General features: G+C 35.0%; 5 protein-coding genes across 7 annotated transcripts; 3 read left to right on the top strand and 2 right to left on the bottom strand.

Annotated features, from left to right (window-relative positions):
- Positions 1-2119: 2119 nt before the first annotated feature.
- Positions 2120-4051, top strand: LOC108984462 (clavaminate synthase-like protein At3g21360). The gene is made up of 3 exons (XM_018956433.2): positions 2120-2586; positions 2700-2953; positions 3459-4051. Exons 1-3 carry the CDS (start codon positions 2224-2226, stop codon positions 3817-3819), a joined length of 978 nt encoding a protein of 325 aa, XP_018811978.2. The 5' UTR covers positions 2120-2223; the 3' UTR covers positions 3820-4051.
- Positions 4052-7747: 3696 nt separating this feature from the next.
- LOC108985057 (lysM domain receptor-like kinase 3) lies at positions 7748-15718 on the bottom strand. Its single transcript, XM_018957207.2, has 11 exons — positions 14731-15718; positions 14036-14113; positions 13089-13388; positions 12388-12533; positions 12200-12289; positions 11986-12091; positions 10268-10419; positions 10078-10175; positions 9849-9996; positions 8797-8904; positions 7748-8204 (listed from the first exon to the last, which is right to left on the bottom strand). The coding sequence occupies exons 1-11, from the start codon at positions 15344-15346 to the stop codon at positions 8040-8042; spliced, it is 2007 nt and encodes a 668-aa protein (XP_018812752.2). The 5' UTR covers positions 15347-15718; the 3' UTR covers positions 7748-8039.
- A 16206-nt stretch (positions 15719-31924) lies between these two features.
- On the top strand, positions 31925-36069 carry LOC108985056 (auxin-responsive protein IAA6-like). Its single transcript, XM_018957205.2, has 6 exons — positions 31925-32571; positions 32781-33440; positions 34045-34319; positions 34835-34982; positions 35398-35462; positions 35576-36069. Exons 2-6 carry the CDS (start codon positions 32878-32880, stop codon positions 35626-35628), a joined length of 1104 nt encoding a protein of 367 aa, XP_018812750.1. The 5' UTR covers positions 31925-32571; positions 32781-32877; the 3' UTR covers positions 35629-36069.
- Positions 36070-37669: 1600 nt separating this feature from the next.
- Positions 37670-44906, bottom strand: LOC108985055 (nuclear poly(A) polymerase 4-like). 2 transcript variants are annotated; one of them, XM_018957202.2, is made up of 12 exons: positions 44267-44906; positions 44099-44176; positions 42334-42441; positions 42045-42107; positions 41798-41959; positions 40858-40971; positions 40659-40721; positions 40247-40576; positions 39989-40153; positions 38801-39862; positions 38357-38433; positions 37670-38264 (listed from the first exon to the last, which is right to left on the bottom strand). In XM_018957202.2, the coding sequence occupies exons 1-12, from the start codon at positions 44390-44392 to the stop codon at positions 38234-38236; spliced, it is 2379 nt and encodes a 792-aa protein (XP_018812747.2). In that variant the 5' UTR covers positions 44393-44906; the 3' UTR covers positions 37670-38233. The 2 variants fall into 2 exon arrangements, with proteins under 2 accessions (XP_018812747.2, XP_018812746.2); XM_018957201.2 differs by having other exon boundaries at positions 37670-38103.
- Positions 44907-51018: 6112 nt separating this feature from the next.
- LOC108985053 (protein IQ-DOMAIN 14-like) lies at positions 51019-54684 on the top strand. Of its 2 annotated transcripts, none has more exons than XM_018957199.2 (4): positions 51019-51627; positions 52252-52703; positions 53654-53860; positions 53935-54684. In XM_018957199.2, exons 2-4 carry the CDS (start codon positions 52287-52289, stop codon positions 54499-54501), a joined length of 1191 nt encoding a protein of 396 aa, XP_018812744.1. In that variant the 5' UTR covers positions 51019-51627; positions 52252-52286; the 3' UTR covers positions 54502-54684. The 2 variants fall into 2 exon arrangements, with proteins under 2 accessions (XP_018812744.1, XP_018812745.1); XM_018957200.2 differs by having other exon boundaries at positions 51019-51631.
- Positions 54685-57477: the final 2793 nt, after the last annotated feature.

The following is a 57477-nucleotide window of genomic DNA, read 5'->3' as shown; positions in this document are numbered from 1 at the left end:
GTTAAAAATTCATCTCGATTTATTTCATATATTTAAATATATATCTTAACATATTTATATTCAAATACATCTCAATAAAATTTATAAAATATTATTATTTATAAATTAATTCAAATTATCTGAGATCATCTTAACATCGCTGCCTGAATCTACCGCCACCCATCTTATCATGGGCGCATGGCCTCCACTAATTGACACAACCGTCCGTGAGGGATTCCTGATTACGTGAAAAAGAGGGATTAGGTGTCCTTATCATATGTTTCAAAACAATGAATTGCAGCGCAACACGGGCACCCGACATATAACTGTGCAGAAGGAAAACCTTGGACTTTTGTTTTGGGTCTTCAGCTCCGGCCCATTATTTGGTGCTGTTGGGTTTGATGCTTCTGGCCCAGGAAGCATCCAAGTTGTTGTTTGGACTTTGGATACAAATCCATTCCGTATTCGACCGTGTATTTAAATAATAATATCCATTTTGAGATTATTTGTAATATTTTCCCGTTAGTTTTATTCTTGAAAGAATTACATTACTATTTACAATTTGATGACCAATAAATTATAATATCATTAAAAAATGAATTTATAGTTTTGTTTTAAAAAAAGGTGAAAAATTATCTTCTAATTTAGAAATCATATAAATAATTTTATTTTTAAAAATTTATTGTTGAAAAAAATAAAAATAATATTCCTTTTTATATCAGTTCTTAGCCTTAAAAATGTGTCTTACTATTTTGAAACTTTAAGCTTATCAATATTAATGTTTAAAAATATTTTTATTTTTATTTTAAAAAATATATATAAATACTAACATAGGCAGTTGGGGATGCGTATTCAGTATTTGCACATCACACCTCGCTAATAAAAATCATATCGTGGTTGGTTTATCTTGCTTTAAAAAAATCACATTTTCAAGTCAATATGTAGAGTACATATATTAAAGAGTTTACGTGACATAATTTGATTTGAAATATAAATTTTAAAATTTAAATATTAAAAATTAAATAGTACCATTTAAGTGACGTAAATTGTGTGTTTCACACATCGAATTGAGAATATAATAACCCATTTGCTTTGCTATTTATATATTTATATCTATTCAATAGTATAACTTGATGCGCGTGGATTGATTCAATATTTAATAAGTATTACTAATATTAAACATAAATTAAAATTAAGCAGATTATGACATATACCTAATCTCGTGATTTTTTTTAAGGAGAAATTCTATTATGTTTTTGGTATTTTTGAACGTAATTTTATTTTAAATATATATTTTTTAATAAATCACATGATGGCAAGAGTGATACTACTTCAATAGAACAAGATAAACGATATAACTGAGACGACATATAACAATACTCTTCTTTTAGTTTCAAACAAAAATAGATGCTATGCAAATGCACGTTAGAACATTATCATTGGATTGTTTATCTTGTTGGACAAATTTTACATAATATATAATTTTTATTTTTTTCTATTTCATTTAAAATTTAATCTCACATTAATTTTTCGATCTATAATAATAAAATAAATTTTTTTTTTTTTAATTTCTAACTTGTCTGTTTTTGACCTTTTATGTTTGGTGTGCATAAAAAGTAAATAATATTTTTAAAAAAATGCCTAAGTACCGTATCACGTCACTGTTCTTAAAAGCCAAAAATCAAACGGAATGGCTACTCAAATGCAGGCTGATTTTGATCAACTTTTAGGCAAATTTAGAATGTACAGTGTTTTGCCGACGCCACTAGAAATGCAAAGGTCTTTCAAATTTATAGAATCAATGTTACACCCCTCGTTTTTTACAACCCCCTTTTTTTATACAATCCATGTTGAGAAATGCTTTACGTCAAATTTAAAATCTAAAAAATGTCTAGAATGAGATTTTTATTTTTATATTTTTTTATCGAATGATTAAAAAAATATTTTTTAATAATATTATGAATTTTTTATTTTTTTAATAATATTGTAAATTTTTTATTTTCTTAAATATTTATAATGATTAAAAAAATATATAAAAAAAAAATTTAATCTTTTCGAAACAAATTTTGAATTCCGAAGTACTCATCAATGTTTTATTTCGAACGGAAGCAGCTGGTATCAATACAAAGGTCTACTCATAGATGCTACAGCCACAACAGACAAACATTCACAGTATCACGTCCGTGCAGTCCAAAGTCCACGCCTGATCAGTTGTTTACTCTCAGATCAAACCAAGTGAAAACAATGTCGGAGTCGGAGACCTTCGTGGAAATGCAAATCCCGCATCAAAAGTTTTACAACGGAATCCAATTCCCGTACGTTCTGTCTCCCACCGAAACTCCATTATCTCTATCTCTTCTCACCCAAGCCATCAAATCCCAGAAACCCTTTCTCGAATCTTTGCTCCGCAAGTCCGGCGCCTTACTCTTCAGGGGCTTCCCGGTAAGTACAGCCTCGGACTTCAACGATGTCGTTGAGGCCTTTGGTTTCGATGAGCTTCCGTACGTTGGAGGAGGCGCCCCTCGGACCAAAGTAGTCGGTCGGGTTACCACGGCCAATGAGTCCCCGCCCGACCAGAGTATTGCTTTTCACCACGAAATGGTTCAGGTATGTTCTGTAATTTCATCCCAACTTTTTCTGCCAAATAGTTAACGAGTTTTAAATGTGTGAGCCTTATTTGAGAATTCGGAACCTGAGTTCAACTGGGATTTTCTGAATAGCTTCCGGAGTTTCCCTCCAAATTGTTCTTCTTCTGTGAAGTAGAGCCTGGAAGTGGGGGAGAAACTCCTATAGTTCTTAGCCACATTGTCTATGAAAAAATGAAAGAGAGACACCCAGAGTTCGTTGGACGACTGGAAGAGCACGGATTGGTATATACGCGGGTATTGGAGAAAGACGACGACCCTTCATCTCCAATCGGACGTGGATGGAAGTCTACGCTCTTGACTGAAGACAAGAGTGTGGCCGAGCAAAGGTTTGTGATTGACCCATTAATGTTTTGATAATTTGAACTGTTTTTTTTTTCTGGAAATTCTATCTGCATTACGAGCTGCAGGGTGCCAAATTTCTTTCAATAGTCTGGGATAAAATCATTTGATATTGATTCGGGATTCCTATAAAACTAGAACAAACCAGACAAAGTCCCATGTTGTTGGACTTTTTATGGTGGTTAATCTGATCGGGAATGCATGCAATGAGATATAAGAGGAATAAGTAGAAGTAAAATATACACTTGTACGAAAGCTGTAGATTTCATCCTTATCTAGTCCTGTTCGATCTATGTATTTTATGATCGTATCTGTAAACTGTTGCAAAACTTATTATGTTCAAACTCATCCGAGCAACTAAAATGTTGCACACCTTCCATTGTTGTGACTTGGTAGATAATACCAAGCTCATTGCCATGCGCCATTGTTGAGGACATTGAGGTCCTATATATCATCTTAGATGTAATATGGCTCTCCCGACATTTTTGGCAGGGCTTCTAAGTTGGGTATGAAGTTGGAATGGCTAAAGGATGATGCAGTTAAGACAATAAGGGGTCCGATGCCAGCTATTAAGTACGACAAGGCGAGACAGCGCAATGTTTGGTTTAACCAAATGGTTTTTGCTTATACAGTCTATAATGCAGGGAATGATTCTGGGAAAGCTGTTACCTTTGGGGATGGCAAACCTATACCAGCCTACATCATCAACGACTGTGTCAACATCCTTGAAGAGGAATCTCTAGCCTTTCCTTGGCAGAGAGGTGATATTCTTTTGCTGGACAATTTGGCTGTTCTCCACTCCCGAAGATCATCCAAAACACCTCGCCGTATACTAGCTTCACTCTGCAAGTAGTATGGGCTTTTGGTTGTATGCATGTTCCTTTTAGGCCATGTTATGGAAGTGTATAAATAAAATTGGCAAATTCGCATGCAACTATGCGTGCAACTTAAGCCATGTTGTGGAGAGAGATGTATAAACAATACCTTACAAATTTGGGTGAAAGTTTTAACTCACCTGTCTGGTCGGACCCAAGCCATACTGCATGTCCCCACTTCAAATGCAAGGAGAAACCGAAGGCACAAAGGGATTGAAGTTTGAAATTTTTTAAGCAAAGCATGAATTCAAATCCATTTTTTTTGTTTTTGACAGTAAAAACACATCCACTCTCATTAACTTAATACCAAATCAGACAATACAAACCCTCTAATACACTCTGGTACAGACCCCAAATTTACACACTTCAACAGGCAAAGTAAAGCATCCTTAGCAAGTACATGAGCAATTTGATCAAAATCCCTCTTTACATAGCAAATATGCCAATCATCTAACCCATTCAGGACTTGCTTCATTTCCACCACAATGTGCCCAAACTTGTTGGAAGTTCTCCTAACTTAGCGTTAGGTACAAAATTGACTGAGTTCAACCCATTGAAAACTTATCACTAATACTAAAGAAAAGATAAAGTCATGAGATAAGGCAAGGAAGAGATAAATCAAAAGTAGTTAGCTCATACTCCTAAAAGAAAAAAGGCTTAGACAAGTTGGACTCAATCACTCAAGGAAAATAAACCTCTATATAAGGAGGGGACTCTCCATAGGCTAGGAACGACTTCTCTATGCCTAGACCAAATTCCTCTATTATATTGAGCGATATGTGAGGGTATGTGAGATTGTAAAATCACCAATCATAGTGGATTTTGCCCTCAAACAATTATTGAACGTAAGCTTTTATGTCGAACTATGTAAATCTCTGTGTCTCTTTCTATTTATTTTTATTTGATTATTTATCATTATTTTATAGATAAACACGAAGAGTACCGTATCAAAGCCCAAATCATCATCGTGATTCTGAGATAATTCTTTCATCCATTCTGGCTTCTTGTGCAATTTTAGACATTAACACTTAGCATCTCCTTCTAGCATCACTTGAACAAATCCCATCTCACAACAGAACACACATGCACTCAATGCAGCTCTAGCCTCTACTGAGGTGGAGTCAGCACCACAGACAGCAGGTTCGCGCAACACTGCCGAGACCTTCTCATTCAAATCCAATTTAATCTTTTCTTTAACACTCCCATTTTCTCTATCCTTAGAAATTCTATGCAAAACTCCTAATTAAATCTTCCCTTACCCATTTTCGCAGGTAAGGAGAGAGGAGCTTCAACTTCTCCTCTCGTCCCCTTCTTCTCCCTCCCCCATATTTATAGATTGTTGACAGATTTTTTTTTTCTTCTCCGCAACTTGGGTCCGGTCCGATTTGCTACCTTTCAACGACAAAGCTCAGACATGCATTACCTTATTCTCTCCCTAGCTGTGTCAATCTGTGTTAGAAGACAAAAGTATCATCGCAAAATTCTTAGAGGTTTGCTGCGCATCAGCCGGAAGCTGCAGCACACCTCACGAGTTTTTTTTTTTTTTTTTCACTCATTGTGTTGAGTGTGCGGCGGCTTCCGGCTGATACGAATATTTTTTCAAATTCTTAACGTGTGATCCTCATGTGCGGCCTGGCCCACTTGTGAGTGTCCCGTGCCATCGCGCCTCTAATTATGACACGCGGTGGCTGCAAGTTTGGCATTTTTACATGTTTTAGATCTAACCAGGCCACCTCACCCTAACACCTTTGGCGGATGAAGCCATGATTTATGTAGAGGGGCCGAATGATATATAAAAATTTGTATATAACAAAAATTAAAAGATTATTAGTATATAATAAGTTTCATGTTTGAATGTAAAATAGAAATATTTTACATGACAATTGATTTCAATGTTATTTCAACAAATAAATGTCACTAATTATTACATGCATTCTCAATATGGACTAACAAATCATTTATAAGAAAGTTGTCATTTTTTTTTTGGTTTCGAAATGGCCTTATCTATCTCAATAATATTAAAAGCTGAAAAAGTTCGTTAAATCTATTTTTATTTCGAAGTTTAACAATGTTTATGATTTAAAATTTTTTACTTGACCATATTGTTCAACTTAAGTTCTCAAAATAAACAGTAAAGAAAATGACCTATAAAAAATCATATTATGATATTCAAAAATAATTTAAATGTATGTACAATATAATAAATCAAATTAAAAATTTTGAATTTTGTTTTTATCATAAAAAAAATTTGAATTTACATGATGAATCAATGGGCATATATATGAATTGTGGAGAACAAAACATATTTGGGATTAAAAGAATTCACATCTAATATTTTTTTATTACAAAAATCTATTCATTCTTTTTTTGATAGGTTAAGACTGCAAATTTCTTTGGAGAAAATTATTTTAAGCTTTTTTATTAAAATATTTTGAAATTTTTAAAAAGTTGGAAACAAATAAATAGAAGAACCACGTTTTCCACTATTTCTCTTTAAATTTTCACATAGAGAAACTATTGTAATGGGCTTACACTTTTACTATATTGCTAATGAAGTCTGGAGTCATCATTAGTCTCATGTCCCATGCTATATTAGCCTTTCTTTTTGACATAACTTTTAATTGCTAAATTAACTAGGAATGTCAGAATTTTGGAGAGTCCCTGAACCTTGGTGTGTGGGTTTCACGCGCCCACAAAGCCATGGAAGAATTTTTCATGTCACTGCCTAATATGAGTTGCTTGTGGCTATCTATCCCACAATGTTTGTACTTTCCATGCTGAAAGATTTTGAGAAAGAGGAGGATATGAGACTCTCGTTCAGTCAGTTCAAAATAGCAAAATACAATGCTATCATTTCTTTTAAGAGTTCTTCTATATGCAACCGGTATGAGTAACCGTTGGAGAATCGATTATGTTTAATCAGTTGATTTATTATTGAAAAATAAGATAGGACAAAACACAATACAGAGAAGCAAAGGACAACGCTACCAACTCTTGCAACTACAGCCCAATGAAAAACTCTAGGTGAGTGTGAGGCCATGAAACCAATCACTATCAATTCAATCCATTCTAATTCCTGCTGTCCCTCACTTTTCTCAAATCTGGTTCCATTCTCTGATCGTGCTCTTCAAACTTCTCTTATCATTCTTCCTGTTTCTTCCTCCTCCACTCTCTCCAACTATCCCTAAAAATCCTGATGCTGCTACTGAAATCCAAACACCACTTCCATTTGCTCAACCAAATCTGGAAACATCTCTCTGTGCCGCCGCTTTCACCGCTTTGTAATGCATGGTCCTTTTAATTTTTGGCCACTTTCACAGCTTCATTCCTATGCTCCAATCCAAACACATACATCGATTTGTTCCTCCTCCATGGACTTGGGGGCTTGTTCCTCGACCACGACACCATTCCTCCTTCATTTGTGTCACTGATTTCGCCTAAGAGTTGCTTGGACTTTGCTTCAAGTTTGATCTCAGACTTGGGGAAGACATGTTCTGTGAGTTGGGGAAGACCAAGGGGCCTTTGTGATTTGGGATAAGACGAATTTGGCTTGATATTGATTTTGGGTTTGGGGAAATGAATTTTTTTTCAAGTGGTATGCAGTTACGCCGCAGTTCCCTCCCACGGTTGTGTCCAGCATTTTTGTTCTTTTAATGAAATGCGTGCTTGCTTATTAAAAAAAAAAAAAAACCAAGTTAATTATAACACCAGCTGGCTCGAACTTTTTCTTTTTATTAAAGGAGAGCATTGCAACATTTAAAGCATATATCTATCTATCTGTAGGGCTGAACTTTTTTAAGTTGCGTTGCTTTCCCGACCATACACTTCAGCCAAAATTTGCCTTTGAAAGAGTTTCTATGGTGAAACAACTAAGTAGAAGAAGGGCAACATGATAAAGGATTGAGGTGAAGATAAAAACGGTAAGTTGATCAAATCGTTGGTATTACAAAACAACATCCTCCCTCAGCTACATCAGCCTACATCATGATATTTTCATCAAAATTTCCCCACGCTAACTTCAAAAAGAATACAACATTTGAAAAGAAAAAAAAAAAATGAAGGCAAAATAGATAATAAAGCATACCGCTATCTTACCACTTCACTGGAGTACCAGAGCTATACTATACACGCATGGCTATAAAAATAAATAGGGAAGACTTCAAAGTGGTATTGGGTTGAAAAGAAACTACTTCTGCCGCTATCTCCCTTGGACAAGGCCACTGAACACTTGGCTGTTCCCTGCAAGAGTTGCTTCCCACTCCACAGAGGACAGGAGAATCTGTGACAGGGAAATCACAACTTGCTTCATGTCAGGACGTAGGATGGGATCCTCATCCACACATTGCTTCGCCAGCATGGCCATCTAAACAAAGAGAATGACAAACAGAAAATGAGGTGCAAGTCACTATAGCACAACTTCAGGTGCAATTAAAAAATTAACGGAGTGGAAGTGCATTCCTAAAGAATCATATGAATTCCCTAGCCAGAAAGTTGTTAATATAAATAAAGCATTAACACCCAGGTTTCCATAGCATGATAACTAGATGTAGATATGGTTCCAAGCAAGAGAAGATATATCGGATCACTATATAGCAGGGTAGAAGCAGGGTCTCTTTCTTGGGTGTGAATCAATTGCAAAACCAAACCAGATATTCACAATCCAAGCAATTGGTGGATCTTAGTGCAGACCAATTTATTGGTATAGATTGTGCTAACCCTTGAACAGATCAATTTGCCAACCTAATTTATATGTTAAGTTTTGTCAGAAAACCATTATAATTCTCTTCTGATCATCCCCCTCCAAATTCCTTTTGTATTGGACGGGGTTTGGTAAAAACTGACTCTTTCTCCCTAGGAAGGCTGCAATCATTAGATTCTCATTGCCAAATTATTAATTAAGAAAAAAAACAGCTGCAATGAAAATACACAAACAGAGACCAAAAGGTGATTATTACCTTGAATACACAATCATGTGGATACAACGCCATCATATCTGGATCAATGTAATCCTTCATGCTTGACAGACTCATGGAATCAGGTGAGTTCCTTAGAGCTGCTAACATCTGAAATTTCACACAAGCTTCAGAAAAGCAGCACCTAACAGGCATGCTCGCACAAGGAAACAGTTCCAACATACAAATAAAACCTTTAGTACTACAACTTCACAAACAATACATTCAAAGCATCCTTGTATGAGAAAATTGAAGGAAAAAACGAATCATTCACAAATCTAAGGTTTTGCAGAGTGACTTAAATCAAAGTTAAGTACAACATATGTAAGCCCAAAGATTGGAATTTAAGTGACTTCAACAGATTACTTTTCTCAGGTCCAAAAATACCAGAGCCGCAGAGCATTATGGTGGGGAAATGCTTATTTGACGGGAAGCCTAGTTTTACAAAAAACTGGAACCTCAACCAACTGTAGTGAGCATAGCATTTATCCTAGAGAACCAAGCATTGAAGTATTCAAGAGGAAAAACTCAAGCTACTCTACAAAAGACTCTTTTATCTTCTGGCATTCCAGATTCAGTACAATGAGCAGGTCAAGTCATGTGGGTTTAAGAACACTAAGGGGATGCTTGGGGAATGAGATGAGATGAGAAATCTGTAAATAGTAGTGAAATGATTTGTGAATAGTAGTAAAATAGTTTGAGTTATGATGTTTTAAGGGGTTTTGGAAAAGGAGAGAAAAAGGTGAATAAAAATATTATTAGAATATAATTTTTTAATATAATTTTTGTTTAGAGATTTGAAAAAGTTGAATTGTTTTTTGCGTTTTGTTTGTAAGTTTGGGAAAGTGGTAATGATTAAATGAAAAAGTTGAAAATTTAAAATTAAACAGTGTATATTTGAGTGGTGTTTGGATGTTGAGATGAGATGATATGAGATGGGATAAGATGAGATGGGATCGGATAAAACCATCTCAACATCAAAACAACCCCTAATTCACAGGAGAAAAAATTTCATGAACCAATCATACATATTATATCTCGTTGGGAGAACTTACAACGGATGCTAGTGAGCGTCTTTCAGGATTTTTCATCATCACACCTTCTGTTCGTATAATTGCCTCCTTCCCTGATAGAATTTCAAAAAGAACAACACCAAATGCATAGACATCGCTTTTGGTGGTGGCAAGACCATTACTCAAGTATCTGCACGGAAACAGGAAAGCAATTAAGCTAGATAACCTTCTTGTTAAGGACCACGGTAGCCAACTATGAGTAGCTGCTTACTCTGGAGCCAGATAACCAAATGTACCAACAACTTTGGTTGCTGTAGCTTCTCCCTCACCTTTTTTTCCAACAAGTTTTGCCAATCCAAAATCTGAAATCTAAATGCAGATGGGGAAAACATATTTAGTGGGATGGACTACATGCACATAAGGACTATGCAAGTGTAACAATGGATTGTGATTGTTCGAACCTTTGCCCTGAAGGTACCATCAAGTAAGATGTTGCTTGTTTTGATATCTCGATGTACATAATGAGTTTTAGTGTGCTCATGGATGTATTCGAGACCTCTAGCAGCATCAAGGACAATCTGAACCCTCATGATCCAAGAAAGTGGCGTATGATCTACAAGCAAATGAATCCCTTTCAGATTTTAATAGTATATATAAGCATGCATGTGTCATGCATGCAAGGATGTCATTTTGCAAATTTGGAGGTCTAAAAGCCAAGAACTATGCACCATGCCTTGACATTTTAAAAATGCCAGGTTTAATGAGAGGGTGTTCCTTGTATCCCTAGTCAATCATGCTTAGGTGTTGCTCTTGCATATGTCTCATGTACCTGGGCTATGCCCTAGTTCTCATCAATAAATCCTTATTTACCGATAAAAAAATAAAATAAAATAAAATAAAATGAGAGGGTGTGAGGATCAGGACATTGATTGACAGAAATTGTGCACATATTTCAATGCATCCACAGATACCATGTTATTGAGAGTCAGGCAAGCACAAGCCTCAACAACTCCTAGTGGACATGGATTCAGCCCCACTCAAATGTCTGGCTTAGCCTAGTGTTAGTAACCTTCAAATCTTTAAAAAAAAAAAAAAAAAACTGCTAGACTGTGGGCCCCCAAATATGAATCCCACATATACACCAGCACTAAACTCCCCTCACACATGGGCATGTCAAATAAAATTAAACCAATTGCAGGCCTAATACAAGGAGACAAAAGAAACTAACGGAATGGGGATTTGCAGGACTTGAACCAAGCACCTCATACACTAGGCTCTCATATAGGATGTTTAACAGAAATTGGACAAACTTCAATAGGAAGTGGGATGGTCATGGCAACCAATCATCCAGTTTAGGGTAAGTTAGTTCAAATTTATCCCAAGTTTGGAAAGACAATGCAATCAACACCATACATTAGGGTGAGAAAATATAATATACCTTGAATTTCATTTCATAATGTAAAATACATTTTAAATTACTTAAAAGTATAACATACCAGTCATCACTCCACTACCAGGCTAAAAATTTGTAATTAAGTCACAATAAATAATTTTGAAAAATGGCCACAAAATCAGCCAGTATATTGGCCGACCTGATCTCATTAGGCATTTAAGGCAAGGCTGAACCTTGTTCTAAAACCAGGGGTGAAGGACTAGCTGGATGCCCCCAAGCCAAAAAATTGCCCCCACTAATTACAACGTCAATTTTGTGGGACTTTAAAAAAAATAAATAAATAAATAAGTATGTCAATGTTGTGGACATTTTCTAATGTTTCAAATCCATTTAAAGCGACGTTAAGCAGCATCACTTTTATTTCACTATAATTCTCACACTAACTTGTTATCATAATTCGTCAACATATGTGGCAAAAAGATTTGAAGACAAGTATCTGTATCAGAAACTACCTTCCTTGGAGCTAAAAACACATATTTGCTTGAGCTTTCTGTATCTCCGTTAGAGGGCTGGAACTATGTTAGTGTTTTTATTTAAAGTTGTATACATCCTAGTCACAGCAAACAAAATCCTTCTGATTAATTAAGACACAAATATTCTCATAGGGAGTGATTTTATCGAGTCTTAACGAGATAAGACCTCTTAAACTAGTTAAGTCAGTACAACTAATTTGTTACAACTTACAATAAAATATATGCTCGGCAAAGAATTAATGTGTATTCTTACCCTTGTTATGAGGATCATGCAAATGGCTTCTAAGGGAACCCTTCTGGGCGTATTCGTATATAAGGAAGAGCTCATCTTCAGTAGCAGCATAGCCAATCAACTCTACCTTGACAAAATTAATCCAAAGCAGGCGTCAAAGCTTTGAATTGCTGAAAGCTACAAATTCCAAAGCTAAAAGATACTTGGTCATCATTATTGCTACAAAGAGATTTACCAGATTTGTATGATGAACCTTGCACAGGACTTTCATCTCTGCCATGAATTCCTTAGTTTTTGTAGCAGTCATTCTTTTAATAGCAACTTCCTGGAAATATTCAAATCTATAACTGAGTTCACAGTGGAAGCTTACTTTAGACAGACAGGAAATCTGAGTTATTATGACAAAAGTAGAGAGCTGTTAACCTGGTCACGAAGGAGGGCATAATACACAGAACCGTATGTTCCATGCCCAAGAAGACCTGACTCAGAGAATCCATCAGTTGCAGAAAAAATCTCATCATATGTAAAAACCACAGGCTTCTCCATGTCAAACACATCGGTCCCTAGAGCTGCAAGAAATAATATAACACCACCAGTCAGGTATCCCAAGCATAAAGACAATAAGAAAAATATCATAATATTAGATGTCTAGAAAAAACATGGAGCATGGCAGGAGCTTAAGATTAACCAATCAATTCTTATCCCAATTTTGCACAGCAGGGTTATGAAAATCTAAAGTTAAAACTATTTTTTATAAGTAGATCTAAAGTTAAGCTTCATCATTGTACACGGAATAATTTACAATTATGATCATCCATGCCACAAGAAGAAAAAAACTAGACATTTTTTCCCCTTTAGCAATGGAAGCAAACATACAGAAAATACAAGATTAGCATTTCTGCAAGACTCGGGCTACGCCATATAGGTAGTTTTGCAATTAGTTTCCATAATTCATTCCTATGAACCCAATTGGGCACGTATATACTTTTCTTGTTAAACCAATCAATTTAATATATTACGCTATAAAGTACACATTACAAACATTTGGGTAGCGCAACTTCTAACTGAAACCTCAGGAACTGGGTACAATTTTGAGTCTAGAAAAAGTATTTAGGACAAAATACCTTTTGGAGTGGTAGTCTGGCGGTTGCTAGATTCCCCATTAGTTTGCTTCACATCCCGAGACTTGCAGCAGACGTACCTTCCTGAAGCACAACAAAAACTGGGCTTTCGAAGAATATGAAACTTGTGAGAAACTTCGTCATCATGATCTTTTGTGTGACTCCTTTCAGCTTCCGTGAAGCATTTTGATAACCTCAAGGAAACACAAACAACTATGCTTAATACAATCAGTGCCAGACCAATCCCCACACCCCCAACAATCCATCCATAGGGCATATGATCCTTGTGATTCTGTTGATTACCTGCGAACGAATAGTATCGAAGCTATTATACCTATAAGAAATAACTGCAACAGCACGACACGTATGTTGAAGCACAATTGGAAGACCTTGGGAAAAGAAAGAACAAGCTGGAAATTATTTTTTAAAAAAGCAAATTAAAATAGGAAATTAAGAAATCACACAAAACCAAGATACTTCTAACCCCGATCTCAAAAGGGAACGCCTTAGTTCAGTATCATCAACATGATGCTCTGTGCCATAAATTGAAAATATCAAAATAACTTAAGTATAACTCAATACTTAGCATTATTCATAGCCAATATGTGTCTCCCCTCAACAGGGATTTATATGCAATTTTGTAAGAACTCCACCTTGTAGCTAATCAGTATGCAGCGAAAGCAACTTTGTTTAATTTATACATATGCAATGCATACTTGAATGTAAAGATAAGCATTGCTCATTTACAATCAGACCAAAACAGTTTTTACATCTATAGAATTGTAAGCCATAACTCAATTATTTTTTATTGGAACCAGAAAACACAATTATTATTGAAGTAGCTAGTTGTCATGTTTTAACAATGGTATGCGGGACAGAACAGAACAAACACTTTGCACCGTTCTAGCAAAATTCTTTCAATTTTTTGATGAAGATACTGTAATCGATACCTGAGAAACTGTCAACAGTTGGAGAGGGAACAGGAGTGGGAGGAATATCATTTTCCAGGGGATAAGGCTCACCAGGAACTGAAAAATGTAAATGTGAACATTAATTAACATTAATCGTATGATTAAGATAATGATGGAACATCAACTCTAGTTTGCAACTCCAATATTTATAAGAAAGTGTATAAAATTGATGCATCATTAAAAACTAACATAAAGAAATCACAAGTGTGCAGCCAATTACAAATGTTCTCTCCCCATTATGATTAAGCCAAAATAGTTCTAAAACTATTGATAAGTTACGCACAGGCAACAGATTTACTTATTATTCGGTATTTCTTCAGTTCTTCTAGCAAATAATGTAGTTTACTCTTTGTCCCCAACTTAGACAATTTGAGATCCTTCCTTTCGCGCATTACAAAGTCTCTAATACCAATGACGTCAATAGGAATCGTGACCACAGACTTGCATCCCACAAAAATTGAAGCCAAACCCAAAATTCAAACCTTAACTTTGTTAATCAAGAATTTCGTTACCTCCTATTGCTCATCAAACAATATATAACCACTGCATTTTGCCCCCAAAGAACCTGAAGATTTGATTGGCTAATATAACCCGAACCCATGGAAAGTTTCAAATGCAAACCATATGAAGCAATAACAATGATAAAAACAGTAGAGAAAAAGAAACAGACTAACCCGAATTCAAAGGAATGTGATAGAGAGCACCCACAGTGACGTTATCAGGATCTTCGATCCCATTCACTTGCTCGATGCTATCCATGCTCACCCCAAACCGGCTCGCCAAAGACTGTACACTATCCCCATCTTTCATCACATAGCTCAACAAGTAATTCCACAACCCACTGGAGCAGCCACAGAAGAGCCTCAACGAAACGACAGCTCCGACCTTGGCCCTCCTCGAAGTATTGGGCAACAAGAAAGCCAGGCCATCGTATGCGTCGAAAGCTAAGTCATTGACGAACCCCTCGTTGGATCTCACCGTGAACGTGGTGTTGGTCGCGTACTGCATAGTGGTGCGTAAGCACGAGCAGTTCTTCCGGATGAAGAGGTAGTTAAGGCCGTCACTGCTCTCTTCGACAGTAATGTCATTGGGGAGGACATCGAACATGGATTGGATCACGGCCAGGGTCTGGTTAGGCCGCAGCTTGAAGGCCAAAAAGGACGTGCACAGGCGCGTGGTGTCCGTACAGTTCATTGGGGACGGGTACGAAAATAGATGGTGACTTTGGACAAGAACTAGAACAAGAACAAGAACGAAAGAAAACAAAAGAGACGCCCGTAAGAAACTCATGGTCCAGCAGCTAATATTTAAGCTGGAAAACAACGATTAGAAATACGAAATCGATTAAAGAAGTTGGGCTAGATAGAGGAGGAAAATAACAAGACAGAGTCAGAAGGTAAGAGAGAGAATCCTAATTTTTGATAGGAAAACAAGTAGTTGAATATGGAGGAGTTTGATGCATCAGAGGGGGCGTAAAAGAGGAGGACAGGGAAAGAGAAGTGTAAGAGGAGTGAAAACAGAGCATGTCTTTGGTTTGGTTACGGTGAGTGTGACAAGGGTAAACTGTTTTTCTCTGAGCATAAACTGCTTGTTACCAAACCTAAACTAAAAAAACATGACACAGATAGAACGACTTTGCACTGTAGCAGAGAAAGAAGCAGAGAGCGTGGGGAAGAGAGTTCGCACTTTGCAGACGCACCAAGTGCAGATATTTGGAGTGCCTTTTTTTTTCTCTTTTACGAAATCACCCTTACGTTAATTTATTAACTCGTGCAATTCGTATAACTTTTCTTTTCGAAACATTATTTGGAGACGAAAACGGTTACAAATACAAATAAATTAAATAAAATAATTTTATATAATTTTATGAAACTTGTTAAAATTATTTTATAATAAAAATAATTTTATAATCTGACGTATTACATCAAATCATATTAATTTATAATTTTATTTTTGTGTAATCATTTTATGACTAAAATATTTTCAACACATATTTTCTTTAAAATAAAAATAAAATTTAGGATCGATATTTTTGCTATAATAATAAAATACCAATAACTATTTCTTACATAAATTTATAAAATAGTTGTAATTTTATCATTTTTCCTTTTACCTATACGGTTAATAGCAATGTTTTGAATACCATACCGAAAATCATACCGGTCAAGACACTGGAACGAAATATTTCGATACCGATACTAATTCGGGATAGTCGATATATAAATAAATTATATATAGATATACATATATAAATTATAAATAGTTTAGTCTGAATTTGAGGTAAAAAATAAGCTTGTAGTTTAAAAAAAAAAAATTGAAGGCAGAAATATCGGTCGGTATCGGTCGAAATATAGGTCGGTACAGACCAAAATTGTGGTCGAAATATAGATCAGTACAGACCAAAATTGAGGTCGGTATTTGGGCCGGTACAAAATATATATAGTACCTGTACCGGCCCAACGACCGGTACAAAAAATTTCGATTGTATTAATAATACGAAATTGAAAACAGTGATTAATAATTTTGAATATTTATTTTTCTTTTCTCGAAATATATGTTTGGAGAAAGAGTATTTTTATCCATAATCCATTATTATAATTTCTTTACAAATATATCATTTGATTTACATCATTTTACTTGCAATACTAATATTCTAACATTATTTTATTTTAAAAATTTATAAAAATAAATGTTTTTAAAATAATTTACAGCTTAAATTAGTGATAATATAGAAAAATATTTGATTGACGTAGTTATATTTATTTAACACCCAATAAAATAAATAAACGTAGAGGAGTCGTAAGTAAACTGCTGGAAAGGGTAAGGCTAAATAGGGAAAATAAGTTCACGGGGGGATTGGTAACGAGGCCAGCTATGAGGGGAGGTCAAAAAAATAAAAATAAAAAGGTTTGGGCAGAAGTTGCGAAGGGCTGGCAAAAGGATGAAACACAGTTGGGTTGGTCCCACAAAGTCCCGCCAATATTTCCAAAACTCGCCGATGAATTGCCGAGCAACCCACGGACTCGTAATGCCAGAAGGTTAAATAAATAAAAACTACGTTGACTCATAATTTTGACCTCAGGGTAACCGACAACTCACACGTAGATGGCATAGGGCCTAGGCCCCGATCGTGTACAGTGTACTCCACCATTATTGCATAGTCCAAAATTTTCCATTAGAAAACAGCGGTTTAAACGAATTATCAATTAATAAACGCACCCGAATGATTATTACGATGATCATGATTTCAAACATGACTATAATAATGTACGTACTAGAATGGAGTTCCTCGGGTAATGCCGATACATTGAATAAGGGTTGAAAACTCGGGGACCCGCTTCTGACTGGGGTAGGCCCGCACAACTGTAAAAATATAATATCCAGCCTCAGGGGACAGAGAGATCTAACCTGCAGCAAACGCAAGATATACTCCAACAAAGCCCAAAAATAAGATTAACATATATGAAAAAATCTATACAACATCTTATTATTCACATAATTTTTATACATCATATTTTTTTTAATTTTTATTATTTTTTATCAAATATTTAATAAATAATTAAATTAATTTAAAAAGAATAAATTCAAAAAATATATTAAAAAATTTTAAGAATTTTAAAAAATATGATATGTGGAGATTAGAGAGGTTGTATAGCATTACTCAACATTATATATATATATAAATTTTCTTACTCATCATCCTCACACACTACATACTACATTTTTTTTTTATTTTTTAAAATTTTTTTCAAAATTTTTTTGATTTTATTCTTTTTAAACTTATTGAATTATTCAACTCATTATTCCTATACCATACATTTAGTAAGAAAAATGTAGTGTGTGGAATGATGAATAAATTTTTTTATATATATATATATATAATATTACTATATCCACAAATGAATTACATAAAAGTAATCTTACAAACTGATATGATTTTAGTTGATCAGTTAAATATACTTTACAATAAAAATAATTTTATAATTTAACGAATCATGTAAAGTTACATAAGTTTGTAAAATTATTTTTGTAAAATTTTTTTATGGTTAGAATATTTCTTATAGATATATATATTATTTATCATGCAAGCAAAAAACTAAAAAAAATGTTAAATTAATTATGAAACATAATTTTTGGAGATAATTTTAGGAAGTCTGGGCAATGTTGGCACGGAAGGGGAAGGAGGGGCAGTAGGCCAAAAAGAAAGAACATGCATGGAGTTTCTTGATGTGTATTAAATGAAAGTTTGTTTTGAAACTGTCTCTGCAGTAGGTAATCAATTATGGACATGCATGTCGTACAGAAAAGGGAGCACTATCCTTTTTGTTTTATAATTTATAGTTGATGCATAGAAGATCAATAATATCTGTGCTGGAGAGGCCCCACTACAGTTGGGATCGATCTTGTCCGGTGTTTGGTTGTATGTATTTGCCTGAAAGAAAGGGTAGGGTGGTAGGTCCCTTTTTTATCAGCCACTTTAATCAGGAGCTGTGGCAACAGTTTGAAGGTTTGAGTTAGGAGATTACTTTAAATTTAGGCTTAATTTGCTGCTGTTTTATTATGGCAGAATTCTCAACAGATAAAAGAGTTTTTAATGGGCTGGATCCAGATTTTAAACAGACAGAGTCCAAGCCCATATTTTGTTATGGGCTCGTAATGTTAAGGATTTGGGCCATCCATAATGGGTTGTAAAGGTGCATAAAGGAGACCAGAAAATAAAATTGAGAGGTCACTGCTCCGACTCGTGTACAGTTATTCTATTTGATAACCCAAGCCCAATTTTTCTCATGCTAGTTGGAAGTGGGTCACGTTAGGCGGCCTCTTTTATTCTTTCTACAATCGGAATATTGAATAATAACCCATCTAAATCCTCGCCTGTCTTTTTACCTTCTGAATCAAAATCGAAGTGCGAATTTAAATGCTATCAATAAATTTAACAGATCGGAAATGTTCGAGAAAAATAAGGTGGAACCATTACTCCAAAGGTGTCGGATTTTTTAGCAATTGGCATTTCATGCCCCATCTGATCTAGTAGAACCAAAATGATTCTGACAAGATCTCTGGAAGATAAAAGATACTATGCCGCCCATACTCCACCGCTACATTGTACCGCTGAGCAAATTTTTTATTTATTTTTTACTTAGTGATTGAGGAAGTGATTTTAAGTGCATTAGTGTATTTTTTTATTTTTTAAAAATATTAAAAAATGAAAAAAAAATTAAAAATATTTTTAAAAATTTCTAGAGAATTGTAAATGGATGCGAATCCATGGGCTTATATAAGTTTTCCACACTGCTGAAAAGCACTGTATTTTCTTGCAAGTTCTATGTGGGTTTTGGACCCTAAAGAACCAGCAGCCAGCATCTGGGTTTCAAACATCTGCACTCTCGGCGCTTGGGCTCAGATTTTGGGTTGGCTAACTTCCTGGGCTTTCTCTGTCCACATTGATTTTGAGTAGCATATTTCATTTTAGATGCCATGCTTGTACAAATGTACTTAGTACCTGAAGTTTGGTAGCAATGACACATATTAAAAGTACTTTGATTGACCAACGGCTAAAAAAGGAAAGAGGGACCGATCTTTACAACAAAAATCCCACAAGAATTCCCGGATGAGATAGTTTTGTCTATCCAAATAGTTAATTTCATATCTTTATTTTATCTTATTACTTTTTGATATAAACAGTAAAAACAATCTCATACAGTAAAACAAAATCATTTGTGATTAAAATAAAATAATCAATAACTCATTATTAGAATAATATATTTTTACGAAGAAATTGATAATTTTGTGAGTATTGTATAAAAGTACATTTTGAGGTTTTATTAGAAAATTCGAAATTACTAAATTATTTAAAACAAAACTACAACATAATTCATATACTTATTTATTACAATAATCAAAATTATTATAATTTATAATTAGAATAAAAAATGACGAATTTCTTATATATAGAAAAATAAATAGATAAAAAGATATTTAAAAAAAAAAGAAATTATAAATTTCGGCTAACAACTTCCCAATATATTTTGGGATTTAAATTATTTTTTAGAATAACAATATCTTTAAAAATAATATCTTTTAAAAAAGATAAGTTATTTTTTGGAATTATAGAGTAATTATAGCCAACAAATTCTCAATATATTTTGGGATTTAAATTTATTTATAATATATTTTTTAATTACTCATAAATATTATTATTTTTTATTAATATATTTATAACTATTACTTAATCATTGGTGGGACCCACCCTTTTATCAAAGAGTGCTTCTACACCCACACATGAGGATCCTGACTCGGATCCCGCCCAATATGTTTTTGTTTTTTTTTTTTTTCATCTATTTTTTTATCATTTACCCATTTGTGATTTTAGTATTTTTATTTATCAAATTTTAAAAGGTCAAAATTATCTCATTTTATCTTACTATGTAAACATATATTTTTTTTATAAACTATCTCGTCTCAACTTATCTTAATTCAAAATATATCATATTATATCATCTTAACTGTATATTTAAACCTAAGTCTAAAAGCTGCATGAGAATGTGGAATTTTACAAGCAGATTGGAACTCACCAGTACTGTAGTCGGTCAAGACTCAAGAGAGCATGGCATGGCATGGCGTGTAACACCATTAGGTTCTTGTCGTTGAGGAATGACACTCTTTCTTGACCCATGAAGAGCAAAGATCACTTTCAAGATCTACACAATTACTGTTCTTTTGACCGATGACTTTAGAATCGTTATTTTTTATAATTTTATTATACAAACGCTCCTCACAATTCAAATATATATATATATATATATATATATATAACATGGCACGTAGGCACTATTCTATTTTAAATGTTGGAATTCGCAGCTCACTATGATATATAGGATAATGATACACCTACAATTATTTTAAAATTAATTTATAATTCATTTTAAATTAATTAATATAATTATGATACTTCATTAAAAGATAATTTTAATTTTACTTGACTACCCTTTATTTTAAATAGAATAATAAACTAGTTATAGACAGCTAATTGTAAACTTATCATCTTCAATATTTAATACTGTGAAGTCCAAGATAATGACTGTATCTAATAATAATCTCTTTCCAACTTTTAGAACATGAGATGAACCTGGGCTCAACCTATCGCAAATTCATTGATTAAAGAAAACAAAATCTAATCATGTTATGGTCGTTAACAGCAAGAAAAAATTAACGTCGATAATAATAATTATTATTATTATTCTTATAAACGATATAAAAAGACAATGAATATCATTTAAACCAGCAAACCGTCATGCCTTATATATGGTTGTTCAGAAAGAAAAGGAAGACGGTGTTCTCATTATGAGAAAAAGGGACTATACGTGCGATCAAATCATCAAAACCCTCTAGGTGGACTAGAGTCCTCAAACTAACTTTAGAGACTTCATTCATAATCATATCAAGATCCATTGTTATTTAATATTTTCTTATGGGCCAAACAGTTAATTTGCTATATATATATATATATAATATGTAACACAATAAATATTAGACCACAAATAAAGTGCACATGATGCAGGAAACAAAGAAATTAAACCACCTCCCTGAAAACTTATTTTCATGAATTTTATTGTGTATCAGACAAAACATAACACCTGTATACATATGATATGAGCATTATTCTTTCTAAAAGGCAATGATTCAATGGCACATGATGGTGCGTTCCCACTAGTCATTCCGAGCATAAAGGCTTTTTTATTCATAAAGGCAAAAGACACGCTACTGATCTTAATGATAAAGGAGGCACCATATACTAGAAAGAGATGGCTGATCAGCTTCCAGCTTCCATGTAGAGAAAGAAGAAAATAGTGCAGGCCGGTGCGCATGGTTTAATGCAAATAAAGATCGTAAATATGCAGTTTTTCATCAAGGAAAAACAGCAAATACAAGTTGCGCAAAACAAGAAGTATGTATGAAATATATATTAATTATACGAGTAGTACTGCCTGTCCTTGCCTTATATCGACTCTAGCTAGTCTTTATAATAATACGTGGAATTATCTGTTGAGATCCTGGGGATCAGGATTATTCCCAAGTGGCAAAACCTAAGTGTCTTCCTTAGCATGCCTATGAAATCTGTGAAATATTCTCTTTTGCCCTTTTTTCTGGTACAGAGAGAGAGAGAGAGAGATGTTGTCTAAATATAATCTGGACGTAATCCATTCGAGAATCAAAAGAAGTCATCATTATGATCAGATTCAGAGTAAGCAGACTTGCTAATTATATATCTAATCATAGGTGTATTGTTAATTGCACTACTACGCTTTATTTATTAGATAAGGACTACATAATGGTCCCCTTTTGCGGAAACTCGGCCTGGATTTGTTCTGGAATCGAAGCAGAATCGCATACGAAAGAACTACATGAAGTAGAGATAAACATTAATTTATAATAAATAAATAAAAAGTAATCTCCCTGCAAGTCCTAACCAATAATAATGATCATCGGAAGAGGGTTCATGATGATAGTTATCGACTCTCACTTATTTCTTTTTCACACTTACATCTAATTAATTATAACAATCAAAACTGATAACAACACCTACTTCTTTCTACCCAATAAAAACCCAAGCTTTCTTCGGCGTGCGTGATCTATTTATCCCATACTAGCTAGAGGATCTAGCCAAACACATTTACAGCAGTGCTCAGAACATTTCTAGGTAGAGAAATATCATCATGACACTGGATATTTGATGTTTTAGGTACAATATAAGATGGCATGTGTCTGTTCCATAATGTATATCTCGTACGTACGTTCTTCTACAAAGGAGAAGTTTTATTAGATTCAGCTGGTGTGATGATTGAAGCTTGGTTTTTTTCACCTGTGAAATCATTTTTTGAGGAAATTAGGAGTGGATCCCACTGCTTGTAATACAATTGGGTACAACATCGGCTCGTGGGGACAATCTTTAGGTTAAGGACACGAAAAAAAGGGGCCAAAAAGAAACAAATGAAAAAGGACAAGTGATGGAGGCAATGAATACATGGAAGAAAACTAACAAAAGAAAAGCCAAAAAAAAGGGGATGTGGGAATGTATCTTGTTAGTGAACTTATCATAATATATATTAGATGAAAAGAATGGTGGGGTCTGCCACGAACAAATTTGGGGATATGCATTAATATTGCGATATGGTTGTAGTTTGTTCATTGTTGTAGTTGTAGTTGGTGCTGGTGTGGATGATTTGATGTTAAAAAACGTGGGAAAAAGGTAAGAGGATGGATTTCTTCACAGATGGGAGGGGGCCTAAGCAGCACAGCAGCCCGCCCTCTTTCTACCACGCTGCACGCAAAAGCGTCAAAAGGCATGAAAGAGTAATATCAGAAAAACATTGATGTGGAAAGCACAGGACAGAGAGAGAGAGAGAGGACATCAAGGAAGGAGGTTTTAATAATGCCACCTTGGGATCTTGGGAATTGTTTGGCTTTCGGCAACTTAACTTTTTCATAATGATGGGTTTCCGAGGCTTCTTTTTAATGGTTGTGTTAGGTTACTGTTAGTACTGATTGACAAATATTGTCATTGAATTGCAGTTGCTGTTTGGTATTCGAGAAACCCTACTGATTCTCATTCCTTTGATTCCCTATAATAGGCCGAGATATTGTTTGCTTCGAAGGAAGACAATCCAACTAGCAAACAAATGAGCTTGTGAATAAAAAGACAAAGCCAGTTTGAAGCATGTACGTGTGTGCATTTAGCATCCTATAAACAGTACTTGTTTCCATACAAAAATCTTGCAATCAAATCCATTGTTTGCAATGAGATACATGTGGAGAAGGAAAAATCTCTAAAATCATAAAGCGGCAAGGAAGGGTCGTAATCAACACAATGGACGGTAATAGTAGTCGTTGTAGGCTCAGCCAGGATTACCAAAATAACAGACTCTTTTCGTGATCATGTCCTCCAAATCCATCCCACTATCCCAGCAACCATGCATATCAATTCCTGCCTTATCATCCTGCGCCATGACTCGGGGCTAAGGTTATAACCATATCAAATGTCTTCATTTATCTCCACAAAGCATACGAGTTTTCAGGATATATATATTTAAAATTTTTCTCAACTAATAACTGTGAGAATAATAATTTTTAAAAAATAATAATTATCAAATTTATTTAATTTTTTGAAAAAAAGTGCGCATAAATTGCGCAACTTGCGCAGCTATCTAAATTACTTTCTTGAAATTAAATAACTACTATTCTGTATAGCAAATTGCAGATAAAAAAACACTACCGTTTTATTGTTATTTCGATGATAGGACTCGAAGCTTTGAGTGCGCCGCGTCTGACTTCCAATGCATACATTATCTCGCCCCTGTGGGACAAAAAATCATCACATATACGACCTCTTCTCAAAAAGATCAACTTTGATACGACATTTACTACACAATCTCTTCATCACCGTTCATGCTTAACAAAACGGCTGATCTTTGAGACTTGATCATTATCTAATCCCCTTGTTAAGATGTTCTTTCTCAGGCTAAGCTATTGCACGGATTCCAACAACATATCCTAATATTAATATATATATATATATATAAAAATAGAAAAATACGACACCACAGTTATGCTTTATTTAATATTTAAATAGTTAAACCATTCCATGATCCTTTTTCAATATGTTACCTCACACCCCCCTTAATGTCTATTATTTAATTATTTATTTCTAGAAATAAAACTCTTACTATTCCCCTAAAAAATTGGACTTCAATTAAATTATCTTAAATTATATCTAAGGATTAAATATAAAAAATTAATCTATTATTTAAATTTTTTTACTCCTTAAGTTGAATTCTACGCGCTGGAACTGAAAGTGTAAATTGGTGAAGAGAGCGTCAAAAAATAAATACAAAAGTACCATACGAACAATCTGTACACGAAATAATTTCCGCCGACTGGGAAAAGAGTGCCTGTTGGGTGGTCGGAGGCCAAAGGCGAAAGGATCACGAGACAGAGAGAGAGAAAGAGACAGTACCCGCCTCCCACGTAAAGCAGGAGCTTTGTTTTTATTCAGAGCATTGGCAATGGCACGTGTTGGGCAAAGTCTTAGATTTTAGGAGAGGCGCAGGGCTAAAAGATAGAGTAGGATGCGTTTCCCAGTATCCAACCAGACCAGCCGACCACTGCTCACTCCCCCGTCAGAGATTCCAGGTTAACCCCTCTTAAACCTTTGTGCTACGGTTTGTTTACACCATGGTTAAGACTTGCACTTCGTTAACTTATCCACTAACCATAAAATCGCCGAGTTTATCTCTGAACAATTGGACGATGAAATTACATTGAAGCCCTTTTCTTTTCGTTTTTCGTGACTTCAATATATTGATTTCGAGTAATCTTATATACATTAATGAGTTGGGTATAAAAAATGTTTTTTTTTTTATTTTTTTATTTAAAATTCACTACTTAATATATTGTTTAACCGCAACAACCTTAACGGTGTGATTACCCCAGCATTAATGCACCGATCTCATCAGAATAATGCAATGAGTAATGATAACCATACTACTCATAAAAAATATTATTTTATTAACAAATTATAGAAAAATTGTACCGAATAGTAAAGATATCATTTCTCTTATATAGTTATAAGTTGCTTCCCAAGATTAGCATTCGCCCTAGCTTGTTTGATGAAATATGATGAATTGAAATAAAAATTAAAAATTAAATAAAATATTATTAAAATATATTTTTTTAATATTATTTTTATTTAAAAATTAAAAAAAATTAAATTATTTATTTTATTTTATGTGAGAATTTAAAAAAATTATAATGATTAGATAAAATGAAATAACAAATTTTATAAAAGTGAACGAGATCAGAGAGTTTGGCTTGGATCTGAAATCTCCTGTTAAGTAAATCGACCTCGTGTAGAGTTATGCTGGCTAAACTGATGTTGTGAAGATATCTCATTGTTTTTTCTATATGCTGGCCATTGTATGTAGTGATGAATGGTAAATATTGTAAATGTGAATATTGTAAGGGTCATTAGCATTTGTAGAATCAGATATATACAAATTCTATTTCATTTACTCGTGATCCATAACAATATAAAATTTTTTAAGAATAAATATAGATAGAAGTCACTATTGAGAGCATCCATTTTGCACACATGATGTGATATCATCTAGATTACACATCTCCCCAAGTGAGTGTTGAGAACAATCAACTAGAAGCAGCCACGTAGTGAGTACAAAATGTATACTGCTATAATGGCTTCTCTCTAGCATTACTCATTTTTTAAAGTAAAATCACCTTAAATGAAAATAGAAAAAGAAAAGTATAAGGATTAATACCAAGTATGGATGACATGGAAACAATGGATAGGAATTATCAACTCCACTAATTTGCATAGATGAAGTTACACTCTAAAATCAAATTTCGTGTTTCATAATACTAAATTAAGATTATATTATAAATGACATATATAAATTGAAAGTAGAGTGTCGAGATTTGTTCTTGTAAATGTTTATTTTCTTGTTGAGGTTGGTCGTTGCTACTTCTTTTCTTTCTTTTAGCATAAAGGGTACAGTGGTTTTCTTGTAAAGGATGATGGCTGCTAATTTTTTTCTTCTTTCTAACCATCTCAATGCAACTTTTGTATCAACATCTTCCTTTACAACCTTGTTTTTTTTTTTTAAGACCCTTAACACTTATGGGTGTAATAATGTCCTTTGATGAATGTTGTTGAGAATCTTCAACTTGGCAAATATCATGTTTTTTCTGAATATATTTTCAATCTTTTTGCTCAATTCATTATAACCTCCCAATGCTAACATGTATGCTTCTTTACATTCAGCTACCCGACTAATAAGCTTGACATATATGGGGCACAAAGACTTATATCGAGTTGTGACTTCTAAATTAGTGTCTGTTATGATATTATGTCTATTGAAGTCTTGCACACTCTCATTTTTTGCTTCTTTTGTCCATCGCTTAAGGATGTATTTTTCTGGAAGTATTTTAATATCCATAACATCAACATCAAGAATTTTTAAAGTATGACTACACAAAATCCCACACCTTTCAAACTTCCTATAACTACATAAAACATTGTTTTTCAAAGAATTCCATATGACTCTACGATCTTTAGGCTTCCTATATATTGAGACTACATGTTCATGAGACGAGTCTCTTTCACTATGCTCTTTAACAAAAGTTCATTGAAACTCTTCATATTGTTTTGAAATTTTAAAAATAATTGAGAAGTGTATGTATTTGTTGTTTGTATCAACATATGTTATGCAATCTTAACTTTTGGTAACTTTCACCTCAAGCTGTACTATGCTTGCAACTCTTTGTAGCGTTTAGTACTGAGTAACCTTTCAAAATGTATGAATAATTTTATAATAGCATAATCTGACTGTAAATAATCCTTCAGATCAGAGTTCAAACTTTTACTCAATTGTGTGGAACTCATTCCCGCAAAAAATGACATTTTCACATATGCTTTTACCCATTTTTCTTTCAATTCAAACAAATGTTGTAGCAAGAATTGTCACATACATTGTACTTATGAAGCATAGAATCCCAAGCACTGAATAACACTTCTTCCTCTTCAAAAATTTTAAAACATGCACTGAGATCAATTCTAAAGCCACTCTCACCTCTTAATAAATGACCAACATGTTTCATAGCATTTTGCATTAAATGCCACTTACACATCTGATGATAGGTACTTGGCATTACCATTGAAATAGCTTTTGCCATTGCTAGATTGTCTTTGGTTTCTTTCCTAACATTGATTGAAAGAAAGTTTCAAACAACCATTTAAATGAATATATGGTCTCGTCATAAAGAAGTGCAGCACCAAATATAACAATCTCTTTTGTGATGATTAAACTTAACAAATATTGCAAGTGGTCAATACTCCTTGTTAGTTCTATATGTCGTATAGAAAGAAATGACATCACCAAATAAATTATGATCAACAATCATTTGGCATCTGCCCAAAAAATATTTGTTATCTGCTCTACAAAATCTAATTGTACAACATTATAAAAGGAAGGATTCTCTCGTTTATGCTTTTGGAAGTATCTCCATAAACTCCTTGCCTCGTCATATTTTAGCTCTCGTTGTCATTTGTTATGAAGATAATTCTTCTAATCTTGCTTTGTGTAACCAATAGCATCTTTCCCACCAACTTGCCTACCCATGAACTCAGAGGAATCCTTTAATTTTATACCACTATCGTATGCTAAATCAATTTCCAATGCTTGTGCTTTTGAAATATTTCGTTGTGATGGCATCATGTGAGCACATTGTGGAATATGAATAACATGATTATGATTGAGCTCAATACTATGTATGTAATATTTTTGTTTTTCTTTATCATGTCAAATTATCATATGTGCTTTGCAACCTGACCTTGTTTTAGTTCACCCATTTTTTTTTTTGTCTATCTCTCTCCCATTGGGCTCAAGTCCATATTTACAGCACACAAATTTTCTTGAAGTCACCAAGACATCTACTTTTCCTTTATTATACCATTTTCTTTGAATACTAAATCCATAGTTCCGTCCATACTCATTATAGAAGTCGTATGCCTCTTGTTCAGAATCAAACTCAACTCCAAACTTTGGTGTATGATCTATAACCAAAGTTTGATCATTATTCTTGATTATCTCTTCCATGTATATTACGGTCTCTGAAAAATTACAATAAGCACCTGAACTTTTAGATTCATATCTAGTCTTTGAAAGTGACAAGTACTTGTCCAAAAGAAAATTTAAAAGTGACTGAAAACAACAAAAACTCTTTCTACACATTAAAATGGCATATTGACAAACACAAGCTGCAGAAATATAATCAGCAAAAAAGGCAAGCACAAGTGACAAGAAAATCAAATAATGGCTTAGTCGTAGAGACTTGAAGACTAAATTGGATTTAAGGAAATGATATGCAAAATATAAATGGAAGAATCCTTAGGAGATCAACTCAAATATAAGGAAAACAAATAAAAGGAAAAGACTATGAACATAGAAAGAAAAGTAGGTTTACATTTACCTATTTTGTTCTAGAAAAGTGCCGAACAAAGCAGATTTACATTTACCAATATTCCAAGTTTTTGCTGCTTGTTCTTCTTCGTGCAAGCAAGTAGTTTACCATAAAGGAAAAGCGGTTTTTATGAGTATACGTCAAACCAAAATGTTCTAAACGAGTTCGGCCAGCATATAAGAAAAATAGTAAATATATATATATGTTCAGTAGCCAATGTATCCAAACTTTTCACATTCTCGTGCCAAAAAATAAGATATCTTCACGACATCGATCTGCTTAACAGGAAATTTTCTGTTATTTTATAACAAGAACCAAGCCGAACCCGTATTAAGATAGGTGAACTCTTGGAAAGTTATCGTACTGTTGCACCCTTATTTTTATTTTTCGTTTCTATCCTTACAAGTTAGGAAGTGAAATTAAAAAAAAAAGAAAGAAAGAGAAAAAGAACGACTTATGAGGAGGATTTTAGAAAAATTGCATAGACCCATCACGTAACAATGAATATTGATCAGAATGCCGAGTTGTAGAGGATCGAGAGTGACGCAAAATCTATTACGAAAATTTTTAAAAATTAAGAAGTTCTTATTGTATATTCAAAATATATAGAAATAGTTGGGCTACACAAAGATTTTATAAATTTGAACTTATAAATTGATGTGCAGTCAAACGTAAGATTGAATTTTTTTATTTATTATTATTATAAAGTAGATACAATATTTCACGTCAAGATATATCAACTTGTATATGTAAGTTTACTTTTGTACGTAGGAAAAAACGCTTACCCTTTACCACGATTTTAAAATCTCGTTGCAATAAGTCACTTTTAGCCACCATTTTCCTCTTATCGCACGAAAAGTCATGCATAGTGATAAAACATATTGCGGCGGAATCTTTTTGTATTTTCTTCTCACCATTTTTCCCACAAGCTGTAGTCATGGAGAAAAAATTCATGAGAAAAGCCCATATTTCTTGCAGTAAATTATATACAACATTGATTGTTAACACATAGATTCGAGCAATTGCTTATTTTGTGCTAAATGGTGGGAAAATTGCATATCTTCTATTATATATGAGCATTCGTCCACAAAGAAACTGTTAATGTTGCTGATCTTATCTTATTACGTGTTCAACATTTCTTCGATCCTATCTTATGATCGCCACGTACCAATATTCCAATTCTGGCATGTGTTTTGTTAGGCATATAAACTAATAACCTCAACATCAAAAGATCAGTAGAATAACACGATCATCATGCAACAACTACTATTATCTACCATCATATATCTAAATCTTCTCTCATTAAGACATTCTTTTCTGTCGACCTATCACTCTATTATCTATACCTAATGAAACAAAAAGACAGTCATATACCTACATAAGAGCAGTACAAAATAAAGATTGTAGCAGAGGAACAGTAAATTTGAATGGGAATTTCTAGCATTATAAACCTATGAGCAGGCACGTAGATTTCATTTTCGAGCTTGTATCCCTCGTGCAGCTCAGGTTGAGCTGATTATAACACGCATGATAGAAAATGCACCCATGCATGCATCGCCGGCCAGAGATATTGTTTTATCAGTACTATCATCCTGATGAAAACAACACATTCCAAACTTCATTTCTCACTTCTTAACACGTGGGGATGTGGGATTTGTCCATTTTACTATTCAAAATAAATGAAACATCCATAAATGATCAGAAGACATATATATATACATATATACATATATATATATATATATATATATAAACACAATATACCATTAATATGCCCAATTAAGTTGACTAGGAATTCTGTCCATTTACGAAATGCGGCATGTTAGGTTCATTCAGCCAAATTTATAGGAAAGAGAAATATATAAGATTATACAAATAAATTTATAAATTAATTTGTTTTGATATGATATATTAAATTATAAAATTATTTTTATCGTAAAATAAATTTAACGAATCTTATAAAATTACATCAGTTTATAAATTTATTTTTATCTAATTTTTTTTTGTATACTTAACCGTTATCTATATAAAATAATAATAATAATAATAATTGAGGACTGTGTTCTTAAACTGGATCACAGAACAACAGCCGAAATTATATAAATGGGGAATTGTTGTCTTATAGTTTCTAAGTTCCGTTTTTCTAGTTAGCCACCCAGAACGTGGGTTAACCTAACCACGTAAAAGGGGAATGATCGGGCGACTTTTTTTGCCGAGTTATTCAGAAGGATTAGGTGGTGCACGGACGGGAGTTTTGATTCATACACAAAAAGTGCATAAAAAGAAGGTCTCCTTTAGACTGTGAGGGATCAGAGTTCTCTCGAGCCTTGTGTCTAAACTCAAAATTGGGTTTTCCCGATCAAATGTCGAGTGGCTGTATATATATATATATATATATATATGACAGAAATATTATTTAGCCCCAATCCTTTTAATCAGGGATGTGAAAGTTCGTTTGCATTAAACTTCGTTTTTATCGCACAAGCCCTGCAAATCCTCTCACCTTCTCTCTCTAATCTCTATCATTTTCAGGTTCTATTTCAGAGAAATAATATACTAAATACGAGTAAATTATACCATCCATCAATTCATGACTCCCTAAAATGCAACCCAAGATTTAATTAAGCCTCAAGTGTCTCTCTCTCAATTTAAGTTACCTTAGTCTCTCTCTGTTTTGTTTTTATAGGGTGTGATCAAATCAACTTAATTAATACGGGACTTAATAGTGCAGGTGACTTTCGTAGCCAGCATGCCACGTTAGTCTTCGCCTTAGTAACTTTCTCTTTTCGACAAGACTTAAATAAAGGGGAAGATGTTTGGGATTGTGTGCTAATATGAGAGGCTACTCAGGCTAGTCTGCGTGTTTGTTTGTTGGTGAGGTGTGGTAGACCAGAGGGGAGGCATCTTTACGGGGGAGGTCAGCACAGCACGCTTGGTTGCTTCCTGTGCCGAACTACCTAACATTTTTTAGGGGGTCCTGGTTGCGTGCGTTATGATATAATTCCGTTCCTGTTTTGGGCTCTGAGTAAGGGGGAATCTCTCTGGGTTTTTCTTTTCATCATCTTTCTCTATTTTTTCTCTGTTCGAAATCTCCATCTGCAACATCTATATACCAAGTTTGAGTGAGCGAGTGAGTGAGTGAGAGGAGCCCACTAGCGTGCAAATAAAAGTTTTTAAAAGCGAAAAGCTAGATATCAATCCCTTGCTATAATAGCTCCCTCTGCTCTCTATTTTGCTTTTGGGTTGTTTATCTCATTGGGTTTTCTTTCTTGGTGGGGTTTCTCTCGGGCTTTAAAAGATCGTGCTCTAGGTTTTAACTCTCAGGGACGGGGCGTTTCTTTTGAAGATTTTCATGGGTTGAAGCTCCTAAAGTTTGGGGTTTTTGTTAGTGTTCCTTTATCTTCTTACTTCGGTCGCTGAGATATCAGCGTGTTTCTTCCACTTTATTCATCTGGGTTTGGTTTCGGATGTCTGTTTTTTGGGTAAGTTCGATTCAGCGGTCAAAATAACTGTTTTTTTGATAATTTGAGGACGTGGGCTTTAGTTTTGAGCTCCGGTTAACCTCTTCAGGCCTAACTTTGTCTTTTGGTTTTTCCACGTGTCACTTTGTTCGACAACCGAGCTTCGAAGTCTTTAGATACTCCTTTGCAAGTCCAAGTTTATAATCTGTGAATATTTTTGCATTTTCCAGTGAGGTGCTCGAAGCCTCTTGGTGCTGATTAACAGTTGTAGAGACAAGGAGATTTTTCATCTGACTTATTTCCAGGACAGTCTTTCCTGGTTTAGAGATGGATGGATCATCCAGAAATGATGTCTGCCCTCAGTTCTTAGATTTGGTTCCCAAAGAGAGAGCGTGGCTGGTCAACAGAGATGAACAAAGAAGGCGTGGTCTTTCAGAGGAGAACAAGTTAGAGCTTAGGCTTGGTCCTCCGGGTGAGGACTGGTCTATGACAGATAATACAATGAAAAACCAAAGAGAGAGTAGCGAGTCTTTACTCTCTCTTGGGTACTTCTCTCCCACTACTTCCATGACCCAAAACACTAGCATTAATAACAGCAGCAGTGGAAGCCAAACACAGATGTTCTCTTCCTCTGAAAACCCTGTAGGGGCTGTTAATTTGTCATCTCCATGGTCTTCTTCAGCTTTCCAGGGAAAGACCCAGCACAATCAAAAGCAGACAAAAGCTCCATCTTTTCTTCAGGTACCGTCAACACTTCAGAGCTTCCCGGTTTTGGCTCAGGAAGCGTCGCAGCCCCGTTGCAGTAACGTGGTAGAGTTGCAGAGTGCAGAGAAGAAAGCATTTTCACAATCTTCTGCAATGACAGCTGTGCCCAACAGCTCTCAGAAAAGGTTCTCCCGCCTGTCCTCTCGTAGGCGTATTTAAAAAAAAAAAAATCTTCTGGATAGGATATCCATTCCCAGATCACGTTGTGGTCCATGCATAATTGCTCCAATTTTTAATGCTTATATTTCTGAATTTTATATGAAACCATTATTTTGATAACAAATAGAGCTGTATATTCATTCGTGTTGGTGCAACAGTCGTCACTGGTTTTCGATTCCTTTTTTGTTAAAGATTTAGCCCCTCGTCCTTCCTTTTTTGTTAGGCTTTATCTCCAAAGATGTGAAATCCCGATTTGTTCTTCATCAATGCATGTTTGACAATCCTTTCTTTCTTGTGAGGTATATATGCATCCCCTTCATCTAAATTAAAGAAAAGGAAATATGTGGTACACCAAAATTTATAAGCATTAGGCCTTCTTGATTATATTTGCGAATGAGAAGTTTCGTTGGTTTTTTTGTTGTCTTGTTTTTAGTCGTGTTGTTGCAACTACAGAACTGACCAAATTTTCACGGTATTGAAACATTTTTTCCACTTTGTGAAAGCTGCTTAAGATCTATGTTCTTTGTACTGATTTTATTGTGCTTCTCTGACTTCTGCTCTACAAAATAGGACTGCTCCTTCTCCAGTCGTGGGTTGGCCTCCAATTCGATCATTCAGGAAGAACCTAGCAAGCAGTAGCTCTTCAAGACCAGCTTCTGAGTCGCAAAATGCGGTCGCAGACAAGGTTCCCTGTAAAAAACCGGTTGAGTCTTGCACCAAAGGCCTATTCGTGAAGATCAATATGGATGGAGTCCCAATTGGGAGAAAAGTGGATCTCAAAGCCTATGACAGTTATGAGAATCTCTCCTCTGCTGTTGATGAACTCTTTAGAGGCCTACTTGCAGGTTATCTACACGTCTTTTTCTCCTTTATTAACTGATCTTTTTAGTCAATATATTAGTGCATATAGTTGAAATAGTGGGCTTACTAAATAAATAGCAATATCCACTTATTCAACATTAAATATGTATTGTGATGCTTGGTGATGTCAATTTGGTCAGTCTTTTACCTTAGACAAAGAGTATTTGCATTATAGATGTCACCCGATTCTGTAAGGTAGCCGTGGCCCTTGGTCAAATTCTCTTCACCAAACAAATAATTTAATGAATTGGGTTTCATGCGGCCCCATGATGCGTCAGTTAGCAGACCCCTGGGGGGGGGGGTTGTTGGTTGGGGGTAATGAGGGATTATACATTCAGTGATTTCCTCCAATTATTGTTATTACTAATGTTTTGTTTTTTTACCCAAGTTTTTACACGTGTTCAACATCTAATTTTTTTTTTTCTTGGATTAGTAACTTCTATCTGCGCTATAGTGACTTGACTTAAACACTGAGATCTAGTTATGTGATTTTGTTTAGCTCAAAGAGATTCCCGAGAGTGTGGAATCCAGAACAAGCAAGAGGAAGACAAAGCAATTACCGGTTTATTGGACGGAAGTGGTGAATATACTCTTGTTTATGAGGATAATGAAGGAGACAGGATGCTTGTTGGGGATGTCCCATGGCAGTAAGCATCTTACCACTGTGGATCTAATGCAGTTCAGATTTTATTTATCTATATTATATATCCTCACCTGGTTAATGAGCCATGAGCCTATGACACACAATACCCCGTTAATGTCGTTATTTTTGTTTAATCTGCCCGGTAATATAGTATTAGATTCCTTTTAACTTATTTAAAGAATAGTATTTGATTCCGAATATCATAACAATCATAAACTTTCTTTAATCATAATACTTTTTGCTACTCTGTTATAAATTTGTCCTGGAACTGCTTTGCTTGCACAGATGTACAACTTATCCTATCCAAATCTCAAAGCTCTTTCACTAAAATTGACTGATTCCATTTTTAATTTGGCACTTTCTACCGTTAATTGATTGAGTTGTTTTATGACTTAAACATCTTAATTTGTAATTTACAGCATGTTTGTATCTACCGTGAAGAGGCTGCGGGTGCTGAAGAGCTCTGAACTTTCTGCTCTTAGCCGTAAGTTCATCCTCAAATTTCATATAAATTGTTGCTTTGAATCATTTATTATTACTAGTGGTATTGAGATATTATTTGCTGATTGTGGGTTGATGGCTTTCATTGTTGTTCAGTTGGCAGCAGCAAGCAAGTCAAGGTATCATCACTTGAATCTCCAAGGAGGTGAAAAAAGAAAAATGCGCTGATGTTTTTAAGTGTTTCCATTCCACATTTTGACGCATATTTTTGTGGTGAAGAGAAAATTATCAGCTTACGTGTCCAAGTTATGTTTCTAGTTTACAAGTCCAAGTAATGTTTCATGAATGGTTTTACTTTTATTGAGAATTCCTAATGGTATTCGTCTTGGCTCTTGTAGAAAGTTTAATTAGCCAGACAAATGTTTGTTCAGACGATGCGTTATTTTGTAACAAGTGACTTATGTGTTTGGTCTGTATTTTTGTTCTTTGGGGATATAAAAGTAGGAAGAATGTCCATGAGAATGGCAGTATTAATAAATTATGGCGCATATAGGGCAAACTGTGGGCGTGGTGAATCTAAACATTTGCTTCTATTGAATTGGTTATACTTTCAAACCTTCAAGATTGCCTAAATGGAACCTGTTAACTTCCGAAGGTGTTATTGCAATGTGGAAACGACTTGGTCGATGGAGAGTTGGTAGGGTGGGGAAAACAGTTTCAGCATGATGTACCAAATTTGGACGCGGACAGACAGTGAGACAGACAAATGATGGGCTGTTGTTTTCTTACTGTTGTAAATGCAACATTTTCTGAATTGACAATCCAGCAGTAGAAAAGGAAATGCAGTCTGGCTGGTTTTTTTAACACCCATCTGAAATGCAATTTCAAGGCTCTTAAGACTGATCAATGCTGTGATCCACCACAAGCTCCTGCATTTTTTTCCCTTTTAGATTCAGTTGATACAACATCCACATCCACTGCTACAGAGTACACACTATTCAAAGGTTACTTTCGGCTTCGGGTGGGGAGAAATTGTATACAGTAAATGCTTTTTGTTTTAAGGGGGTGTACCAAAAATACATCCCCCTAGCAGACCATTGACAGTGATGCAATGCATCCATCATTCTTAGACCCTTGGATCATTTTGCTTGCAAACCATAACGACAAACTAAGATGCCTTGGCCCTGTCTTAAACGCTCTCTATGAGCTGAAGAACATGGCTAGATTGAACGGTTTGGGTTTGTTTGATAGCTGAGCTGAGCTGAGCTTTGTTAAAAGCAATGGACATGAGGGGCAAACAAGAGAGAGTGGGTACAAGACATGGGATATAGATTCAAGGGTCGTTGTCGTTGATAGCTGCCTAACTTAGGATCGAAAACAAAGACCGGTCTCACTTTTAAAGTAACCGTGGGACAGGAAAAGAAAGGGATAGGAGTGATTTTTTCTAAACTCAGCAAGGCTCGAGAGTACGGGCTATGCATCTGGTTAACCATTTCCTTCTGGATCCAGAGAGCATAACCATTGCTGTTCTGGTGGGTCCTAGTCTGGATATGGATGTAAATCTTAGAACAGTACCACCAATAAAATGAATAATAATGAAGGCATCACATTTCAACACCTCAGCTCCTTTGTCAGGATGTCAGCCTTTCAACTCTAATTAAAAGCGGAGGATATGTGAAGTTAATGTCACAGAACCAATAGGATTAGTTTTGTGCAGAACTTAGGAATCGACCTTCCCAATGACAATTTTGGGCGCTGACAAGGCGGCAATGATCGCGCTCATATAATTTTTGTAACGTTTCCTTAAAAGTTTGCTATCAGTACCTTTTAATAAGGAATACTGTCTAGCTAACAAAGCAGACTGGCGGCCACAAGATCATCTTTAGAGAGTTTTTAGACACTACCTGAAATGGTCTCTTTCTGATTAGTTGTTTGTTTAAGCGGTTACAGCGATTTAAGGAAAACAAAAATAAAGTTGCCAGCACCACTCGTATTTCCATGTCCTGTCTTTTTTGCTGCAACCATGCCATCAATTCCATCCAATCTGTGGATATAATAAAGCCAGCAAAAACTACTCCAGAAATCCCATGTCAAAACAGTTACTCCATTAATCAGATACCAAGACTCTGAAACAACAGTGTTGCATCGCTACTAGCATTGTTCATGGATTGTACCAAAGCATAACTTCGTCAACATGCAAGGCAGCAAGGTCCATGAACACACGCACAGAGAGAGAGAGAGAGAGAGAGAGAGAGAGTTCAATACTGTAATGTTTAATGCAAAGTAGCAAGTGTACACAAGGTTGGATAAGAAGCACACACCCAACCAAAGTTAATAAGCCTAGGCTCACGTCTAAGTCCCTCCTCACATATAATAAAACAATAAGTCAATCTAACCAAGCAACACTACGACACCCTGCCACACAATGCCAACCATCTTTTTTCTTTTCTTTTTTTTTTTTTTGTGGTTTTTTTTCAAATTAGAAATCTCTTAACAAAGCCTGCTAGAAAGAGGAAAAAAAGTACAAACCTATGATCATCTGCTAAGCTCCAGAGCATCCAGTACTTGGGAGTATAATTCTTAACATTATAAACTGTACACGCATGGCAGAACTAACCCCACAGGGCTCTTTAGTTGGTGCTCTGACTGGTTTTGACTTCGCGAGGTAGACCATGCAAGCATGCCTGAAAAAACGAAAGAAATGAAAGCCAGCAATTAAAATCACACTTACCGGAACTGCTGGCTTTCTATCTTTCTGTTCAGATCAACATGTCTTCACAGCCAAAGATTGCCATTGATCCAATATCTAATCTTTCATGCCGTAGTTGTTAAACTCAATCTGCTACTGAGAGAGGAAAAAAAACCAAGAAAGCAGTATAAAGACAGACAATATAAGAAGAACCCCGGATATGACATCTAAAATTTCAAAATACATGCCTTAACACTTGTTTCTGCACAGCTTCTGAGTTCACACCACCTGATGCATTTATCACCATCTCAAGTGCAGCATTTGGCTTCACATTAAAAAGCAAAAGACATACAAGAAATTAGGTTACGATTGGTCAGAACATAATACATATCCAAGATTAAATAAGTCAAAAAGTAAAGAAAAAAAATACTAGGTAAAAGATATATGTATTTGTGAACTCAGACAGAGTCCCTACTAAAGTGTGATTCTCAACTGTCCACCTTCTAAGATTGTACAGCACTGGTGAAGGACCATAAAACTCTACAATCTATGGGTCAGACTGATGAAATAAGAAATCCACTAGCAGAGTAAAATGCCAAATAGCCAAAGAAGAGAATGAAGAGATGACTAAGATAGAGAAAAATGACAGTTTATAGAAAATCAAGGCAAGTGAAGGAACTTAAATCCGAAACCTCTAACTCTTCCAGCGATCCATCTTGCGAAACTCCATCGCAATTAACACATCCATCCTCCAAAGGCAACATGGAATGTGCTTCACACAAATCGCCCAGAGAAGAACCCAGGTTATTAGCCCCTGCAATGCTTTCTCCCACACTGCTACCTGCCACTGGTACAAATCCAGAATCCTCACAAAAACTGCCCTCACTAGTAGGAGTTGTTATTATGCTCGAATTTGATGCACATGCAGTCTCAGTTTCTTGGCATAGCATCCCTTTTTCTGCTTCAGCTAGCTCCCCAGCAGAACCTTTATCACCATCAATCCAGCGCAGCTCTCGGCTAACAGATCCAATCCCAGTTCTCAATCCATTTGATGCCAGACCTTCCACCTTACTATTATAACCCTGCAATATTCTGTTTGTTTCAGCAGATGTTTTGTTTCCCACCATATGAGACACCAAATGCTCTGGAGACGCACTACTGAACTCATCAGTAATAATCTCAGGAGAAATCGAATCCTCTCTCTGTGGGGTAATACATCGCCCTTTTTCAGGGATACCTTGCACATCAGTACCATTTTTCCTCTTAAGGCATCTCTCACTGGAGCCATTCTCAGGAGAAATTGAACCCTGACTCTGAGGGGTTATAGATCGCCCTTTTTCAGGGATACCTTGCACATCAGTATCATTTTTCCTCTTAAGGCATCTCTCACCAGAGCCAGTCCTACCAACTTCACCATATTCATGAGAGGGTTTATTGGCCTGCTGCTGGGCAGTTGGCCTCGATGGTCGAGATCGTTTATAACCATCAGGGAACACATATGAAGGGATCTGCCTTCTACGAACATGTGAAACATAAATTTCCATCCCTGGTTTCCAAAACATGTACATGTTTACAGACTGCCTGAATTCATCTACGGTCCCACGGATATCAAACTGCTGACCTTCTTGAATCATCTCCCCCTGTTTCCTTTGCAAACCCATAAAGAAAGCACAATGGGCACACTGCTTGGATGTATCCACATACTCATGAGGATAAGGATGGCACTGCAACTTCCCCAACGTGTCTCGCTCAATCTGCAAACAGAATTGATAGCATTAGGGATAAAAGAAACAACTCTTCACCCATATGCTGTCTACTACATGAATTTTAACAACCCTGTTTTTTGTGCCATAAACCAAAAAACAAGGCATCGATGTTACCATCAGAGTCAATTGCCTCAGCCTGGATTCCACCCAGCCTTTCCAAGCAAGCAAGTCATCGACATCAGCTGCAACTATGTCTACCTGAAGGTAGTTCTTATAGCTTTCAAAGAACAAGTATGGTTCAAACAGAGCATTCCATTGGGCTTTATTGAGTTCAATCTCCTGGATTTAGGAAAAAAAAAACCCAAAATACAAAACAGTGAAGGACATACACAACCAAAAAAAGTTTTCTTCCATCTCAATAAATCCTCTTACCTCACAAAATTTGTTACCAAGTTGGAACTGCTCCATCATAACCCTGAGAGTGCTTGTCGAAACGTTGTAGCTAGAATTCATGCAAGGGTAAGCAGGCGTTATGATGGGCATGTGATGAGTCCGGTCTCGAGGGTTCTTCCGTGGATCCCAAACAGAAAATCCAAGTTTGTCCTCTTCAATTGCACATAACATCACAGGGTTCGGCCAACGCCACTGTGTATAGACCCTAAAAAATCGAGAAACAAGCATACTGGGAACTGCATTAGGATAGAGCTGGCATACACGAGCTACAAGAAGTGCCCAGTTAACACCCCCAAGAAATCCAGTCACCTGAACAGATGCACACAAGAGAGGTTAAAAGAAGCGGAAAAAACAAAATGATTAATTATCAGGAAAGTAAAAGGTCACTCACATTGGAATAAACACCACGCCTCTTGGCCCAAAACTTCAAGCACCGGAGTGTGGTACAAAAATGCTACAATTCACAAAAAAGTAGGTAATGGGCAGACCAAAATAGAAATTATATTTAAAAAGATAGAAATTAAATACAAAACACTAAACCAATATGAAACAATTTTGTTTAGTCATTAAAACAGCAGGAAGCATTTCACCTCGACATTTGGAACAAGCTTCAAAATTTGATCAGCAACCCTGCAGCCATTAAGACTTCGAACGGTGGGCTCATCAACATTGTACAATACAGAGACATCAGAGATGTCCAAGTCCTGTTGACACATTTGTTACCTTGGATAAATCCAAAAGATCAAGCACTCTAAAGCTAAAAGAAGCCCACAAGTAGACAAACTTAACATCAAACAGTACACGTCAAAAGAATTTAATAGAGCAACTAATTGTCATCCTAATAAAACGATTTTTGTTGTTAGTTACATACACTGCCACAACTATTAGCAATCTATGATATTAAGTAACGCTGCACAACGGTAATGTCAGACAAACAAATCTATTGATGCTTACAGAAAACCAAGCATCAAAAAAAGGCAAAATGAATGGGCAAAGTAACTAAGAAAGTGTGCGCAACAAGATCTTTAATCAAAACATTATGCACCTCTGGGGTTTAAACTAAGCTCAATTCTACACCATGAAAGGAGCTAATCATCCAAGTGCAAAAAAAAAATGTGGGAACTAAATTCATAGAAATTTGAAATATATATGCAGTTGATTTTAACCACAACAGAGAGAAGATAACTTTCTTTGGTCTGGCAGTCGAGAGAAAGAGAGCACTCTTTCTTAAAACTTCTCATTCATATACTCCATAATCAGGCTAAGGGAACATCTCACACAAAAAAATAAATTCAACTGCTACTACCCAAGAAACATTTCTAAAAGCTCTCTTTACATAATGCATCATTTTGGCTAGACAAAACTGACGATGCTTTTTTTTAAGTAAAATAAAATTTTATTGAAGCAAGTAACAAGGCATAACCCAGTACACATGAAGTATACAACTGAGAACACCGAGTTACAAATTAGGAGCTAGATGTGGAACAAAAATTGACAAGGTTAACAGAACGTTTAGTGCTCTGAACTTACTTCTGGTACAACCAAGAGAGAAATACTTGCATAAAGAAGGTCAATGGGTATTCCATCAAACTTGAATTTCATTACTGGGACATGAGCATCTGGAACTGGTTGCAGTTCTGTGACTTCTTCCATTTCTGCCAAGATGTTATGCAATATAAAGAAGAAGTCTTCCTGGTAACAAGAAAGAATTAGATGCAAATACTGAAATGATGAGTCCAATAGCCATAACAGAAATTGCCCAAATTTATATTATTACCTCCCGATTCACATATGATGGCCCCACACACAATGTGTCTATGTCAGTCCCAGGACCATGTACCTGTCAAGAATCTACCTTCAGTTTGCTTTGCAGATAATTTGGAAGGATCATCTTACAAAGGAACATCAAATGCATCAACAAACCATACTACAACAAAAAAATTTTGAAGAGCAGAAGTATGATGATTGAGATAATGAAAGGAAAGAAAACTGAAGGTCTAGAGCATTGTTTCAAGGAAACAATTTAATTCACCAAAACGGACTAAAACCATAAAGAGCATACTCACCCCAAGTCGATAAGAACCAAAAGTAAGGATGACAGCATTTGCATCCTCCACCATTTGATCAGTGTATCCTCTCAGCCGAGTAAGTTGCTTCACCCAATCTTTTACAATCTAATATAAACATAACTTTTACCACTAATTAGCAAGCAAAGTTGAAAATAACCACAAATCAGAATATCGGTGTAAAAAAAAGAACATGTATTTCAATTGTATTGCATAAAATGAGTTGTAAAAGTCATTCTCAGATTTTTAATAATATCAACATCATTACTCTCAAAAAAATATTAAATCTTATATTCCATTCCATCTAAACTGAGTGTCACACTTTACTTTGTCAAAAAGTTATTTATTTTTCAAAACCATTGATTGAGATCCCATAAACTCTACTCTTGAATAAAGATGCAAGATCATTCAAGACATGTAACGACGTGTAAAGTGCAACATTAATAAAATTCATTCAATATAAAGTGTAACACCTCCCTCAATATCACGGCATGTAACGAAGTTAGTGCGTATTCAATCATTACCCGGTAAAAACTTATTTCAGCAATCCCCTCAAACCAACATTATTAAAATTCATGGTGTCACCAAAAACATAAACAGAACACCACTACCCCAAAAAACAATAATAAAAAAGAAATGAAATGAAAGTAGAGTGATGCCAAACAATCCCAAAAAAAGTTATGCGTGTCCTTAATAGTCTTTACAATAAATAACCAACTTGGAAACTTTTTCCATCTCACCCCATTACCAAACCTGGATAATAGCTATTTCCCTAATCTCCACCAGGCTCCAAATAGATAGATTACACTTACTGTCTGTCACACTGGCATTTATTTGTTTACCTTGAATTTCAATACTCCAACTTCCTCCACAAACCATCAGTTCCTTTGCTTCTCCTTCCAAAATATTAGGTCTCGTTTGTTTTCACAACTATTCTCAACTCATATCATCTAATCATTACCACTTCTTCAAATTCCCACACAAAATAAAATAAACAATTCAACTTTTTCAAATCTCAAAATAAAAATAATATTAAAAAAATATTTTAACAATACTTTATTCAACTTTTAACTTAATCATCGTTTCATTATGTAGTCAATAGGCCATGGTAACCATTCAGAAATGGCCCAATGGTGCTTGTGGAAGATCCAACTAGAGCTGATTGGTTTCAACAACATAGGGACTTGGTAAAGTGTGCATAACGTTAACTATGAAAACACATGGCCCTTTCCGATTAGGTAGCTAAATTTTTACCAAGAAAAAGAATCTTGATATCCTGATGGCAGGACTGATATATACATCAGATTCTGATTCTCAACGATGATTCAAACGTTAAATCACACCATGGATTCTCGTCAACCTCATCATCTGACATTGCTGTCTACATAACAAAATTTAGTAAAACCATAATGTTCAGATTAGCAATGATCACCACTTTTCCTCGTCTTTTCCAAACTAACCATGGCTACCGGGTTCCATTGATTATACAATTGTTTCGTCTTCTGTATTTTTGTTGCCGTCATGGGTTCCCACCCCAGAAATCAAATAAATTATTTCATGGGAGGGTGAGCTCCAGAAATTCCAAACTCATAAGTTTCCTCTACCATTCTACAACTTTAATACCAGCCTAACTTTGATAACGCACTTTTTAAAATAAAAATATGTGATTCTTCTAGGCAGAGACTTGTTAGGTCCCACTGGCATTCAATTCGCAATTTTACCACAAAAATTCAACTTCCCGTTAAAAAGAATTGAGTGATCTCACCTGGCGAATTCGACCAAGAACCTCCTCTCTCTTGGCAGCTTCCTCTTTTCTCTCGTAAAGCCCAGCATCCACCAAGAACTTTCACACCAAGAAACTAAGATTTTAGCATAAAACATGAACACAGTAGAGAACAGATCTCTCTCTTAAAACAAGAAAGACAATGCAAACCTTCTCCAGTTCTTTGTTTCTCTGTCTATCGGCTTCACTGGGCCCCGCCGTTGATATTGGCTTCGTCACGCCGTGTTGCTTCGATGCCGAAGCCGGCGAAGGACTCAGCCCCTCTGAACTCACCATCACCGTACCCCCAAATTTTTTTTTTTTAAAATCCGAAAATACTAATACCTAAGACCCGAGATATTCATGAAATCAGACAATCGCATATAGGAAAGAAAACTAGTCGAAAAATCAAAACCCTAAAATTGAAGAAACGACATGGGAGATTGGAAACATGAAACTAAAAAAAGGAAATTTGGAAGCAATTTAAGGACAAAATGTGGAATTGAAGGACCAAATAACGAGGATGAAACACAGAAGACATATAAAGAAAGTTTTCCCAGAGAATGCAGAGAAAACTGAGGAGATCGAGAACTAAAGGCGTTGAAAAATACGTAAAGGAAATCGGGAATACGAGATCTAATAGAACAAGGAAACAAAACCAAGACACAGTCACACAGCAAGAGGGAGAGAGAGAGACAGAGGAGCCCTAAACGATGTAGGAAAGGGAGAGGATGGGTCGGCGCGAGAGAGAGAGAGAGAGAGAGAGAGGTGGCTGGGGCCTGGGGATGGGAGGAAAGTTTTGATTTTTTTTCAATCGGGGATAGACCCTTTTCCTCTTGATGTTGTCGTTTAAACCTTAAAACGGGGCGTTTCAGTAACGGGGGACGGCATTTTGTGCGGATGTTTTTGTCCAATTGGAAAAGTGATCCGACTGGGGCTGATTGATTATGATCTAGATTTCATAATTGCTTTGAAATGAATGTAGATATGGATTCAATTGTATAGGAGAGGGATTAGGTTCTGCAAATATATGGAGATTTCCCCATTTTTTCTGCTTTTATAAGGTTTTTGTATATTGAAATTAGATGAGATGAAATAAGATTAAATAATAAATTTGTAAATAGTAGTAATATATTTGTAAACAATAGTAAAATTGTTTGACTTAAGTGTTAAAAATTAAACTATTGATCCAAAAGTCATGGGATTGTTAGATTCTAATTTGATTAAACATTTAATCCTCATAACTTGAACTTGTGATGTGATATATGCTCTGATATCAGTTATTAAAGACGCAACTATTGATCCAAAAGCCCTATAATTGTTGGATACTAATTTACCCTAGGGAAAGAGAACTTGGTTTTGGAGGAAAGTGCATTCGTGCATTTCAGAGGTTCTCAACTGATCTAGGTGGAAAATTCGGGATGAAAATGTGTCATTTTGGTGGGATAAGTGGTTGGAGGATGGTCTTATTGGTGCAACACATGCGATTGTGGAAAGTCCTAATTTGAAAATTAGATATTGCCGGGTTGAAAACGAATGGGATGTGGATTTGATTACTAGGTTAATTGGTGAGCATAAAGTTGCTAAGGTGTTGGGAGTTTTGAGCAAAGGTAGAAATGGGGAAGATGTGTTAGTATGGACAGACAATACGAATAGGAAATTCCCCTCTAATAGTGCATGAAATTGTGTTAGAGTACGTACTTCAAAGGTTCGATGGGCAGACTAGTTGTGTCATTATTGTCTCCTAAAAAATATATATGTTACTATGTGGAGTGCATTTAATAATTCACTGAGTGTTGATAATAAATTGTGATCAGTGGGGATTCCAATTGCGTCAAAGTGTGAGTGTTGCTTGACAGGTGGTTTCGAGAATTTAGATCATGTTCTTGCATCTGACAACTTTACAAAAGAATTGTGGTAGCGAGCTACTGCTCGGGTGGGGCTAGGCCGTGTATCGACCTTAACATGGAGTTAGTTAATCGATACATGGTTCATGAAGGCCTCAAAGAGCTCTCTGATAGGGCAGATACTTAGGATTTTACCTGCAATTATTATTTGGCTTACGTGGTTGAGAAGGTGTAGAGCTTGTATGGAAGGGAGGAAGGATTCGGTGCATTAGGTCTGGTTGTAGCTGAAGCATTGGATTGCAAAGATTGGAGAAATATACAAATCAATGAAACTGCAATCAAAGCGGGATATAGCCATTTTACAATAATTTCAAGTTTTGTCAAGGCTCCGAAGAGAAGGTTAACTCGGTTGAATGTGGATGGTGCTTCTAAAGGGAATCTGGGATTAGCAAGAGCAGGGACGTTGTGCAGAATTCAGATGGAAATATCATTTTGGCTTTCTCGGTAGTGTTAGGAAATGGCACTAATAATCATGCGGAATTGATGGGGTTATTGCATGGACTTTGGTTGGTGAAATAATTGGGATTAATTGATATTGATGTCGAGCTCGATTCCTAGCTAGTAGTTCAATGGTTGAAGGGGAAAAAAAAGTGCAACTTGGTACATGGAGGATTATTAGGACGAGGTAATGGTGGTGTTGCAGGGCCTTAGCGCCCATTTCTTTCAGATATTTCGGGAAGGGAATAAATCAGCGGATTACTTGGCAAGGCTGGGGGCAGAAAGTTCTAATAATCAAGAGCAATGCTAGGTACACTCTCCATTTGGGAACTGCAATGTAAGCCTAGACTATTTTAACTTTAAAATTTTTTTAAATTACAAAATTATCCCTCCTAAAATAATATTTTTTCTCATTTAATAATGTGTCTGTACATACAGTCCTCACTTAAAGACTACAAATAAAATTTCTCAATAATCAATGGAGGTCTGCTGGGGAGCTACCTACAATTCTCAAAGGCATTTTGCGTCTTGAAAAAACTGGTCTTCCCAATATACGGTTGGTATGGTCAATGTTGGTTTTTTATTTGTTTTTTTGGTGATTTTTTTTTTAAATTGGTGTTGTTGGCGTAAGTCATGGGTTTGTTGTAAGGGTGGTGCTACAACCCCCGCTGGGGGCTCCCGCTGGGGCTGTAGTATTATTTAATATATATTTTATTTAAATAATTTTTATATAGATTTTTTAATATTTTAAAATATTTAAAAAAAATAAAAATAAAATATTATTAAGAAAATATTTTTTTAATCCAAAAGTAAAAAATATATATTAAAAAATACTTTCTTAATCACGAAGTAAAATAAAAAATTATAAAAAAATATTTTTTTATAATTTTTTATTTTACTTCATGATTAAGAAAATATTTTTTAATAATATTATGATTTTTTTTTAAAATATTTAAAATAATCATATTACAGCCCCCGTTGGGGCTCCTGTTGAGCTTAACATGTACTTTTTTATGTGTAATTTTTTAATTTATTTTTTATATAGATTTTTTTTACACTTATAAATATTTTTAAAAAATAAAATAAATTTAAAATATCATTAAAAAACACTTCCTTAATCAGAAAGTAAAAAAAAAAATCATTAAAAAACACTTCCTTAATCAGAAAGTAAAAAAAAAAATCATTAAAAAACACTTCGTTAATCATAAAGTAAAAAAAAAATCATTAAAAAACACTTCCTTAATCAGAAAGTAAAAAACAAATCATTAAAAAACACTTCCTTAATGAGAAAGTAAAAAAAAAAATACTTCATTAATCAGAAAGTAAAATACAAATCATTAAATATTAATTTTTATTCTACTTCGTAATTAAGAAAATATTTTTAAATAATATTATAATTTTTATTTTATTTTTTAAAATATTTAAAATTATTTAAAATATTTATATAAAAATAAATTTAAAAAATATATATAAAAAAATGCTACAGGTCCAGCGGGAGCCCCCAGCGGGGCATGTAGCATTTTCCTTGTTGTAATGGTGTTTCCCAACTTCCCCTACCGTAAAGGGGGTTTGCAGTAAATTACGGAGGTTATTCCACTTTGGGAAAAAAAAAAACCTTAACTATCAGATCATAATATAAGATATTTTATAGAGTTTTAGAAAAAGAAAATGATAGTATGTCTCTTCATTTTGACCATTTATATATTTATATATTAGTTTTTCTTAATAGTTAAGGAAGTGATTATTAGCATATTAGTATTTTGTTATTATTTTAAAATAATTAAAGATGTTTAAAAAATGTGAAAAAGAAAAAAAAAAGTTGGACCCTAGCAATCAATGCTAGACGGCACCCTAGCAGTATCCTTTGAAAAATGAGAGATAAAAGGCTGAATAAAAATATTATTAGAATATAATTTGTTGATATTATTTTTGTTTTAAAATTTAAAAATATTAAATTATTTTATGTGTTTTATTTGAAAATTTAGAAAAATTATAATAATTAGACAATGACTATATGAAAAAAATTACAAATCTGAAAAATTGAAATTAAAAAATGTTTATGTTTGAATGGTGTTCAGATGTTGAGATGAGATGAGATGAGATAGGTTGAGACCATCTCAACATCCAAACCGGACCAAATTTCTTTATACTATTGGGTTTAGAAAAATGGGAAAAATAAATGTTAGTTTAATTGTTCTATTAATCTGTGAATGGGATTAGGACTAATAGTTGACCATTATTTACAGTTTTTCTTGTATCGATATTATTCATTATTGTAAAATTAGAAGAGAGATGAATTCCTACTTTTTTTTAGATGAATAATAGTTGCAATCGTGAGTGCATAAACGTCGTGTAATTATTTTGAAAAAATAAATAAATAAGATACCAACATGAAAAAATAATAAATTTTTAATAGTAGATTCTATTCTTTTTTAAAACAACTGCATAACGCTTGTATACTCGACGACTACATATATCATTACTCATTTTTTTAATATTGCCCTGTCTTTATGAAACACCAAAAGAGTTTGAGTTCCACACAACTATTGTGTATGTGTGTCTCTCTAAATCCACCCTCTTGGAATTCTTTGCCCTAGTTGCAATGGAGCTCAGTTTATTCCCACCATTCGCCATTAGGAGGTGCTTTCTGTCATTCACACCGTGAGTCAGAGGCATTTTGGCCCAACTCAAATACTTTTCTTTTAATAATAGGGCCCAGATGAAGTTTTGAAAAGGGCCGATATTTTTATGGACCGGTGTGGACTCATGGGAGACAAGGCCGGCTCAAATGCTGAGCGGTTACCGAGGTTGCCACTAGAGGCTTACACTTGAGCCCAAGGTTGCCATATCATCATCATCATCATCATCCTCACTCATCACTATTGCTATTATCAATTATGATGTCCTTTTGATTTTTCAAGAAATACGATATCCGTTGAAACTTTTAAGATTAGTTATAATGTTTTCGTTGTCTCCCTTCCCTTTCGACTCATATAAATTTAGTTAAATTTAGTTATAACAATAATTTGAATAAATATCGGGAAGATGGATGACATTTTCACTTATAAAAAGTGCATTTTTGGTATAAAAAGCACATGATCACTGATTAGCTGACGTGGAGAAATTTTAAATAGGGAATGATCCCATTCAATTGATTTTCAGTTAGGAGAAATGATAGACATTATCCTCTTGGCTACTATTCTTTCTTCATTTGTTCATGTGACTCCAAATGCTATATTACTTTTTATTTATTGGTATTTTAACCAAATTGTAATATATTTCACGGAAGTCTATTATCAAATTCAAAACTTAGTTCATATATCTTTATGAAATGACGCCATTAACTAATATTAGTTGGTGGTAAAATGAGGGATAATATAATTTAAAAATAGTCAGTTTCAAAATATTAAGTAAGGCATTGAAAGAAATTAGGTTATAAAATAGAAGAAGCAAACCACCTAATATCCCAATCCGCCCTGCTTCCATCTATTTAAAAAAATATTACATTTTAATTGGTTTAAAAATTACTTTTAAGTCTAAAAGTAATTAAAAATACATTTTTAGACCAAAATTATAAATTTAAATTTTGTAAATATGACTATAATTTAAAAATTATGTAATTTTTAAATTTGCTAGTACATATTTTGTGAACAAGTCTAACAAATTATAATAAATATTTATATATACACAATTTATAAAATATAAATATAAATATAAATATAAATTTATGTTTATATATAATATATATGTAAATGTAAGCGGAGGCGAGATAGGAGAAATGCGAGGTAGGGTTGGGCCCTCCTCACCTGCCCCCTCTAGGGGCCCTAGATGCAGGGCGGGGTGGACGGAGCTGGGGCAGCAGGACTCGGGGTCTCGCTGCCCACCCCTAAAAGTTAGAGTCACTATTCACCCATCGAACCTATATTTTATTTATAAATAATTAACAAGGTTTTATTAAATTATTTTTAATGAAAATAAGGGCTATATTATGTCCAAATTTCTTAAAAAGTTTTTTTTAAACAATATTATATTATGTTGAGTAATTAGGTTGATATAACAAATAATTGAGAAATAATAATTTTAAGAAAAAATTAAATTATTAAATTATATATAAAATATATTTGTAAAATATAAAAAAAATTTATTATTAAAAAATATAATATAATAATATTATTTTAATTTTAAAATAGATAATTTAATATAAATTAATATCTCGAATGACTTTTACTTTAATTAAAATGTTAACTTATTTTAGACTTGGCAATTGGCAGAGGATTGGCAGAGGATTGGCAACATGCTCTTATTATATTTTCCTTGAGTTGCCGTCGATGTCAGCCAAATTTATGTCCATATGATCAAATCCTTTCAAATCAGCTACTACACGCGAATTTTCACTTGTAGGTAAGGTAGGTATCCTATCCCAGTGGCTCCGCACTTGCCATTTGTAACATCCTGAACGTTGTTTATTTGGTAACGAGGAACTTCGGGATTCCAAGAATTACAAAAAATGAAAACCCAACATTTATTGCGTTGCTTTCCATATCAATTTGGATTTGCTTTAATTGCATGCACAAGGAAAGAGGCCCTTTTTCAACCCAAGGCATTGTTTCAGAGACTTTCCTGCAGGAACAATGGCAGAGAGATTGTGGTAGGAATCATGGAAGGTACATTGGGCAAAATTTTCTGGAATCACTCTGAGTGATACGGAGACTGAAAGACGTTCTCCAACCCAAAAAAGAAAGCGAAGTTTCAGCCTTTTTTGGTCGTATTATTTGGGACAAAGAGAAGCTAATAAAATAGCCCTTTTAGTGGGTATAAGCTTTTAATGGCTATTCAGTGCACTCGTACAAGAGAGAGACAGAGATATGAGAGAAAATTATGGCTTTGAGAGTCGTAGAAGATAGCAAAGAGTCAGAGGGAAAGAGACGGGCACAGACAGTGAGAGAGTATACTCGAAAGCGGTTTGAAAGTGAAGCATAATAAAAAGTGAACAGATTCACGGGATTGTCAGTGGGTATTTTTTCGTTTGTAGGAGTACACGTTGCTCCAGAAGGTTAAGAGAGAGAGAATAAGAGAAAATTCTTTCTTTGTGAGAAATTTGAGAGAGGAAGAAAGAGAAGTGGCTGTGCTTTTTGTAGGCTGGAGGAAGTTGGGTGTGAATTCGGCGCTGTTTTTGAATTTTAGAAGGTGGGTGAGTTTTTTTCTCTCTGATTATTTCTTCGACTTCACTTTTTAATTGTTATGCCTTTTGTCTGTAATTCTTGTTCGTTTACATGGGGTTAGTTTCTGAAACTTTATATTTTAACGGGTTTGAGCCCTCTGTATCTTTCTGTGACATCTTTTTGTCTTGTAATACAGTTCTTCACGAGGAGCTGTCAGAATTTCTTTTCAAAATATAAAAAAATCCAATCTTCATCTAAGTTTTTTGTTTTTAAGGTTTGGATGCCTATTGTTTTGTTAATTGTGATTCGTATGCTCCACACTTCGCTCACATCACTTCCCTGCTTCAAACCTGTAAAGATTCTAGAGATCTTACAGATCATTTCCCCGGTACAAACTTTTCATCTCATTAAACACCTGGGTTTTCATTTTTTTTAATAACGCCCATTCTCTTCTTAGAATTGATTTGTTGTCATCGCATTTGTTTGTCTAGGATTTGCTGGGCTTGTTTAGCTCATTCTGATGTTCAGTTCAAATTTTTGAGAGGGAAAAGATGGGGACTTGTTAGGGAAACCCCACCTGGGATTTTGACTTTGTACCTAACATTTTATTTCTCTTTGGACTTTTTGGCTGTTTACTTTCTCTCTCTAGTTTGTCACTCCAAAGTCACTAGAGAAAGAGAAAAAATGGGAAAGGCTACAAGATGGTTGAAAGGCCTGTTGGGAATGAAGAAGGAGAAGGCTCATGTCGAAAATCAAAGTCAATTGACTGGAGACCGGAGGGAAAAGAAAAGGTGGAGTTTTGGCAAGTCGCTAAGAGATTCTAGCGCAGTTGCTCAGTCGCCGGCGAGCACTTCGGGTAAAATACCAGCCACCGATGCGGCTTGGCTAAGATCCTACATTACTGAGTCAGAGAAGGAGCAGAACAAGCATGCAATTGCCGTGGCTGCTGCCACAGCAGCCGCAGCTGATGCTGCAGTTGCCGCTGCACAGGCAGCGGTGGCGGTTGTCCGGCTGACAAGCCAGGGACGGGGAACTTTGTTTGCTGGAGGGAGGGAAAGGTGGGCTGCTGTGAAGATTCAGACTGTTTTTAGGGGTTGTTTGGTAAGTAGGTTTCCAATTTTGTCTGTTTTCTTTCGTCTTTGGAACCTCATTGATCTCATTGGTTAACTGGACTAATCAAGTATTCCAAATCTTTTCTGTTTTCGATGTGATTGTTTGTGTTTTTTCACATTGTGATGTAATCCCTCTAGACATGTCTGTTGCAGTCTCACAAATGTGTCATTGCAATTACTGTTTTCGTTGGTACAATTTCTTGCTCAAAAGTATGAAAACTTATTTGAAAATGCCAATGGAACAGTACAAGTGCTCGTGGGTCAATAAGATGGTACATGTGTTGTTCACTTTAATGTTGACTTGGCTAATCATTCTGCTTCGCTTTTAATTCTTTTTCCCTTTTGATCCCCTATACTGATATTTTGAGAATCTGAAATTTTGAAATTTGAAAGTTTGTTTTTCCGATCCGGTTCATCTATGTTATTCCTTTTGCTTTTCATGATTCAATTTGGGTGCTTGTTCCTTTGACGATTTAGGCTGCGTTTAAATGTTAAACTAAATTGAGTTGAATTGAGATGAATGTTGAAAATTGAATAAAATATTATTAGATTATTATTTTTTAATATTATTATCATTTTGAGATTTTAAAAAGTTGAATTGTTTATTATATTTTGTGTTAAAATTTAGAAAAGTTGTAATGATTAAATAACATAAGTTGAGATAGATTTGATATCCAAACGTACCCTTAATTTTTTTTCTTTTGGTTCTTAGATGGGTCTTCCTGTTTCTTATTGGGCGTTTTCTTCTGTACTTGGCACTTCTTTGCGTTCTCCACGATGTTGTTCTTGGGGTACTACATAAATGTCATGCTTTTTAGGCACCTTGTCCCGTATACCAAGTGTATTGAACTGTGACATTTATGAATTATGCAAAGATTGCCCTTTATTTTGTTACAGAAGATTCATAACCTTTTACTGAAAGTTTCCGTTCACTGTCAGGCCCGGAAAGCGCTTCGAGCTCTGAAAGGACTTGTCAAATTACAGGCTCTTGTTAGAGGATATCTTGTCCGAAAACGGGCTACTGCAACCCTTCATAGCATGCAAGCTCTTATAAGAGCTCAAGCTTCAGTTCGCTCACAGCGTGCCCGTCGTTCTCTCAACAAAGAGAATAGATTTCATCCTGAAATTCGAGCCCGAAGATCTATTGTAAGACCGATTCCTTGTGTGTGTATATATATAGTGTAGAAGTTAGTATCTAATTGATTTGTTTCTGATTGCAGGAGAGGTTTGACGAAGCAAGAAGTGAATTTCACAGCAAGAGGTTATCGGCATCATATGAAGCTTCAATGAATGCATTCGACGATAGCCCAAAAATTGTGGAAATTGACACATACAAACCAAGATCAAGATCTAGGAGAATCAACACGGTGTTGTCTGAGTGTGGTGAAGACCTGCCTTACCAAACAATCTCATCGCCTCTTCCATGTCCAATTCCTGCTCGAAACTTTCAAGACTATGAATGGTACTTCACTGGTGAAGAATGTAGGTTTGCTACTGCTCAGAGCACTCCTCGGTTTGGTAATTCCATTCAGTCTAATGCCCCGGCTACACCGGCCAAGAGTGTCTGTGGAGACAGCTTCTTTAGACCATACTTAAACTTCCCAAACTATATGGCAAGTACACAATCTTTTAAGGCTAAATTGAGGTCTCACAGTGCACCAAAGCAAAGACCCGAGCCTATGCCAAAGAAGAGGCTTTCACTGAATGAAATCATGGCAGCAAGAAATAGCATTAGCAGTGTTAGAATGCAGCGGTCTTCTTCCCGAGATGAAGAGGAAGATTTCTGATATACTGTTGCTACTTGCTAAGAGGTCCTCCTAGTTATTCAGAGAGAACATGTTTGGGTTGTTTCAGTTTTAAATGATTCTCTAAGCTTGCTTTTCTACTTCATCGTCAACAACAAATAGGATAAAGCTAAAGGTCCTGTAAATTCTTCTGAAACAGTTATTGAATTATTCCTTATGAAATGAAAGGGCTTGTTTTTTTTTTCTTCTTCCTAATATTAGATCTGAAATACATGATTCAAAACCGTGTTACCAAAAAAAAGATTAAGAATCGGATGGCTTATTGCTTCCAATAAAAAAAATTGGAGACCTTGTTTCTATTAGCACGGTCAAGACACTTGGAAAACCTTTTTTAATGTTTGCCAGCACAACTCCTCAGGTATTTGAGTGCCATTAGCTTCCCACCAATTCAAATCCCTACGAAGTTTCCTTGTAGGTTCCACTGATACAGCTGTCTACCAAAGGACAAAGCTTGATTCACATTAGCGAGGGAACTGGGTCATCTCTCTCTCTGCAGCTAAATATCATCATCCTTTTAAAGAGTACTTTTAATTGGATTTGACAATCTGTTTGAATAAAATACTCTTAATTTATTTTATATCATCTTATTATTATAATTTTTTTAAAATTTTAAATAATAATAATATTAAAAAATTATATTTTATTCAATTTATTTAAAATCATCTTGATCTCACCGTCAAAACGAGTAATAGTGTTTCCATAGTCTCTTTTCCTCTAATTTGCACCTTTATACTTAGAAAAGAGCCCATTTTCCATAAATGGTAGAAAAGCATTCATGTCAAAACAGTTGCATGCTTTCAAATTTCACTTCAAATCTCTGTGCAGCAGATGAGTACTCAAGATCTAGAGGCTGACAGATAACAAACTAGCTCAGTCAGCTACTAGCTGTGTTCAACCATAAAAAAAGCATCTTCCAACCTTGCTATTATGGAACATCCAAAAGAAAAAGGTTGCAATGAATATTTCTAATTACTTAACTATATCATGCCTCTACAGTTGGGAATAGTGTGTGCCTGTACGGTCCATCCAATTTTTTCATGCATGCTTTTATAAGCCTAAGCTTTAAACAGACAATTACCAAGGATTCCAAATTTCGAACATGGATGATCGAACAGAAATGCAACCAAATTAAATGAGAAAGCGAAAGTGTGGGACCTCATCGTCATGGATCTTTAAATTTCATATCAGCAATGATTAGAGCTTTTATTTCATTGATGGGTTTCTGGGCTGTGCTTGCATCAGCTTTTGATGGCTCACATGCTTTTGGGTTTAAATAAAGAAAAGAAACAAATTCATTAGAAGGGGTAATTTGGGAAAACGTGCCGGTCTTTGACTGAATTATTATCACCCCCAGTCCCAACCTTTAGGCATAAGCCATGCATCATCCATATCCATATGCCCCATCTCGTGGAGCGTGTCGATAAGCTCCTCACCTCACCTCACAGTCCTGTCTTCAACCCAAAAATAAATCATGATCCCACGGTTACCCTCCTGTCTTGCTTGTAATTACCTATAAGTCTAGTTTCAATATCCAGATCTTTCATCTTCTCAACATATTTCATATCTATTTTTGTAAAAATAAAAAATAAAAGTAAATGTTTCTAATCTTTTAAACAGAAGAAAGAGACGTTGAGAAGGACTGGACAGAGATTTGAAGCGGTGTTTCCCTAATTACAAGTATGTCTCTTATGATCCAAACACTGACAATACAAGTTTTTTAATGCAATTTTTTATTGGGAGTGCTTCATACGAGAATATGGATGGCCCGTTCTCTTTGGTCCAGCGGCTATGCTTTCGTCATCCAGCCGTGCATTAAAAAAGATGCCCATGCTTTTGAAAAAGCACTTGACATGATGATCGGATCAAAATGAAGGTTACTGCATTAGTTTATTCAATGCAAATCTAGGGTTAGTTTAGTTCCTAGAGCTAGAGCTTCGTGGTTTGAAACTTTTTTGAATCTTGAAAAAGAGAAGGTAAGGTGCTTGTGCATGTGTGTGTGTAAAAGTTGTAATTAGTCAAATTACGCATTAATTACTCTTCAAATTCCCATTTAGATGGGAAACTACGAAGTTGGAAAGCAGCCTAAAAGTCCATCTTTGACCATCTCGGAACGTGTCCTTAGGCATTGAGAGGATGGATATTATTGGCATTCTGGGGAAAATAAGAAAGTGGATGGCCTAAATTAGTAAATTATGGTTTATTTGTAAAGTTTCATGTGCCCCGCACTATTCTGAATACTTAGATTTTACAATGAAACTCCCACCTGGCCTTTTGTCGGCACTCGGCATGCATGGTATGGTCCTTTCGAATTGTCCAACCACTAGACCTTAGCCATTTTCTTGGGCACCCAAAGCTTCTTGCCATTCTCTGGACCATTGATCGTGGAGAGAAAGAAGGGTTTTGTTGTTAACATAGCCTTTAATTTTTAAAGAACAGTATAAGCCCATAGTCTTCGTGAATTGTTTTAAGTAACTAGCCATATTTTTATAGACACATTACATATGTTATATTGTAAAATCTGCATACTACATTTACATATGAAATTAGAACAATGAGTAAGTTTCACATTTTACTTATGTTTAAGTTAACTATTGTTTTGAAAATTAAAAAAGTTGAATTTTTTATTATATTTTATATAAACATTTGAAAAAATTAATGAGATGAGATGAAACAAGACAATACTCTTTTACCGTCCAAACTGGACCTAAGAGACTTACTTCCATGAATGAGAGACCATGATTTGCCTCCCTTTGTGAATTCTTCATAAAATTATCAAGAACCATGGCCAATATTTAATTCCTAATCAGAAAAAAAATAAAAAAAAATTGAATAAGGGGAATTACATGGTTTATACAACAAATATAAAATAATGAGCAGCTGCATGTGTTTGATATATCCAAGATGTGGGTGGGGGATACCATGCCTGATTGTTAGGGTATGGATAAGCGGTTCGATGCG

The sequence above is a fragment of the Juglans regia genome, chromosome 7 (assembly GCF_001411555.2).
Source record: "Juglans regia cultivar Chandler chromosome 7, Walnut 2.0, whole genome shotgun sequence".
Lineage (NCBI taxonomy): Eukaryota > Viridiplantae > Streptophyta > Magnoliopsida > Fagales > Juglandaceae > Juglans > Juglans regia.
The sequence above is the reverse complement of the archived record's forward strand: the minus strand, read 5'-3'. Positions and strand labels throughout refer to the sequence as shown.

Bases quoted from the DNA above. Each gene is read 5' to 3' on its own strand.
- LOC108985055 (XM_018957201.2), bottom strand. From the start codon at position 44,392: ATGGTGAGTTCAGAGGGGCTGAGTCCTTCGCCGGCTTCGGCATCGAAG. The intron at 44,177-44,266 runs GTTTGCATTGTC...TTGGTGTGAAAG, and splicing joins GAAACAAAGAACTGGAGAAG to TTCTTGGTGGATGCTGGGCT. The intron at 41,960-42,044 runs GTAATAATATAA...TCTTGTTACCAG, and splicing joins CATCATATGTGAATCGGGAG to GAAGACTTCTTCTTTATATT.
- LOC108984462 (XM_018956433.2), top strand. From the start codon at position 2,224: ATGTCGGAGTCGGAGACCTTCGTGGAAATGCAAATCCCGCATCAAAAG. The intron at 2,587-2,699 runs GTATGTTCTGTA...TTTTCTGAATAG, and splicing joins TTCACCACGAAATGGTTCAG to CTTCCGGAGTTTCCCTCCAA. The intron at 2,954-3,458 runs GTTTGTGATTGA...CATTTTTGGCAG, and splicing joins AAGAGTGTGGCCGAGCAAAG to GGCTTCTAAGTTGGGTATGA.
- LOC108985057 (XM_018957207.2), bottom strand. From the start codon at position 15,346: ATGAGTTTCTTACGGGCGTCTCTTTTGTTTTCTTTCGTTCTTGTTCTT. The intron at 10,420-11,985 runs GTAAGAATACAC...ATTTGCTTGTAG, and splicing joins GCATGATCCTCATAACAAGG to ATCATACGCCACTTTCTTGG. The intron at 8,905-9,848 runs GTAAGTTCTCCC...GTGAAATTTCAG, and splicing joins GACGCTCACTAGCATCCGTT to ATGTTAGCAGCTCTAAGGAA.
- LOC108985056 (XM_018957205.2), top strand. From the start codon at position 32,878: ATGGATGGATCATCCAGAAATGATGTCTGCCCTCAGTTCTTAGATTTG. The intron at 34,320-34,834 runs GTTATCTACACG...GATTTTGTTTAG, and splicing joins CTTTAGAGGCCTACTTGCAG to CTCAAAGAGATTCCCGAGAG. The intron at 34,983-35,397 runs GTAAGCATCTTA...TGTAATTTACAG, and splicing joins GTTGGGGATGTCCCATGGCA to CATGTTTGTATCTACCGTGA.
- LOC108985053 (XM_018957199.2), top strand. From the start codon at position 52,287: ATGGGAAAGGCTACAAGATGGTTGAAAGGCCTGTTGGGAATGAAGAAG. The intron at 52,704-53,653 runs GTAAGTAGGTTT...GTTCACTGTCAG, and splicing joins CTGTTTTTAGGGGTTGTTTG to GCCCGGAAAGCGCTTCGAGC. The intron at 53,861-53,934 runs GTAAGACCGATT...TTCTGATTGCAG, and splicing joins TTCGAGCCCGAAGATCTATT to GAGAGGTTTGACGAAGCAAG.